The sequence below is a fragment of the Apostichopus japonicus genome, chromosome 16 (genome assembly GCF_037975245.1).
Source record: "Apostichopus japonicus isolate 1M-3 chromosome 16, ASM3797524v1, whole genome shotgun sequence".
NCBI lineage: Eukaryota > Metazoa > Echinodermata > Holothuroidea > Aspidochirotida > Stichopodidae > Apostichopus > Apostichopus japonicus.
Genome location: NC_092576.1, coordinates 3,973,950 through 4,046,038, shown reverse-complemented (window position 1 = coordinate 4,046,038; position 72,089 = coordinate 3,973,950). Strand labels below are relative to the sequence as shown.

At 35.7% G+C, this 72,089-nt stretch overlaps 6 protein-coding genes across 8 annotated transcripts in view; 1 reads left to right on the top strand and 5 right to left on the bottom strand.

The window, feature by feature from the left end:
* The window catches only part of LOC139982008 (uncharacterized), a 100,729-nt gene extending 87,442 nt beyond the window's left edge, over nt 1–13,287 (top strand). Inside the window, exon 8 of the transcript XR_011797953.1 lies at nt 12,825–13,287. The gene's annotated coding sequence lies outside the window, so the exon portion shown is untranslated. The remainder of the gene's footprint in view (nt 1–12,824) is intronic.
* A 7,284-nt stretch (nt 13,288–20,571) lies between these two features.
* Nucleotides 20,572–23,046, bottom strand: LOC139982017 (lactadherin-like). Its single transcript, XM_071994518.1, has 4 exons — nt 22,888–23,046; nt 22,262–22,457; nt 21,431–21,578; nt 20,572–20,993 (listed from the first exon to the last, which is right to left on the bottom strand). Exons 1-4 carry the CDS (start codon nt 22,952–22,954, stop codon nt 20,838–20,840), a joined length of 567 nt encoding a protein of 188 aa, XP_071850619.1. The 5' UTR covers nt 22,955–23,046; the 3' UTR covers nt 20,572–20,837.
* A 6,752-nt stretch (nt 23,047–29,798) lies between these two features.
* LOC139982013 (lactadherin-like) lies at nt 29,799–32,744 on the bottom strand. Its single transcript, XM_071994515.1, has 4 exons — nt 32,543–32,744; nt 31,917–32,112; nt 31,080–31,227; nt 29,799–30,208 (listed from the first exon to the last, which is right to left on the bottom strand). Exons 1-4 carry the CDS (start codon nt 32,607–32,609, stop codon nt 30,053–30,055), a joined length of 567 nt encoding a protein of 188 aa, XP_071850616.1. The 5' UTR covers nt 32,610–32,744; the 3' UTR covers nt 29,799–30,052.
* Nucleotides 32,745–38,508: 5,764 nt separating this feature from the next.
* LOC139982012 (lactadherin-like) lies at nt 38,509–50,030 on the bottom strand. 3 transcript variants are annotated; one of them, XM_071994513.1, is made up of 4 exons: nt 49,893–49,974; nt 40,621–40,816; nt 39,784–39,931; nt 38,509–38,930 (listed from the first exon to the last, which is right to left on the bottom strand). In XM_071994513.1, the coding sequence occupies exons 1-4, from the start codon at nt 49,957–49,959 to the stop codon at nt 38,775–38,777; spliced, it is 567 nt and encodes a 188-aa protein (XP_071850614.1). In that variant the 5' UTR covers nt 49,960–49,974; the 3' UTR covers nt 38,509–38,774. The 3 variants fall into 3 exon arrangements, with proteins under 3 accessions (XP_071850614.1, XP_071850613.1, XP_071850615.1); XM_071994512.1 differs by lacking the exon at nt 49,893–49,974 and adding an exon at nt 41,261–41,415; XM_071994514.1 differs by lacking the exons at nt 38,509–38,930; nt 39,784–39,931; nt 40,621–40,816 and adding exons at nt 47,573–47,995; nt 48,433–48,580; nt 49,264–49,459 and having other exon boundaries at nt 49,893–50,030.
* Nucleotides 50,031–56,084: 6,054 nt separating this feature from the next.
* LOC139982019 (lactadherin-like) lies at nt 56,085–62,449 on the bottom strand. Its single transcript, XM_071994521.1, has 4 exons — nt 62,294–62,449; nt 61,308–61,503; nt 60,478–60,625; nt 56,085–56,492 (listed from the first exon to the last, which is right to left on the bottom strand). Exons 1-4 carry the CDS (start codon nt 62,358–62,360, stop codon nt 56,337–56,339), a joined length of 567 nt encoding a protein of 188 aa, XP_071850622.1. The 5' UTR covers nt 62,361–62,449; the 3' UTR covers nt 56,085–56,336.
* A 6,123-nt stretch (nt 62,450–68,572) lies between these two features.
* Nucleotides 68,573–71,138, bottom strand: LOC139982009 (lactadherin-like). The gene is made up of 4 exons (XM_071994507.1): nt 70,995–71,138; nt 70,263–70,458; nt 69,433–69,580; nt 68,573–68,995 (listed from the first exon to the last, which is right to left on the bottom strand). Exons 1-4 carry the CDS (start codon nt 71,098–71,100, stop codon nt 68,840–68,842), a joined length of 606 nt encoding a protein of 201 aa, XP_071850608.1. The 5' UTR covers nt 71,101–71,138; the 3' UTR covers nt 68,573–68,839.
* Between the last annotated feature and the right edge of the window lie 951 nt (nt 71,139–72,089).

Below are 72,089 nucleotides of genomic sequence, written 5' to 3'. Positions count from 1 at the left end.
ATTTATTTCTAGTGTCGAAAAAGTGTAAGTGCAAAAATCCAAACTCACATTCCGTTTGTGACTAATGACAACACACTCTTCAAATCCTGTATGAGCACAATGAAGCAAGATTTTGCTTCATTCAAAGGCAGTTAGAATCGTTGAAGGTAGCCCACCTCCCCCCCCCCTCCTCACCCCCAATCATGCTAGATTGTTGTCACCCTCCTTGCCTTATAGTTCCTCTCTCTGTCTCCAGACTTCCCAACCCAGTTCCCACCTTGGCAGGCAATATCTGTTGCGGAAAACATTGGTGCCAAATATGCCACGATATTAATCCTGGCACTATGGTTAAAATTCCCAGTATCGAATATGGTACATGGCCCCATTCCCTCTTTTGAGATTCAAGCAGTGTAATTTACCTTGTGCTACTGTGTTCTTTGCAAACAGGGAAATTATAGTGGTGAAACAGGGTTCCACTTTATACGTTTTAATAAGCACAAATAATCAGTTTGTGTTGGGTTTGCAGTTTTCCTCGCTACAGCTATTTATGGTGTACATGTGTGTATATGTAATATGCTGGTGCATGGAATGTATACGCTGGTGTTTATATATGGTGTATATGTGTGTATATGTTATATGATCGTGTATGGAATGTACATGCTGGTGTATGGAACATGCCCGAACATAGCACCCAAACCCACCTAAACTGACAGACAATATTACACAAGCATCGCACCAAAACCCATCTAGACTGATAGACAATATTACACAAGCATCGCACCCAAACCCATCTAGACTGATAGACAATATTACACAATCATTGCACCCAAACCTACCTAAACTGACAGACAATATTACACAAGCATCGCACCCAAACCTACCTAAACTGACAGACAATATTACACAAGCATCGCACCCAAACCTACCTAAACTGACAGACAATATTACACAAGCATCGCACCCAAACCTACCTAAACTGACAGATATTATTACACAAGCATCGCACCCAAACCTAACTAAACTGACATACAATATTACACAAGCATCGCACCCAAACCTACCTAAACTGACAGACAATATTACACAAGCATCGCACCCAAACCCATCTAGACTGATAGACAATATTACACAAGCATCGCACCCAAGCCTACCTAAACTGATAGACAATATTACACAGCATCGCACCCAAACCTACCTAGTCTGACAAACAATATTACACAGCATCGCACCCAAACCTACCTAACCTGACAGACAATATTACACAAGCATCGCACCCAAACCTACCTAAACCGATTGACAATATTACACAAGCATCGCACCCAAACCTACCTAGTCTGACAAACAATATTACACAGCATCGCACCCAAACCTACCTAAACTGACAGACAATATTACACAAGCATCGCACCCAAACCCATCTAGACTGATAGACAATATCACACAAGCATCGCACCCAAACCCATCTAGACTGACAGACAATATTACACAAGCATCGCACCCAAACCTACCTAGACTGACAGACAATATTACACAAGCATCGCACCCAAACCTACCTAAACTGACAGACAATATTACACAAGCATCGCACCCAAACCCACCTAGACTGATAGACAATATTACACAAGCATCGCACCCAAACCTACCTAAACTGACAGACAATAATGCACAAGCATTGCACCAAAACACACGTAGACTGACAGACAATATTACACAATCACTGCACCCAAACCTACCTAAACTGATAGACAATATTACGCAAGCATTGCACCCAAACCAACATAAACTGACAGACAATAATACACAAGCATCGCACCCAAACCTACCTAAACTGATCGACAATATTACACAAGCATCGCACCCAAACCTACCTAAACTGACAGACAATATTACACAAGCATCGCACCCAAACCTACCTAAACTGATAGACAATATTACACAAGCATCGCACCCAAACCCATCTAGACTGATAGACAATATTACACAATCATCGCACCCAAACCTACCTAAACTGATAGACAATATTACACAAGCATCGCACCCAAACCTACATAAACTGACGGACAATATTACACAAGCATCGCACCCAAACCCACCTAAACTGACAGACAATATTACACAAGCATCGCACCCAAACATACCTAAACTGATAGACAACATTACACAAGCATCGCACCCAAACCTACCTAAACTGACAGACAATATTACACAATCATCGCACCCAAACCTACCTAGTCTGACAAACAATATTACACAGCATCGCACCCAAACCTACCTAAACTGACAGACAATATTACACAAGCATCGCACCCAAACCTACCTAAACTGACAGACAATATTACACAAGCATCGCACCCAAACCCATCTAGACTGATAGATAATATTACACAATCATCGCACCCAAACCTACCTAAACTGACAGACAATATTACACAAGCATCGCACCCAAACCCATCTAGACTAATAGATAATATTACACAATCATCGCACCCAAACCTACCTAAACTGACAGACAATATTACACAAGCATCGCACCCAAACCTACCTAAACTGACAGACAATATTACACAAGCATCGCACCCAAACCCACCTAAACTGATAGACAATATTACACAAGCATCGCACCCAAACCTACCTAGTCTGACAAACAATATTACACAGCATCGCACCCAAACCTACCTAAACTAACATACAATATTAAACAAGCATCGCACCCAAACCCACCTAGACTGATAGACAATATTACACAAGCATCGCACCCAAACCTACCTAAACTGACAGACAATATTACGCAAGCATTGCACCCAAACCTACCTAAACTGACAGACAATAATACACAAGCATCGCACCCAAACCTACCTAAACTGATCGACAATATTACACAAGCATTGCACCCAAACCTACCTAAACTGATAGACAATAATGCACAAGCATTGCACTCAAACCCACCTAAACTGACAGACAATATCACACAAGCATCGCACCCAGACCTAAATAGTCTGACAAGCAATATTACACAAGAATCGAACCCCAACCTACATAGTCTGACAAGCAATATGACACAAGAATCACACCCAAACCCGTCTAGACTGATAGACAATATTACTCAAGCATCGCACTCAAACCCACCTAGACTGATATTACAAAAGCACCTGGTGATTTTTTTTTCTGGTAGCTGGTATAACCCAGGGTTCATTTTGTAACATATTATAGATTCATTGGGTTTGATGAATCATAGCTTAAGGGAGAAAACATTATGTCGATAACCGAATTACGTGAATATTGCCTTTTGGTCTTTGTGTTTTCCCTCCCATCGTTTGCTTACAGGGTGTATATTCTGCCATCGCAGAGATTTTGAATCAAGACGGAAAAGCAATGCTACGTTTGTCATGAGCAACTGTACGCTGAACTAGACTCATCTATTATATGTAGATATAACCTGACTGAGAGCGTTTGGTCGTCTTTACGTCATCTGTTATATATATCGATATCACCTAACTGAGAGTGTTTGGTCGTCTTTACCTCATCTGTTATATATAGATATCACCTGACTGAGAGTGTTTGGTCGTCTTTTTGTCATCTGTTATATATAGATATCACCTGACTGAGAGTGTTTGGTCGTCTTTACGTCATCTGTTATATATAGATATCACCTGACTGAGAGTGTTTGGTCGTCTTTACGTCATCTGTTATATGTAGATATCATCTGATTGAGAGTGTTTGGTCATCTTTACGTCATCTGTTATATATAGATATCACCCGACTGAGAGTGTTGGGTCGTCTTTACGTCATCTGTTATAGATAGATATCACCTGACTGAGAGCGTTGGGTCGTCTTTTTGTCATCTCTTATATGTATATATCACCTGGAAACTGAAAGAGAAACTGGTTAACTGAATACCACTATAGTTTTTGCCACCTGACTAACTGTAGTATCATCTGTCCTATGTTTGTACCACCCGACTATCTGTATCATCTGGCCAATGTTTCTGCCACTTGACTTACTGTAGTATCAACTGCACAATGTTTGTGCAACCTGACTAACTGCAGTATAAACTGCTCAATGTTTCTGCAACCTGACTAACTGTAGTATCAACTGTCCAATGTTTGAGCAACCTGACTAACTGTAGTATCAACTATGCAATGTTTGTGCCACGTGACTAGATATATATATATATATATATATATATATATATATATATATATATGATACTACATATGTATGTATATATATATGTCTATATATATATATGTCTATATATATATATATATGTCTATATATATAAATATATATATATATGTTTGTCTTATTGTTTTATATGCCCCAGAGGTAAAGAATACCCCAACATCCCTACCCCCCCTACACCCCACATCCACCAGTCTAAAAAAACTCTTGTGCCGTTTGGGAGATTTTTCGCAGCTGTCATTTTGTTACAATGTCATATAATGCCACTGTCTTCCCAAGCATTTTTCTTCACATTTAGAGGTTAAAATTGATTACCTTTATATTAAACGCTGAGCCATCATTAATTCGTATTTAGACGTTTTATTTTATTTTTTAAATTTATTTATTTAATTTGGTATTGTAAAACTCTTTATTACAGAAAATAAAAAAAAACATTGTAATAGAAAAACACGTGGAATTGGAATATTTGATTGTAAATTATCTGTTACTTATAAAGGAACTCATGTTTCAAGAGTTTATTCCTTAAGTTTAAATTATTGTAATTGCTACTGTCACCGTCATATGTTGAAAAGGTGAGAAATCGTATCTGCAACTTTTTCTTCTTTCAAGCAAAATCAAAGCGCCCTAACCTAATTTATTGAACAATGTTCTGCAACGGTTAGTTACAGAACGAAGTGCACTAACATAATTTGCACAGAAGTGAAATTTGAGGGCGGTAGGCAAGAATTTGGAGTAATCTCTTATTAAGAAATTCATTTGGACGCCAACAACAATTCAACAAAAATGCTATGTAGCTTAATTCAAGTTAGGTTCCGCCAAATGCTTTCCTTTTTTAAATAACTATAAAATTCCAATGTTTTGTATTCTTCAAGTACATGCTGGCTATTCTCAAATATATGGTGGACTTACATGTTTGCTTGACGTTATTTTGCCCAATTTGCCGTTTGACCGTTTTGATTGCAAATAAATGTATAAGTGTAAGTAATTCAAATTGGCTCTGATACATCATAGTTGTCTGTTTAACCCACGCTATCCTTGGAGCACTTTGACAACTCTAAATAACAAGTCTGCATATTTTCACCTGCGTAACAGGTAAAATCCGTGTTTATCTGAAGAATAAGTCTGTAGAACAGCACGTTCTTGCATTGATTGAGAGTAACATTGACTAATTTAATTCCTTGCTTTGTCGGTTACCACAACCATATTACTGAAGCTTCAGCCTATTAGGAATACAGCTGTTAGACGTATAATAGGACACTAACATATTTAAGCACAATTTTTCCTGACTTCACGTTTTGTCCATAGAGCAGAAAGTCATTTTTCAGGCACTTCTTATTATTTTCCATGCCCTTACTACTGGTTCTCCTTCTTATACAAAGGGGCTCTTGCATCCCCATCAACCATCTACATGTCTCCGTAGTTCAAATAAAAATCTTTTAGTCATTTCAAATACTCGAATGCGATCCTAAGGCGATCTTCCTCTCTGCAAATGTGGTCTTCTTCATTGGAACTCGCTCCCTCTCTATTAGAACTTTAACTTCTGTCGTAATCTTTAATTCCAGAAGGACTATTTTTTTTTCTATTCTTCCAATAACATCAATTCTCATAGATGTAATTGGATGACTATAGCGTTGTCACAATATATGTTTGTCTTTGTCTTTGCAGTACGGAATAGCAAGCCAAACATTGCGTTATATCGGGATTTAGACTCTTGATTACAGACTGTTGTCATGGGAATTGCTTTCAAAACATGTTTACGCCACTTATTTGTAATAAAAGTAAAGATAATATATACTTTAAATGAGGTTGAATATCATACCGATGAGGAAGCGATATTTCCACCCCACCCCCCCCCCCCCAAATGAAACAAACATATCTGTGACAAACAACTCTGCGGTTGCGGGTAAAGTTACTTCCTCGTTCGTATTCACGGGAAGTTGTTGAGAACTGATCAACTTTTTTAGTGTTTTGTTTTTAAAAGACGGCCACTTTTGAAATAATCAGTAGGTCTAAGTAAATAAAGTGAGCCTGTGTCAGCCATTTCCAACCTCTTTAACAATATGTTAACATTATAGTGTTGTATAAAATAAACTCAAGTGTATTGATATTGTGTAAAAATACATTGTACTGGAAATTTAATGTAGACCTAATGATGGATAGTTTTGAAAGTTCAATATGTCTACTTTGTTTTAATAAAACCCCGGGAATGGAACGCGAACGTTACAATAACTTTTTCGTATTTGTTTCATTATAGCATTCACAATGTCATTTGGAAACAATATAAATCAAATATAAAGGGAAAATTATTAAATTAAAGTTCTCTGTCACTGTCCCTGATATTTTTGCTCCTTTTGAGTTCTTTTTCAAATTATTGTTCAATATAAGTGTTTCTTCTCCTTTTTTTCTAATTATAGGAATCTAACGGATTAAAAGCAATATCCTTGAACAGGAAAAACGAGAAACCTCCAGCTTCATATGTTTGCCTGTCCATCGTCTGCTTCTGCATTTGTCTATTATTTGCAGCTTTTGCAATTTTCTTTCATCACAGGTATGTATATTAATCCACGGCAATGGCCAAGAAAATGTCGATGACGATGACTATGACGATGAAGATGACATGAAAATGACGAGGACGAGGACGAGGTTGGTGACGATTGCGGGGTTGATTTCAAATGCGATGACAAGGACAATCACCAAGATGGCGGCAATAGAGATTGTGATGATGATGACGACGACGACGATGTCGATGACGATGACAATGACGATGAAGATGACATGAAAATGACGAGGACGAGGACACGGACGAGGTTGGTGACGATTGCGGGTTTGATTTCAAATGCGATGACAAGGACAATCACCAAGATGGCGGCAATAGAGATTGTGATGATGATGACGACGACGACGATGACGATGTCGATGACGATGACGATGACGATGAAGATGACATGAAAATGACGAGGACGAGGACACGGACGAGGTTGGTGACGATTGCGGGGTTGATTTCAAATGCGATGACAAGGACAATCACCAAGATGGCGGCAATAGAGATTGTGATGATGATGACGACGACGACGACGATGTCGATGACAATGACGATGACGATGACGACGACGACGACGACGACGACGATGCTGCTGCTGCTTCTGCTGCTGCTGCTGCTACTGCTGATGCTGCTGCTGCTGAAGACGACGAAAACGACGATGACGACGATGATGACGACGACGACGATGACGACGACGACGATGACGACGACGACGATGACGATGACGATGACGATGACGATGACGATGATGATCTTTACAATATTACATCTATTTAAATTAAAATGTGCACGTGCCACCCTCAATATCATAACAATGTATTGAGGTGTTTCGTCAACACTGTCGGCCACTGTTCCTGCAATAACTTGGTACAGGTTTACTATGTAGTTCTACCTTTAGTTTTCCACAAACTGGAACACAAAGAAATTTAGCTAAGTTAACATAAATTTCATTGAACTTTACTTTAATATCAAGTTTTTCATTTTAATTAGTCTGTCATTTTTACATGCTTTCAGTAAAAAAAGTTATATTTCAATATATCGTAATCTAGTTAATTTATAATTTAGTTTGTAAGTATTAGTTATATAGCATATAGATTCCAAAGTCGTATTTTGTTGCAAATGACTTTTAAAATGTTCATGGAGGGTTTTAAGAATGTTATGCACTATATGGTGTACGTAATCAAGTTGTAAGAAAGCAAAACTACTTTCAGAAAGTTGTAAGCACTAACTGATTTGTTAATTTTACTATTGGTATACCTTCAACATATTTTGAATAGTATCTTCCCTTTTAGTGCTTTCGTTTCCTTCTACACTCTTAATACACTTAAGGAAACAAAATATTATTTAAATATAAGAGTGAGATTGGTTACATTTAACGTTATATTGGTAAAAGTTCCGTGATTCATGAATTGTTTGCTTAGAATCTTGAAAAATGTATTATTAGAATAGAATTCTTACTACTAGAGAAACACTCGGATACTATAGTAAAGTACAGTTTTGTAATGCTATCAGACTATCGAGTATCTAATGTTATGACCTATGTTGACAAGATTGTAAAGCTTTTCGATTGTGACAAGTATTTAACAAGTAGAATTTCGTCAGTTGGTACAAATTTCAGCACTTTGCATTGGACAAGTCATTCTCTTTATAACTTTGTTACTTTCTGAAGCAAAAAAAAAAAGAATAAGAAATTAGGGCCTCAATAAGTTTAACAATTTTTACATTCCAATAGTTTGAGTACCAGGCACTTCAGATGTAACATAACGTTAATCATAGATAAGACTGCTAGCAATCGGAATTTGCACTGATAAATCGAATGGTTAGAATGATTGTTGCCACGGGAACACACGATAAAATTGCCAATGAGGTAAAAATATCCATGTAATCTTCCCGTATGTCATGAATGCGTCCTGCAGAAGGAGAATAAGGAATATATATATGTTGTAAACCAGATATATTTGAAGAAATTTGGTTATAATTAATTGCGTTTCTACAAACAATGTATTAAAATTATTGATATATAACGTCAACTTGACTATATCGTGGCTTCATGTCAGCTGTCAAACTGATATAAATGTCTTCAAGCATTAAACTGATCATCAATATTAACAGAAAGAAGAAGGAGAAAAAACATCTTCACAAATTATCCATTTTCCAAATATTATAAAACGCAAGCCTTATATACATGCATCATTGTCAATTGCTCCTTGCCATTTCTTTCAATCTGCGTGATGTTTTTTCTTTCCTTTTCTAATAACGTCCAAAAGTAGAAAATAATATATGTTTAACATTAATTACTCTCCAAGTTCTACCTAATAAAACTCAAAATCATATTTTCCGGATTTCTTGTAATATAGTTATCATACGGATATACCTGTTATAAATCCAGCCATTGTTGCAGCTACCCCAGAAGTCGTTGATGCCCACGCCGCAGCTTCCTTAAAGTGGATTTTACAACAAGCTTTCTTCAGAAAGCCATAAACCCAAGCAGACACGATTCCCATATTAAAAGCGGAGATAAAAGTAACTATACTGATCAAAATGATATCTTCAAATATAATGTACAACGTAAACATTACCGGAAGACACAGAGCTGGTGTAATCATATATGGTAAAGAGTCCAGTTTTCCAAAGTATAGAATAAGAAAACAGCAGCCAATCTGCCTGCACAAATACCAGCTTCTCCAATGGTCGATAAATAGACCACTAATGACTGTTCAAAGCCTTTGTGTGCAACATACGGCACCAAAAACATCGCCCATGATGAGATTAGCACTGTGCTAATCATTCTTGTAATGTACAATTTTATCAATGTCGGGTTAACAAGTAGAAAATATCTGTCTGTCTTGGTCTTTGATATATATTCAGAATCTACTCGTATTAGTTTTTTTTTTCTGATTCGACTTTATGTGAATTAGATGACATCAGGAGGCAGCATGGTATATTGTTCCAAGAAAAGAATCCAAACAAGATCATTGCGGACACCAAACCATATTGCTCACGCCAATGTTCCACTATGGGAGGTACCACTGCCATAACTATGTTGGACACCATGGAAGTGATCGATATAAGCAAGGCGAATTCGCTGGTATTCTTACAACAATCATCAATTGAAACCATAGTTGGTAAATCTATAAAACCACAACCAATTCCTAGTAGAAATACAAAAAAGAAAATCACAGCAAGAGAAAATGATAATGCAATTAAAAACGGTCAACTGGCAAATTTCATGATGTAGTTTCAGCAACTTGTAATCGGATTATGAAAGAATTATGATTAAAGGCGAACAGAGAATATTGTATGAGTGTGGTGTCTTCAACAAAACAGGTATGACAGCCTACGTTACTTCCGGCTTTATGTTCATTTAATCAGTCGTTTTAGTCTTGAGACACATCTAGAGTCACATTTGTCGAAATGTACTCCCGTAGGAAAACGTTAGACAGAAATGAACAAATGATAAAACGGAGGGTTTTGTTTGTGTGTGTGTTTCGTTTATATTTCGGTTAAGTTTCAAATCGACTGAACGTATTATTGAAAGTACATTGCATTATATTGTGTATACCTGTGATTATGTTATCATACCAGCAAGTTATGGTCTACAAATCCCAATGGCAATCAAGGATTCTTGGACTTCGAGGTAAGCTCAACTCATTACTGAAGGTCCATTTCTTCTTCGGTCTCGTAATTTGATAATACAACCGAATCAACAACGACTCCATTGGGAAAGAGTTTGTGCATACTTCAAAACTTAAAGTCATGTTTACCTGATATGAGATTACACAATAGATTTTGCCATACTTGTACAAGTAAACCATTGCGACGAAGCCACTGCCAACTAGTATTCCGCCGATAACACCAAGAGAGCAATGTGATAAATAATCCATCAGTCTACTCACGAAGGAAGCTGATAGTTGAAACAAAAAATTTAAAATAAAAAGTGTATTGGGATTTAAATGCCATTATGCTTTTGTATTATTTGGTTATTAAGGCTTGATTAATTGCTTCTGTTATTCAAATATTGATATTATCGTATCAAATCGACGGGATAGATGATAACGTGTAGATGACTAGTCTTGGCCAAGTCGTTTGTAATACTCTTTTACTCGCGTGCAAACTGGACATGCCTCAGAGTCCGTTTTTGCCTAACAAGAATGTGTTTGCCTACTGTATTTGATATGCCCAAGGATCTGTCCAATACAAACGTCTTGGACATTCATCCAAACAGGGACGTGAACTTATGTAAACCACATGTTATTATTACCAAATTTCGTGTCATGTGAGATCATGTTTCTTCCACATCAATAAGCGACCGTCTCGCAATGTACAAAACGATCTAACGCCAAGTGAATGATAATAAATACGTTATTTATATAGCGCTAAATCACAAAAGTATCAAAGCGCTTTACAAAAAAAACAGAAACGATAAAAAGAAAATATATACAGTGAAAACAAACCAAAACCTAAAAAAAATAATCCTAAATACCAACACAATTTTTTTTAAAAAAACAATAAGATGTTATTAAAAATACAATAGAAGTTATATCAACAACAGAAAACAATAGGAGCTTATAAAAGTACAATGAGAGGTTATAACAAACAAGAGATTAAACAAAGGTAATATTACGTAAAATAACTTTTCAAAAAATACGTCTTCAAACGACATTTATATATTGGCAGCGTTGGACTGGTTCTGATGTCTTTTTAGGAATGTTCACTGCATGAAGCAAGGCTGGAATTAACATTGTGGGGGAAGTGGACCCAATTGAAAAACCTGATTGGCTTCTTCGCTTTTCCAAAGCAATGTTCCAAAATCAGAGGAAAACATAAGATAGATTGGGAGAAATTTGCAAGACCCTAGCATCCATCGAAAGCTTTGCCGCGGGCGTTCTCGCGGGGGCGGTACAGCAAATAGACACGTGAAAATAGCTTTGTGAAAAAGAAAGATACACTAGGCGGTTCATAATAGGGTATTAACAAGGCTAGTTGAATACACTGAATATGTATAAAGTCTCATTATTTAAACTGACGTACATCTAGATTCAGAATATTAACACTATCAAAATAAAAAAAAAGACCTTATCATGTTAAGCAACAAACGTCATATAGAGCAGAAATTATGAAATTTAATTGTTAGTTTGGTGAATGGAGGCAACTTTGACTTAAAAGTAAATGCGATGTAATATTTGATTTGTTTTAAAGAATCAATTAATTGAACAGTTATAGAAAGTGCCTGCATGTTGTTAACGTTTTAAATAGCAGCCATGTCTAATTAAGCTCTGTGGTATTCATTTTATTTCATATAACTGAAACAATGTCTCGTGACACTTTTAATCTCATGCCTTTCGTGACCGATACTGGATTGAGCACATCCTTTGTAAACTTGATCTGACATCAACGCATAGAAGAAAATATAAAAAAAGAATAATCACCAAAGCAGTTAAATCCAAAGACAAGAGCAAATGAAACCGACACCACTGCCACTTTCGTGTGTAGGTGAAATACAGTTTCGTCGATTATAACACCTATACTTTTGACATATCCTTGTAAGATAAATAGGGCTCCTGCTTTGCTCAAGAAAGCTTTCCACTGGGATGGTGTCATTCTGAAAGAGTTCCTTCTGCTGACAAAATGTATACTGAAATCGATCCTTTGGAAATACATAATGCAGAGCATATATTAATAAACACAATCATGGTCCAAGTTGATATATTGTAAATGATACAGATGTTTGACATGTTATTATGATCTTATTTGAGAGAATTTATTCACCAATCATTTCTCAATGAAAATGATACTCGAGTGAGTATTATAAAAGAGGAGGAAAGACACACCTTTCGCCGTCAGTGATTAAAAGGTAATAGAAATACGTAGTTTTCTATTAACTAGGAAATTATTCAAAAGTTATTCAATTATTTTAAGAATATCATTAATATAAAACTTAACCTATATCTATATACCGTTGTTGACTAAATTATTTAGTTAACTATTTCTTTATGCGATATTTGTTTCAGTCTGTGAAAGAGAAGTTACTGCCGTATAGTTGGGAATTATTAGGACGATTACATATGTAATTATAACATTTGCTTCCTCTAGCCAGGAGTCTAATATATAAAACGTACAGGTTATGTCCTATTTAAGTAGCTTTATCATCAACATACTGTATGATTTCCGATTAATATATTTACAAAATATCCAATACATTCATACTTACCACAGCTGTAGGCTATCAAGATTAAAATCATATCAGTTTTTTATTGTAAAACAATTTTTATAGATATTAAGCAACGTAATAATACCTTCAAGTTACACAATTGTTTGTGCTTGATATATTCTTTGGCATTAAAAAATACAATTAACATTTAATCCTAATTAAAAATGCCAGCAGAAGGCAATATACAAACCATTCTTCAACTCGATGGTTGAGTGAATGAATCCATTCAAACTTATAAAACACCACGAGAGAACCCTGCTGTTAAAAAGAAATGCTCGTGGTAAAATTATTCTCTTTTAATACTAAAATATTATTTCCCAGTAAAAGAAACCGAATGGCGAAACCGACTGGGAGACATAATTAACAAAGAAGAATTTGATGGATGCTGTCATTACACTATCCAAAATTGGATTATCTTCGCTCACTCTCGCTTATGTTGAATGTCTTTGACAATAAGCAACGGGTTTATTCATATCGTACATTAAGTACTCCCTCTTATATATGGCCTACTGAAAGATGTGAAGTTAGATTCGTCCTGCAGTTAGCCAAAAAAATCCGGTTGAAGAAAGGTTGACTGGCCTATAAACAGTGGCGTCACCAGACTTTTCAGTCTGGGGGCACAGGGGGGGCACCAGCATTTGATGGGGGCACTTAGGTGGATACGGATCGGCCTCCTGGGAGAGGGGTCTAAGGGGAGGGGTGCCCCCTCCCTCCCCATTAGAAAATTTCGCATAAGGAGGATGGGCTAGATGCAAAATGGTGCCACATTTGATGCTAAATTCGATCTGAAGATATCTCCAGAAATTGCTATTTTTGAGGTAATGATTTTAACAACGAGCAGAATTTTGCAGAGGATATGAACCACATGCTGTCGATATTATGCCTAACCCTATCAATAGAACCTACATTTGTTGGATTAATGTGTGCATGACCCCCGACTCCTCTCTTGTCCTTCTCATTTTCTCCCATTATCTATTAAGATGTAACAGGTTCCAGCATCGTTATTGGCTCCTATCAGGGATCTCACCATGCAATCCAAAGTTTGATCACACATCGAGTATGGCTCAGTATGCAGGTGTGACCATTCGCCATTTGTTCCTACAAGCATCTGACCTCAAATGACCTCTGCACCCCCTACACAACAGGGTTAATATATGGATCCACAAAAAATACGGGATTCTCAAATTTGTTTCAAAATCAAGGTTAGGGTTCAGAGCAACGATATTACTCATTGGTCCAGAAAAAATAAAGCGCGTTCTTTCATATTCTGATGACAGAATCATGAAAAAGGTCCAGAAATAGTGTTCTCTGGAGAGTAGGGGTGGCCTACTAATATTCAGGAATTTGATTGGACTGCACCTAGTTTATTTCTGAATATTCGTCCTACTTCCTAGGAAATAAAAACACGGCTGCAGCACAGCCAGAACAGGGAAATTCATTGTTTTGAACGATGAGTCATGTAGCTCGCGAAGCGGACGTGTATAGCCGCTGGTAAGGCGTGAGCAATGACACATTCACTGTAAATATCGACACCTGTTGTGATGGCGCGGGTCACGACTTCGATACCCGACGGTCAAGGATAAACTTTTTCATTTTTTCGCAGCTCATTTGAAGAAAATACGAATTACTGTGCTTCTTTGTCCTTATGAAAAACCAACTCAGATGATGGGAGTTGAATATAACAAAATATATATGTATTTTTTTTACCAACCCAAATCTCAGATGGGGGGCACTCGGGGGGGGGGGGGGGCAGGGGGGCACGTGCCCCCTGCCCCCCCCCCCCCCCTTGGCGACGCCACTGCCTATAAACAACACAATAAGGAACGCATTGGATCTCGTTTTCTTTAATCTCGTTTATAACTTAGCTTTTGAGATACTTGTGTATAAAAGTATGATATTTGGTAAACGGAAATGTTAATGTGTTCAAAAATCAGTCCAGTATAGGTTGTATTTTGCACTACTTACAATATTTGAGAAATGACTCATTCAACATTACAGGACAATCTAATAAAGTGGCTGGACTACTTAGCCTAACATACAGACCAACACTCAGTTCCTCAGATTTCAAAACATAGGAAAATATAGCTCCCTTAACCATGTTGCAACTTAACGGTCAATAAGGTCCATATTGACGTGGTATTGTAAAATATATATATATATATATATATATATATATATATATATATATTGTTTTGATCAGTGCGGAGTTCATAAGTAACGGCATTGGATTTAAAATATGATATTATGCAGTTCGTAATCAATTGTTCATGAATACTTTTGCGATGTTTGCGATGAGATATGCAGCTCAGTTGATAACCATTAAAGAAGTGAAGCGCAAAAGTCATCATGCCCAGTAATCGTGGACTTAATATTTGAAGTATTTGTAGATAGTGCTGAGGTTTCTCACCCGGGGTATGTTGTGTATCGTCAGGACAGAAGGGATACTCATAATGGGGTTGGTGGGGGAGTTTTACTGTATGTTACGGATGATATTGTAAGTGTTGAGAAATCTCAGTTGCAAGGGTCTTTTGTTAATTCTGTCTGGTGCGAGTTGTCCACAAACAACTCCAAGAAGTCCAGGGACGTTATCACAGTGGGTGTTGTTTACCGCTCTCCTAACAGCAGCGATGATAATGGTGTCGTGCCGTTTGATTCAATTAGAAAGGCTGCTAAAGTTGATGTTGTTATAATGGGCGACTTTAATTTTCCTGACATTAATTGGATAGATGGTTCTAGTAGTAGGAAAGGTAGTAATTTTCTAGATGTTGTGCAAGATTGCTTTTTACATCAACATGTTACTTTCCCTACTAGGGGGATAACATCCTGGATCTTGTTTTGAGTTCTAATCCAAGCAATGTTGTTGATTTGACCGGTCTATGAAAACTAGGAACTAGTGATCATGATATACTAGCTTTTGATGTTGTTTGCAAGGTCGTAAATTCTGTTAGAAAGGAAAAAGTCCCTGATTTTTCGAGATAAGATACAGAGGCAATTGAAACTTTACTAAAGGGTACAGATTGGATTAATTTGTTTAGAGATATGAGTGCTTCTCAGTCTTGTATTTGTTATTTATGGAAAATCATTATGGAAAATCGTGTTCCGTGGAAGAATCGTCGTCGTAAATGCAGTATGCCTCACTGGATGAATAAGAAAGTTAGATGTGCAATTAGGCAAAAACGTAGAATGTGGAAGTTGTTTAGGAGGACTAAATCTGAATCTCTTTTGGCCAAGTTTAAAATTCATCAGCTGGAGGTAGGATGCTTAGTCTCTGATGCAAAATTGAATTTCGAAAAAAGCATTGCCCTAAAAATTAAGGATAACCCAAAGGCATTCTTTTCTTATGTCAGGTCAAAGCAGAAAGTTAAAGATGCAATTGTTTCTCTTAGGGCACCACGGGCTGATAAGATAGTTACTGATAGTCAGGATCTCTCAGATCTTTTGAACGACTATTTTGTGTCGGTTTTCACAAGGGAAGATACGAGTAGTATTCCAGATTTTCAGGGGGGCAGTGATAGGCCTAAACTGGATACGGTCTTATTTTCGGATGACGTTGTCTTAAAGGAGCTGCTTCGTCTAAATGTTTCTAAAGCTTCTGGACCCGATGCAATCCATCCGTCTTTGCTGAAGACTTTTGCACACCATTTCTGCGTTCCACTCTCGTTGATTTTTAGTAAATTTATGGATGAAGGTTATGTTCCTAGGGACTGGAGATGTGCTAATATTACCCCAATTTTCAATAAGGGTGATAAGACTAAGCCCTGTAATTATAGGCCCGTTAGTCTCACTAGTGTAGTTTGTAAGGTCATGGAGTCTATTGTTAAAAAGTCTTCGGTCTGTCACTTCAGTAGTCAGTCTTTGATCAGAGAGTCTCAACATGGCTTTTGTCAAAAAAGGTCTTGTCTCACTAATATCCTTGAGTTTATGGAAGATGTAACAAGCTCACTAAATAGGCAGAGGTTTGTAGATGTTGTGTTCCTGGATTTCCAGAAGGCCTTTGATAAAGTTCCCCACCAGCGTCTTTTACTTAGGCTGAAGAGCATGGGTGTCATAGGGAATTTACTGTCTTGGATCGGGAATTGGCTTGGTAATAGGGAACATAGGGTGGTAATTAATGGCTGTGCTACTTCTTGGCAGAACGTTACTAGTGGGGTTCCACAAGGGTCTGTATTAGGTCCCCTGTTGTTTGTTGCCTATATAAATGACATCGACGGAGATATTTTGTGTACAGCTAAGAAGTTTGCTGATGACACCAAATTGTATTTCTGAGGTCTCTTCCAAAAGCGATTCTGAGAAATTTCAAGCGGATTTAGATGAGATTTTTTCCTGGTCTCAGGGGTGGCAAATGCTTTTTAATATTGATAAATGTAAGGTAATGCACATTGGTAGTAGTAACCAAAAGTTTACATACAATCTAAATGGTGTGGAGTTACAGGTGAGTCTCTGTTGAAAGAGACCTAGGTATCTACATTGACTCGTCTCTGCAACCTTCTAAACATTGTCTTGAAGCTGCTAAAAGAGGTAATAGGGTTTTAGGTATGATCAAGAGGAACTTCAGTTTTCTGAAAGAGGACATCGTAGTTAGGCTTTATAAGCAGTTGGTTAGGCCTCATCTGGAGTATGTTGTGCAGGCTTGGAACCCTTATTTTGCTAAGGATAAGGAAGTACTCGAAAAGGTCCAGAGGAGGGCTACTAGGATGATTAGTTCCTTAAAGAGGGTTCTTTATTATAGGCGGTTACAACTGTTGAATCTCACCACACTGGAGCTTAGGGGGTTACGTGGGGACTTGATCCAGGTTTTCAAGATTGTGTATGGTTTCGACAATTTATCCTTTACCGACTTTTTCATGTTTGCAAACAGTAGTTGTACTAGAGGTCATTGTCTTAAACTTCAAAAGTCGCATAGTAGGATTAATATTCGGCATAACTTTTTTTCTAATAGGGTTGTGAATGAGTGGAATGGTTTGCCTGAGAAAGTTGTACTTGCAAGTAGTGTCAATGGGTTTAAGAATGCTTTGGACAAGCACTTTAAGCGTTGTAATCGGGTCTGAGTGTTTGTGTCTTCAGTTTTTCCCCCTCTCTTTATAGGGTCCTTGATGGGGACTTAAGTGTCCCTCCTGATCCTTTTTTCTACTAAACTAAACTAACCTCCTTTATTTCACCTCGTAGGCATTCTCATCGTCCAGTCGCGCAGTTCTTTGTCTTACACAGTAGTTACTGTACCAGCTGTGCGTATCGGCTGCCTGTGATGATTTGATTAGTTCGCGTAATTAGTCTCATAATTAAATATCTTCAGATTGAATTTTCTGGTTTTCATCTGCAAAGCCTAAGTCTTACCTGTCTACTCTATATTGGGCAGGTTCAAGCGTACTTCAGGTTGACGCGAATACGACTTTTCTGATCATATATTGGGTTTATTTTGCGTTGATTCACACTTAGCAACAAATACGGAAACGTTAGCCGTAATAAACTAGGTAGTACTACAATACTACCAAGCCTAATATAAGATCTATAGCTACATGTAGTATTGGTACCACCAGGTCTGTAGCATGAGTACTATCAGGCCTAACAGAAAGTAAAAAGCTACATATAGTATTAATACTAATAGGTTAGGCTACCATGCATAATATTAGGTCTATAGCTGCATATAGGCTACCAGGCCTAATGTTATGTACATAGCTACTTATAGTATTAGTACTACCATGCCTAATATTAGGTTTATATTTACATGTAATATTATTACTGATAGGCCAGGCTGCCAGACCTAAAAGTAGGTCAGCAGCGACATATCGTATTAGTACTGATAGGCTTAGCTACCAGGCCTCATATCAGGGCTAAAGCTACATACTGTATGAGTACTAAAAGGCTAGGCTACTAGGCGTAATTCGGTCTATAGTAACATATATAATTAGACTGATAGGCTAGGCTACCAGCCTTACTATTAAGTTAATAGCTATAGATACTATTAGTACTGATAAGCCAGGCTACCAGCCGTAATGCTATGTCTACTGTTAAATATGTTATATGAAATGATAGACTAGGCTACCAGCCGTAATGTTAGGTATATAGCTACACATAGCATTGGTACTGGTAGGCTAGGCTACCAGCCGTAATATTAGGCCCATAGCTACATATAGTATAAGCAATGATAAGATAGGCTACCAGCCGTAGTGAATATAAGGTATATTGCTTCATATAGTATTAGTACCGATAGGCTAGGCTACACGGCCTAATATTAGATTTAAAGCTACATACAGTATTCTTACTGATTGGATAGGATACCAGCCCTAACATTAGGTATGTAGTTATATACACTATTAGTACTGTTAGGCTAGGCTACCAGACGTAATATTATGTCTACTGTTACATATATTATTAGAAATGATAGACTAGGCTGAGCCGTAATATTAGGTATATAGCTACACATAGTATTAGTACTAATATGCTAAGCTACCAGGCCTCATAATCGGTCCATAGCTACATATAGTATTCTCAATGATAGGCTAGTGATAGGCTAGGCTACTAGGCCTAATATTAGATTTATAGCTACAAACAGTGTTAGTAATGATTGGATAGGTAACCAGCCCTAATTTTATGTAAATAGCAACATAATGTATTAGTACTACCAGGACTTATATTAGGTCAATTGCTACATACTGCATTAGTACTGATAGGTTAGGCTACCAGCAGTAATATTAGGTATATAGCCACATATTGTATATTACCAATAGGCTAGGCCATCAACCGTAATATTAGGTTTATAGCTGCAAATAGAATTGATACTGATTGGCTAGGCTACCATGTCTTATATTAGGTCTATTGCTACATACTGTATGAGTACTGTTAGGCAAGGCTACCAGCCGTAATATTCAATCTATAGTTACATATATGATTTGTACTGATAGGCTAGGCTACCAGCCGTAATATAAGGTAGCTAAATGTTGTATTAGTACTGATAGGCTAGGCTACCAGCCGTAATAAAAGTATATAGTTACTATGGTATTAGTACTGATAGGCTAGGCTACCAGGCCTAGCAATAGGTCTATAGCAACATATAGTATTTGGAATGACAGGATAGTCTACGAGCCGTTACATTAGGTATATAGCTACATATTGCATTAGTTCAAATAGGCTAGGATAGCAGGCCTAATGTTAGTTATATAGCTTTATATAGTAGTATTACTGCTACTGGCTAGGCTAACAGCCGTAATATTAATTTTATAGCTACATATAGTTTTGGACTGATAGGCTAGCCTACCAGGCCTAATATTATGTCTTTAGCTTCATATAGTACTTGTACTGATAGACTATGCAAGGTGAGCACCGTCTAAGATATATCAATCAAAGGAAGCAGAATCATCGCCTTGACCAACTGCTACCATTCGATACTATTTTTTTTTTTTTTTTTTTGAAACAGTGGGTGTCACTTACCGTGTCTTGCAGTAACATGCTTTATATTGCCTGGGCTACTGTTTAAGCACATAGCAACCCCATTTGGTCCACAAACGCGCTGTGCGGTCGTATATTAAAATGCTGATTTATTTGCGATAAAGCGTACACTGTAGATACAGTTTGCACGTACGTACGAAAGCGCAAAAAGTTCAAAATGTGTTTATTGTAGAGCAGTATTAAAAATATTAAAAATATGTCAAAACCAAACTTCGTTTATACGATCTCTCGGATATTTATTAGCGGTATATTTTGTAAACTTCATGCAAGTTAGCTACAGTTACCCTTACACCATCACAATTGTTCACATCTCAAACAGAAACTTAAGGTAAACTGTTTTTGTCTTGTGTACTTCAGCTTAAGTAACATATTTTAGCAACATTTTTCGTTAACGTTACATTAAAGGACAAACATTCTTAAATATCTCCAAGTATGGGAGACGGTTGTGTCACAAACAAATGGAATTTCGTTTTACAACTAGCCAAAGAAGCCTGCTTCACATCCAAGAAGGTCAAACCTTAGGGTAATATGACCAAAGTAGGTAATAGGATTCAGTCGAAAGTAGCGAGCGACAATGGGTCGGTCTAAGTAACGACGAGCTACGGTACTTTTATCGAACGTTCCCTCGATTGTCTGTGAAAGAGAAATACATCACGGAATGACGTACGATATTATTTTAAAGATCAAGACGAGCAATTGTATACCTAAGTATGAAGTCACAAGTTGAATTATCGACGGAGAAGGATATCCATTACACTTGCTACTAATTTTACATGATTCAAATGTAGGACGCTTTATTTGGCGAGACGATTCTGTGCCATTTTTTTACAGATCTTATATGACTAATAGGATGCGAAATATTAGTTCTTCTTCAGTTCTAGAGTCATAGCAGAATCTTAAACGGACGAAGAATGCCCAAATGAAACTTGCTTAAACCACATGCACTACTGTTGGACTATCTTGTCGTTCTAATGTATCTCAAATAAAAATAGCTATACGTATGCAGTGTTTATATTAAGACTGTCATCATGATAAGAACATAAGAAGTACATGTATCTGTAAGTGCTTACCGGTGTACTATAGAAAATCTCCCCGTCATTGGAAAAGAGAATTCGGAAAGACGTAACCCACTGGGTGACGTGAGTAAAACCGCGCCCTTGCAGGAGGACACCTGTCACTTGGCGAGGGGAGCCAAAATCTACTTGAATCCATTGCTCACTGCGAAACAGATGAGAACCGACCATAACACATACTGTCTTACGGTACATTTGGGAAGCATTAGGCGACAACATTTTAGAATTATTTAGCTATCGCAACAACAATAAATAATAAAAATATTGAACCATTTTGGTCATAATCAAAATTAAAAATAGACTTGGATATTCATATATTTACATTTAACCTAAGATAGATTCATGAATAAGGAGTCCATGATGATATTTACAAATTTACATTAACTTAAGATAGATTCATGTTTAAGGAGTGCATACTGATTTTGATATATTTACATTTAGCCTAAGATAGCATGATTTATAACGATTCCATAATAATTTATTATTACGTACTGCGGTTTGGCTTGAAAACATAATGTGTTTGCTATGCCACAGTTTCCATCTTAACTTTTGTCCACTCAAGTCCATATCTTCAATAAACACGCTTGGTTCTAATGATATCCTAAATGTTCTGACCATTTAATTCAACTGAACACTTTAAACTAAGCGATCTTAATCCGTCCGTATATCCTATAACAAAATCAGATTTTAGCGTGTTGTCTAAACGACAATGGAAAATCATTACCTTTGTACGATATGTTTAATATGGTAGCAGTTATGAAAATATAATTTACTGTATGTTCATTATGCAGTATTGACATAATTATGTTGTAAATTTCATTTTCTTACGCGTCGGTAGTGGCGGCTCCCCAACCAGAAATTCCCCCTTGATCGTCTTCAAAAAGAGCGGCTCTCTGTGGTCGGTGATTATTGTCGTATGAGCTTGAGGCGGTGATAACTACATCTGAATCACGGTTAACGTTCAGACCGAATCGTTCGCAACATGACCCTTCCGGAGGCGGTTTTACACAATATGCATCGTAATCTGTAAAAATTATATTATCTGATAGTGATTAACGAATTTATTTCGTTCGTTTCATTGTTTTATTAGCCATGATTTCACTTTTCCCATCACTATAGTTCATTGACTGACCATTCATAAACTTATCAAACAAATTGCATGAAGTAATCGTGTGAGACGTTAATTTCCAAATCACCGAATGGTCAGACAGTTGGTATAATTTCCGATGTAATACTTTTCGAGTCATTAACTTGATCAAGTAGAATCTTAACTAGGCCAATATATGTCAATATCAAAGTGATTGATCAAAGAATTTCTGGAAGAAAAAGACTGACACGTTTGGATTCCCTTTCAGAATAATTGATGGTCGCAATTAGTTTCAAGCCAAATTGTGCCGATATTTTTTAATAAAATTCAACATTTTTTGGGCTAAAGAACAGAACTGGATACTTACCTCCTGCAAAAACTGTTGAAAGCACAACAGAAAGCAGACCAATACGCAGAGTAGAAAGGTAAAGCATTGTCTTTGGTCGGTTTGTTGGTTGGTATGTCAAACACTATACTTGAATCTCAGTTCAACTTAAACTAATACTCACATTTTAGAAACACCTCTATTATATACAAACTAGTAGAGGTCAGTTTCAATTTGAAGGAAGCGATGATGTAAATTGATGCATGTTAAAAACAAATAAAAGTAATTTAATACATTTGCTCTAGATTAAGCAGTGTGGTATTTCAAAGTTGCATATACCTCAGCCATGAAAAACAATCTTATAGTTGCTAGACTATTGGCATATACGCATAGCTATACCGTGTACTACACACTGTAAAGCTATGTATGTGGTTCCTTAACAAGAAAATAAGATAGATAGATAGATAGATAGATAGATATTCATTTCGTCCATAAGATATGGAAATTTGTCGCCCTGCAGCAAAACACATAAAAATTAAAGTTATAAAGATACATTCAGAATACAGTAAAATATTAGTATAAACAAAACACAGAGAAGTTGAATGAAAAGGTAAGAATATCAACAACAACAACAATATCCATACATGTGAGAAAAATATACACATATATACATATATAAACAAGATTATAAAACAAAAGAAACCTATCTAACAGCCCTCAGGTTGAAAAAAAAAAACAGAATTGGGTACAAAAGAAAACCTGAATCTGTTATGCTTAGACCGTGGCATGCTAAGTCTGCTGCCTAAACGGCAGAATACATAGTTTTCGAAAAGAGGATGTGTATGGTCTTTTAATATTCCATGGGTTTTCTGGTGCACCATATCAATGTAGAGTTCATAAGTAGTTTTTAAACCAATATCCCTCCCAATAGTACGGCTGGCAGCCCTTACAACCTTCTCTAATTTAATCGAAGAATCCTTTGTAAGCAGCCCGTAAAAACATATAATACTAAAAGTCAGCACGCTTTGTATCACTGACTGGTAAAAAAGTAAAAGAATAGTGTTGTCGACATTAAAATATTTCAGTTTACGTAAAAAGTACAATCGTTGGCAAGCTTTTGATCTAATTGCATCAACCTGGTCTTTGAAGTTAAGTTTACAGTCAATGATAGTACCTAGATATTTATAGTGGTGCACCTTTTCGACAATCTCATCATTAACCCTGATTTGACCATGATCATGTGGCTGTTTTCTGAAGTCAAATACTATCTCCTTAGTTTTTTTGCCATTCAAGTTTAGGTAGTTTTGGTTGCACCAAGTAACAAAATCCTGGATTTCCTTCTCATACGGAGCAACAACATCGTTGTGCAGGTAACATCGTTGTGCAGGTAAGAAGCAATGGTAACTGAAAAAAAAAACTTGTTGAAGTTAATAGACCATTTAAGTATTGTTAATGCATCCCTCTTCAATTTTTCCTTCTTTTTACTTTGGTGTCTATTCAGAGACGGTTCTAGTATTATGAACTCAATGGTGAGTAGTTGCGATAACACACACTTGTCTGTTTTAAGTTATCACGACAAAATATATACGTTGTACAAGTTTCCTATATTTTGAACATATGGAAAACATAAAACAACAAAATATAAGTCTGGAACATAAAAAAAATGACAAACTTAATGAGTGTAAAAGCTGTTTAGTTCATTGCATCAAATATCAAACCATTCCCTTGTTTCTACAAGGCTCTCAGAAATAGCCATGCAAATATATAAAGTATTTTCAAAATAATAACAGAAACACCACTTTTTTTAACAATCAGCGTTGTATCCAATTATCAGCATGCAAATTTTGCGTACATTCAAACGTATGATTTGTTACACCTTACTGATGCACCTCATGGAAAGAAGACATCAATATCCTAAGGCACCTTTTTTGTTCGACCATTTTCTAATCTGGCAGAGTGTTACTGGAAATAACATTGTAATTGATCACAACACTATGGCAATCATCTCGATTTTTCCACCAAATGTAGATTCATGGTAGAGTATTTCAAGAACTTCGATTCAACTTTTACATTTGTTGTCCCAGAAACATTTTATAGTCTCATAGTACACAAAATTAAAACACCAAATTAAACCTCAAACTTTGGTAATTTTTACTTCACTTTTTTTGAAAACTTAACTACTCAAGTTGATACCACATTTTTGTATGAATAAAACGGTATCCAAATGTTGACTGAGCTGCTTTCAATGTCACAGAAAAAAAAATCAAAATTGTAAACTAGCTCCAATTGTTCTGATATTGTCAATGTATATTTATGGACAGGCATCAACGTACAAATTAGTAATAGTGTTATTAATGTCGTAAAAGAAGGCAGACCGCACTGATGACCGGTGCTGTAGCCGAGTGGATAAAGGCATCTGAAATGACTTTCTAAATTGAAAAGATTCCAAATTTGAGTTAAAATGTTGAATTGGAATCCACCCGACGTGAACTAATTTATAATATCATCATAATTGCAATTCAACGGAAAACCTTTTTGTCTTACTTCTCTAATAACATGGTTTGGGGTATTTATATTGCAACAGCTGTTTCTGGTTAAAACGCAGAAGTCTAGTGCAATGAAGTCATCGAAGCCTCAATGCGTTTTGCATTCTGGTTTAGTATGCGCTTGTAATTCCTTGCAATGTATCACACAATCAGCAACGACCGCTTTGACCTCGGTCGGATAACCTTGCTATACTATACGAACATATTATATAACAACTACGGATCAATGGTTGAACAGAGATAATTACTAGGGGAACTATATCACAAGAGAGTGAGCAATATCAATTATATAACCAGGTTCGTCTATGCAGGGAGTTGTTGTGGAATAACAACTCCCTGGTCTATGCAACCACTGAGCGAATTTAGTCTCCCAATAATGATAAAACACATCGTTTGTCACTTTTGCAGTGCATGTAGTACTCACAATCTACACATAAATGACAAAAAACACCTTCAAAAATCGACCGAAATGTGGTAAAGATGGAGACGGTGGTATCAGCGAGTTTTAAAAGCTACTATTTTAGTAGTAAACATACCAATAATGTTATGTGGTGCCGTGTACTATTAATTGACGATAGGCCCTATATCAGTTTCGCGCAATTAATTTACCAGCGGGCATTTCTTTTCAAAGACGACATAAAGAACATTACTACAGAAGTTTTGGTTCTGTCGAAATACTGTGAAACAGGATATAAAATTCATAAAATATTTTTAGAAAAAAGCTGAATGTTTAGATTTAATCGAAGGCGGCTGTAGCACTTTTGATACAATCAGTATTTCCTTCAATCTCAAAGTGAAGGCATGCTAATGTTAGAAATACTACATTCATTTTTCTAAAGGAAGAATAAAGTATCAAACATGCGTTGCGGTTGAGTTAAATTGCCAGCTTGAACGTGGAGATTAATTACATAGGAAAGTAATAAAAACCATTTTCGAAAGTTGAAACTTTATATATTCATTATTCTGTATGATACTAATACAATGTATGAGACCTTGTAAGAGTTAAATCTCAATTTCGTGTCTACAGTTAATTTGAATATAAACAGATTATCAACTCGCAGATCTGTTAAACTCCATAACTTCACTAATAGCAAGATATTCTCCAGATATCTCTTGGAGATAATTACCTCTGATACTTACTCCCCAGATATCCCTGTGACCTTGAGCGTAAGGGCCAATGTATTACAACCTTCACGTCGGGTGGCTTTTGGGATGAGTTTTGTACGATTGAGCACATTTTGTGTATGTTCATTGCGGCTGCATAATGTATTGGCTACTTATTTCCACAAAATATTTAGGTTCAAGAAAGACACACTACATAAGTAGCCAAATTAATCATATCGAAAGGTATAGCTTAGCGCAAGACTGTATTTAAACTTATAATATATTAAAATTAACCCATCAAACAACTTATGCTCAGTAACCTCTCAGTGTGAACAATTATGACAGTCACCGTTATAACGTAATAATAATAATAATAATAATAATAATAATAATAATAATAATAATAATAATAATAATAATAATAATAATAATAATAATAATAATAATAATAATAATAATAATAATAATAATAATAATAATAATAATAATAATAATAATAATAATAATAATAATAATAATAATAATAATAATAATAATAATAATAATAATAATAATGATAATGATAATGATAATACTAATAATAATAATAATAATAATAATAATAATAATATTTTAATATATTAATAATTGCATGTTACAAAGCATGAATTAAAGTACATGTGGTGCAAATATTGCTTCAACTGGGACAATGTTAGACCCCGTCAGGCCTTCCAGGAGCATCGTACGAAACTGTTTACTGCTGATGAAAGAGATTTGTTTACAAGTGACGAAAACTTCAGGCTCTCATTTGCAAAATTAAGGAATTGTAATGATACACAAAAATGATAATGTAATGAATTACCAACTTGTCAGCTATCCAGTGATGGGTAGCGTTTAAATAGTGAGACCTCTATTTGGACTTAGAGACCACATTACTGTTGTGATTTAGTATGTAAGTCAATGGGGCTTTCAAAAGGCTTTTAATCTTTTGAAACAAATATTTGTTTGTTCTTCAATCAGAGCTTTTTTTTAATAGAAAGGGCGCCACCTTTATGTCGAAGTACGTTTACAGTGAAAATCTTCAAACCGGATTGTCACATGGATATTTGTCTAGGAAGCATGGTCATTGTTAGCTTGTTTGAACTCTGAGCAAAATGTTCATTCATATTGTCTTCATGTATCTTCTTGTTTGAATGCAGTATGAGAATTCAGTGGTTGAGATACATATTAACCGAAAAGAAATTTCAAATAAAATGTTACTTTATGGCTTACGTCATTGTATGTACATTGAATTGAGAGAAACGATAATCAAACGCTAACGAAATGTGAATTTTATTGGACAAGTGCATATCATAACAATCAGAATAAATGATGATGTCAGAAGTACCGTGCCACGAATTAGTGAAACATTAAGTCAGGCATTTATACTCTTAGAATCTTGTTCCAACCATTGGTAATGACTGAGGAATGATTCCCTTATTACACACAAACTGAGGATCCGCATAATGACGAGAAATTGAAGATTGCTTTCTTGGGAGGGTTGAGAACTACTATGACGCAATGAATTTGGACAACTACTCATATTGCCAGCAGAAGCCTAATTACAACTGTTGTAATGTAGTAGGCTACTGAGGACTCTTGTATGGTATATTGGGTACCGTCATTACAATCATATTTGTCTAACTATATATCTTATTTGTAACATTATAAACAAGGCGGTTCAAAATCTGTTTAACGCACTTAATAAGGAACTAATGCGGTTCATCAGAGGAGTAATCAGGTTTTTGGTGTGGAGGAGGGGGGTGGGGTGGCACAGTCAAATTTGTGTCCCCATTTTCAGGCACATAGCGGTGGATTGCCGTCCTGGATGAGGGGTATAAGGGGAGGGGTATAACGGAAGGGTTGTTTTTCGTATAGGGATATTCGTGAACTAAAAGTTTCCTCTTTTGGTACAAAAACTTCACCATTTTTTTTTTTAAGAAAAAAACGAAATAGTGAAACTTAATAATTGAATCGATAGAAAGGTCAAATGGGCAACCGGCAACCTTTACATTCATACTGTTTTCGCGTAGCCTTCACACTATTTGCATGCAGGCCATGTATAGTCAGTGTAGTAGCATTCAACGTGACTCAATGCTCGGATAGCCTCAGCAGGTTAATTAATAGAGGCGATGAGGAGTCCGGGAAATTCGAACCTTATACCGATAGATGGCAACACAAACGTTTACTCTTCATTTTTAGCGCTCTCTCGAAAGACTGCCCCCCCCCCCACCCTTCACATTCATCATCTGCCCCATCCCCCAGGTTCGAGTACATTTAGGTTTGTTTTATTTGTTTGTTTGTTTTATTTGTTTTATTTTATTTTATAGTATTTGCACTGATAGGCTAGGCTGCCAGCCGTAATATAAGGTAGCTACATGTTGTATTAGTACTGATAGGCTAGGCTACGAGCCGTTACATTAGGTATATAGCTACATATTGCATTAGTTCAAATAGGCTAGGATAGCAGGCCTAATGTTAGTTATATAGCTTTATATAGTAGTATTACTGCTACTGGCTAGGCTAACAGCCGTAATATTAATGTTATAGCTACATATAGTTTTTGTACTGATAGGCTAGCCTTCCAGGCCTAATATTATGTCTTTAGCTTCATATAGTACTTGTACTGATAGACTATGCAAGGTAAGCACCGTCTAATATATATCAATCAAAGGAAAAAGAATCATCGCCTTGACCAACTGCTACCATTCGATACTATTTTTTTTTTTAAACAGTGGGTGTCACTTACCTTGTCTTGCAGTAACATGCTTTATTTTGCCTGCGCTATACTGTTTAAATTAAGCAAATAGCAACCCCATTCGGTCCACAAACGCGCTGTGCGGTCGTATATTAAAATGCTGATTTATTTGCGATAAAGCGTACACTGTAGATACTGTTTGCACGTACGTACGAAAGCGCAAAAAGTTCAAAATGTGTTTATTGTAGCGCAGTATTGTAGTCTCCATAACATAGTACCCGTATAGCATAACCATACACAAACTGCAAATTCCCGCAGTGTATTCTTTCTAGTTAAAAAGTGATAAATCGTATGATAATTAGTTTGACTGGCAAATGCGTTTCATTTGATTGCTTTTACTACATATCTATAACGAGAAACATATTCCTGTACAAATAAGGTTAATATTATCAATAATTTGTGTTTCAAACAAACCGACGGTAAGATGTGCATACCAACTAATGCAACATTTACTATCGCCAGTTTATCTTAAAAATGATAACGTTCATAAAGTTAAATCATTAGACTCAAAAATAGCTCAAAACAAAATTTCGTTTATACGATCTCTCGGATATTTATTAGCGATATATTTTGTAAACTTCATGCAATCTAGCTACAGTTACCCTTACACCATCACAATTGTTAACATCTCAAACAGAAACTTAAGGTAAACTGTTTGTGTCTTGTGTACTTCAGTTTAAGTAACATACTTTAGCTACATTTTTCGTAAACGTTAAATTAAAGGAATATCATTCTTAAATATCTCAAAGTATTTCACGAACAAGGGAATTTTGTTTTACAACTAGCCAAAGATGCCTGCTTCACATCCAAGAAGGTCAAACCTTAGAGTAATATGACCAAAGTAGGTAATGGGATTCAGTCGAACGTAGCGAGCGACAATGGGTCGGTCTAGGTAACGACGAGCTACGGTGTGTCGATCGAATGTTCCCTCGATAGTCTGTGAAAGAGAAATACATCACGGAATGACGTACGATATTTGAAATACTATTTTGTAGCTCAAGACGAGTGATTGGCAGCATTATTTACCTTGGTATGAAGTCACAAGTTGAAGTAACGATAGAGTATAGGATATCCATTACACTTCCTACTAATTTTACATTATTCAAATGAAGGACTCGTTCATTTGGCGGGACGATTCGATGCCATTTTTTTAAAGATCTAATATGACTAACAGGATGCGAAATATTAGTTCTTCTTCAGTTCCAGAGTCATAACAGAATCTTGAACGGACGAAGAATGCCCAAATGAAAACTTGCTTTAACCAAATACACTACTGTTGGACTATCTTGTCGTTTAATGTATCTCAAATATAGATAGCTATATGTATGAAGTTTTTATATTAAAATCAAATAAAGCTGTTAGTAAACTGCTTATTCACTAGAGAGCCTGTGTAATAGATTGTGTAAAAGTAAGTTGGCCTGACGTTTCGATCCTAGCAGGATCTTCTTCAGAGGCTAAATGACAAGTAACAGTAACAGAGGAGACAAAGACACGCACAGAATACAGACAGGTTAATGAGCATGGTGAACACAATGAGATAGATGAAAGGGGATTATAAGTAGACCAGGGATGGTGAGAAGAAAGCAACAGGGGAAGAGGAGATGTAGGAGATAAACAGTGGAGGGACAAAGCTAAGATTAAAGGCACAAGGTAGGGAATAAACTGGAGAGGGACAAAGACAAAAAGGTGTGGAGAAAAAAGAGTGAAGGGAGCTGTGAGAAGATGAGTGAAAGTGGGGGGGAGGGGGGAGAAGGAGTAGGGAACACATGATAAGAACGTAAGAAATACAGGTATCTGTTAGTGCTTACCGGTGTACTATAGAAAATCTCCCCGTCATTGGAAAAGAGAATTCGGAATGACGTAACCCACTGGTTGCAACATCCGGCACCTCGCCCTTGCAAGAGGACACCTGTCACTTGGCGAGGGGAGCCAAAATCTACTTGAATCCATTGCTCACTGCGAAACAGATGAGAACCGACCATAAGAACATACTTTCTTACGGTACATTTCTTCTTACGGGAAGCATTAGACGACAACATTTTAGAATTATTTAGCTATAGCAACAGAAAAAAATCATCATAATAATATTGAACCATTTTTGTCATAATATAGATATGGATTTTCATATATTTAAATTTAACCTAAGATAGATTCTTTAGTAAGATGTCCATGATGATATTTACAAATTTACATTAACATTAAGATAAAATCATGAGTGCAAATCGATTTTGATATATTTGCATTCATCCTAAGATAATAAGAATGATTTATTGCGAGTCCATAATGATTTATTTTTACATACTACAGTTTTGGCTTGAAAACATAATGTGTTTGCTATGCCACAGTTTCGATCTTAACTTTTGCACAGACCAGTCCATATCTTCAATAAACATGCTTTGTTTTAATGATATCACAGTTGTTCTGACTATTTAATCCACCTAAACACTTGAACCTCAACGATGCGTATTGTAATCCATCCCTATATCCTATTACAAAATTAAATGTTAGCATGTTGTCTAAGCAACAATGAAAAATCATTACCTTTGTACGATATGTATAATATAGTAGCAGTTATGAAAATATAATTTACTGTATGTTCATTATATAGTATTGACATAAATATGTTGTTAATTTCATTTTCTTACGCGTTGTTAGTGGCGGCTGCCCAACCAGCAATTCCCCCAACCTCAGCTTCAAAGAGAGCGGCTCTGTCTGGGCCGTATCCACTGTTGTATGTGGTTGAGGCGGTGATGACTACATCGGAATCACGGTTAACATTCAGACCGAACCGTTTGCAACATGACCCTTCCGGAGCCGGTTTTACACAATATTCATCGCAATCTGTAAAAATTATATTATCTGATAGTGATTAACGAATTTCCTTTGTTCGTTTCATTGCTTTATTAGCCATGATTTCACTTTTCTCATCACTATAGTTCATTGACTGACCATTCATAAACTTATCAAACAAATTGCATGAAGTAATCGTGTGAGACGTTAATTTCCAATTCACCGAATGGTCAGACAGTTGGTGTCATTTCCGATGTAATACTTTTCGAGTCATTAACTTGATCAAGTAGAATCTTAACTAGGCCAATATATGTCAATATCAAAGTGATTGATTAAAGAATTTCTGGACGAAAACAACTGATACGTTCGGATTCTCTTTCAGACTAATTGTTGATCGAAATTAGTATCAAGCCGAAATGTGTCGAGATTTTTTATTAAAACTTCAAGCATTTTTTTCTCAAGAACAGAACTGGATACTTACCTCCTGCAAAAACTGTTGAAAGCACAACAGAAAGCAGACCGATACGCAGAGTAGAAAGGTAAAGCATTGTGTTTGGTCGGTATGTTGGTTGGACGATGAAACACTAAACTTGTTCAACTTAAACTAATACTCACATTTTAGAAACACCGCTATTATATACATACTAGTAGAGGTTACGTTTCAATTTGAAGGACGCGATGATGTAAATTGATACGAGTTAAAATCAAATAAAAGTAATTTAATATATAGGCCATAGATTAAGCAGTGTGGTAATTCAAATTTGCATATACCTCAGCCTTGAAAAAACAATCTTACAGTTGTCGTTGCTAGACTATTGTTATATACGCATAGCTATACCGTGTACTACGCACTGTACAACTATGTATGTGTATCCTTAACAAGGAAATAAGAAGCAATGGTAACTGGAAAAAAAATACTTGTTGAAGTTAATTGAGCATTTAAGTATCGTTAATGCATCCCTCTTCAGTTTTTGATTGCCTTTTCTTGGTTGGTGTCTATTCAGAGACGGTTCTAATATGATGAACTCAATGATGAGTAGTTGCGATAGCAAACACTTGTCAGGGCCGCAAGTAATGCCTGTCTACTCACGTTATTGAACTAAGCGTTTAAGTTATAACGACAAAATATATACGTTGTTTACAGGTTTCCTTTATTTTCAACATATGGAAAACATAAAACAACAAATAATTATTTCTGGAACATAACAAAAATGACAAACTAAATGCGTGTAAAAGCTGATTAGTTCATTGCATCAAAATATCAAAACCATTCCTTTGATTTCACAAGGCTCTCAGAAATAGCCATGCAAATATATAAAGTATTTTCAAAATAATAACAGAAACACCACTTTTTTCAACAATCAGCGTTGTATCCAATTATCAGCATTCAAACTTTCCGTACACTCAACCGTATGATTTGTTACACATTATTGGTGAACTAATGGAAAGAAGACAAAAAATATCCTAAGGCACCTTTTTTGTTCGACCATTTGCTAATCCAGCAGAGTGTTACTCGATATAACATTGTAATTGATCACAACACTATGGCAATCATCTCGATTTTGCCACCAAATGTAGATTCATGGGAGAGATTATTAAAAGAACTTCGATTCAACTTTTACATTTGTCGTCCCAGAAACCTTTTATAGTCTTATAGTACACACTGTTAAAACACCAACTTAAAACTCAAACTTTTGGTAATTTTTACATCACTTTTTATTAAGTAAAACTTAAGTACTCAATTTGATACCACACTTTTGTATGAATAAAACGGTATCCAAATTTTGAATGAGCTGCTTTCAATGTCCTAGAAAAAGTTTTCAAAATTGTAAACTAGCTCCAATTGTTCTGATGTTGTCAATGTATATTTATGGACATGCATCCACATACAAATTAGTAAAAGTATTATGAATGTCGTAAAAGAAGGCAGACCGCACTGATGTTATAACGGTGACTGTCATAATTGTTCACACTGAGAGGTTACTGAGCATTAGTTGTTTGATGGGTTAGTTGTAATGCATTCTAAGTTTAAATACAGTCTTGCGCTAAGCTATACCTTTCGATTTGATTAATTTGGCTACTTATGTAGTGTCTTTCTTGAACCTAAATATTTTGTGGAAATGAGTAGCCAATACATTATGCAGCCGCAATGAACATACACAACATGTGCTCACTCGTACAAAAGTCATCCCAAAAGCCACCCGACGTGAAGGTTGTAATCCATTGGCCCTTACGGGCTTCGCCCACATTCGTGGTCGCTCAATGTCACAGGGATATCTGGGGAGTAAGTATCAGAGGTCATTACCTCCCAGAGATATCTGGAGAATATCTTGCTATTAGTGAAGTTATGGAGTTTAACAGATCTGCGAGTTGATAATCTGTTTATATTCAAATTAACTGAAGACACGAAATTGAGATTTAACTTTTACAAGGTCTCATACATTGTATTAATATCATACAGAATAATAAATATATCATGTTTCAACTTTCGAAAATGGTTTCTATTACTTTCCTATGTAATTAATCTCCACGTTCAAGCTGGCAATTTAACTCAACTTGATACTTTATACTTCCTTTAGAAAAATGAAGGTGGTATTTCTAACATTAGCATGCCTTCACTTTGAGATTGAAGGAAATACTGATTGTATCAAAAGTACAGCCGCCTTCGATTAAATCTAAACATTTAGCATTTTTTAAAAATATTTTATGAATTTTATATCCTGTTTAACAGTGTTTCGACAGAACCAAAACTTCTGTAGTAATGTTCTTTATGTCGTCTGTGAAAGGAAATGCCCGCTGGTAAATTAATAGCGCGAAACTGATATAGGGCCTATCGTCAATTAATAGTACACGGCACCACATAACATTATTGGTATGTTTACTACTAAAATAGTAGCTTCTAAAACTCGCTGATACCACCGTCTCCATCTTTACCACATTTTGGTCGATTTTTGAAGGTGTTTGTCGTCATTTATGTGTAGTTTGTGAGTACTACATGCACTGCAAAAGTGACAAACAATGTGTTTTATCATTATTGGGAGACTAAATTCGCTCAGTGGTTGCATAGACGAACCTGGTTATATAATTGATATTGCTCACTTTCAATGTGATATAGTTCCCCTAGTAATTATCTGTGTTCAGCCATTGATCCGTAGTTGTTATATAATATGTTTGTATAGTATGGCAAGGTTATCCGACCGAGGTCAAAGCGGTCGTTGCTGATTGTGTGATACATTGCATGCAAAACTAAACCAGAATGCAAAACGCATTGAGGCTTCGATGACTTCATTGCACTAGACTTCTGCGTTTTAACCAGAAACAGCTGTTCCAATATAAATACCCCAAACCATGTTATTAGAGAAGTAAGACAAAAAGGTTTTCCGTTGAATTGCAATTATGATGATATTATAAATTAGTTCTTGTCAGATCCCGTTAGTCTACAAACGTGTCTTAACATTTATAATATTCAAATTCTGCCAGTGATTTTTTGGTGAGAAATATTGTTCAGCCACAACACAATATCCATTTAAAAATTTAACTCAAGGAGATAGGTTATACAAATGCAGAGCACAATGCCATTTTTGCATGGGAGGTTATATTTAATGCACATTGTAGTATATGAATATTTCCAGTAACGTTCGGACAAGCAGGAATGAAATTAATAATGATGGTATGATTTTACCAATAATAACATAACATAAATGAGCAGTCTTGAAGTGAGCACTACAAAACCAATGTAAGCTGATATTTGAAATTATCAAGCGACTGAGAATAAAACAAATAATAATAAGTAACTTCGAACAACCAGGTAAAAAATAAAAGATCAAATGTTTGCACTCTCAGATCTCAATGTGAATTAAACTTAAGGACCGTATTCACAATAAAGAAAAGACATCAACAACAGTTTATAGCCCATATAATTAGTTCCCCTGGGTCCATGATCCGTTCACAATACTGATTTACTTTACCTACACATATTTTCCAGAGTATATATCTAATAAAGGGCCGAAAAGAAGACGGAGAACCTCTTTTTTGATGTGATATCAATCAGGATTTGTTTTTGTGTGGCTTGCATGTTAAAAAGGTATGAATAAAAGTACATGTGGTGCGAATATTGCGTCAAATGGGACAATGTTAGACCCCGTCAGGCCTTCCAGGAGCATCGTAAGAAACTGTTTACTGCTGAGGAAAGAGATTTGTTTACAAATGACGAAAACTTCAGGCTCTCATTTGCAAAATTAAGGAATTGTAATGATACGAAAAATTGATAATGTAATGAATTAACAACTTGTCAGCTATCCAGTGATGGGTAGCGTTTAGATAGTGAGACCTTTTTTTGGACTTAGAGACCACATTACTGTTGTGATTTAGTATGTAAGTCAATGGGGCGCAACCTTTATGTCGAAGTACGTTTACAGTGAAAATGTTCAAACCGGATTGTCACATGGATATTTGTCTAGGAAGCATAGTCATTGTTAGCTTGTTTGAACTCTGAGCAAAATTTTTATTCATCTTGTCTTCATGTATCTTCTTGTTTGAATGCAGTATGAGAATTCAGTGGGTGAGATACATAGTACCCGAATATAAATTTCAAATAAAATGATACTTTACGGCTTACGTCATTGTATGTACATTGAATTGAGAGAAACGATAATCAAACAGTAACGAAATGTGAATTTTATTGGACAAGTGCATATCATGACAATCAGAATAAATGATGATGTCAGAAGTACCGTGCCACGAATTAGTGAAACATTAAGTCAGGCATTTATACTCTTAGAATCTTGTTCCAACCATTAGTAAAGACTGAGGAATGATTCCCTTATTACACACAAACTGAGGATCCGCATTATGACGAGAAATTGAAGATTGCTTTCTTGGGAGGGTTGAGAACTACTATGACGCAATGAATTTGGACAACTACTCATATTGCCAGCAGAAGCCTAATTACAACTATTTGAATGTAGTACTGAGGACTCTTGTATGGTATATTGGGTACCGTCATTACAATCATATTTGTCTAACTATATATATTATTTGTAACATTATAAACAGAGCGGTTCAAAATCTGTTTAACGCACTTAATAAGGAACTATTGCGGTTCATCAGAGGAGTAATCAGGTTTTTGGTGTAAAGGAGGGGGGTGGGGTGGCACAGTCAAATTTGTGTCCCCATTTTCAGGCACATTGCGGTGGATTGCCGTCCTGGATGAGGGGTATAAGGGGAGGGGTATAACGGAAGGGTTAATTGTTTTTCGTATAGGGATATTCGTGTACTAAAAGTTTCCTTTTTTGGTACAAAAACTTCACCATTTTTTTTTTTTAGAAAAAACGAAATAGTGAAACTTAATAATTGAATCGATAGAAAGGTCAAATGGGCAACCGGCAACCTTTACATTCATACTGTTTTCGCGTAGCCTTCACACTATTTGCATGCAGGCCATGTATAGTCAGTGTAGAAGCAATCAACGTGACTCAATGCTCGGATAGCCTCAGCAGGTTAATGAATAGAGGCGATGAGGAGTCCGGGATGTTCGAACCTTATACCGATAGATGGCAACACAAACGTTTACTCTTCATTTTTAGCGCTCTCTCGAAAGACTGCCCCCCCCCCACCCTTCACATCCATCATCTGCCCCATCCCCCAGGTTCGAGTACATTTAGATTTGTTTTATTTGTTTGTTTGTTTTACTTGTTTTATTTTATTTTATAGTATTTGCACTGATAGACTAGTCTGCCAGCCGTAATATAATGTAGCTACATGTTGTATTAGTACTGATAGGCTAGGCTACGAGCCGTTATATTAGGTATATAGCTACATATTGCATTAGTTCAAATAGGCTAGGATAGCAGGCCTAATGTTAGTTATATAGCTATATATAGTATTATTACTGCTACTGGCTAGGCTAACAGCCGTAATATTAATTTAATAGCTACATATAGTTTTTGTACTGATAGGCTAGCCTATCAATCCTAATATTATGTCTTTAGCTTCATATAGTACTTGTACTAATAGATTATGCAATGTAAGCACGTACGTACGTACGTACGAAAGCGCAAAAAGTTCAAAATGTGTTTATTGTTGCGCAGTATTGTAGTCTCCATAACATAGTACCGTCGCATAACCATACACAAACTGCAAATTCCCGCAGTGTATGCTTTCTAGTTAAAAAGAGATAAATCATATGATAATTAGTTTGACTGGCAAATGCGTTTCATTTGATTGCTTTTACTACATATCTATAACGAGAAACATATTCCTCTGCAAATAAGGTTAATATTATCAATAATTTGTGTTTCAAACAAACCGACGGAAAGATGTGCATACCAACTGATGCATCATTTACTATCGCCAGTTTACCTTAAAAATGTTAACGTTAACGTTAATTATGGCAGTAACACGTTCATAAAGTTAAATCATTAGACTTAAAAATAGCTCAAAACAAAATTTCGTTTATACGATCTCTCGGATGTTTATTAGCGGTATATTTTGTAAACTTCATGCAATCTAGCTACAGTTACCCTTACACCATCACAATTGTTACCATCTCAAACAGAAACTTAAGGTAAACTGTTTGTGTCTTGTGTACTTCAGTTTAAGTAACATACTTTAGCTACATTTTTCGTAAACGTTAAATTAAAGGACAATCATTCTTAAATATCTCAAAGTATGGGAGACGGTTATTTCACGAACAAAGGAATTTTGTTTTACAACTAGCCAAAGATGCCTGCTTCACATCCAAGAAGGTCAAACCTTAGAGTAATATGACCAAAGTAGGTAATAGGATTCAGTCGAACGTAGCGAGCGACAATGGGTCGGTCTAAGTAACGACGAGCTACGGTGTGTCGATCGAATGTTCCCTCGATGGTCTGTGAAATAGAAATACATCACGGAATGACGTACAATATTTTGTTGAAGCTCAAGACGAGCAATTGTATACCTAAGTATGAAGTCACAAGTTGAAGTAACGATAGAGTATAGGATATCCATTACACTTCCTACTAATTTTACATTATTCAGATGAAGGACTCGTTCATTTGGCGAGACGATTCGATGCCATTTTTTTACAGATCTAATATGACTAACAGGATGCGAAATATTAGTTCTTCTTCAGTTCCAGAGTCATAACAGAATCTTGAACGGACGAAGAATGCCCAAATGAAAACTTGCTTTAACCAAATACACTACTGTTGGACTATCTTGTCGTTTAATGTATCTCAAATATAGATAGCTATATGTATGAAGTTTTTTATATTAAAATCAAATAAAGCTGTTAGCAAACTGCTTATTCACTAGAGAGCCTGTGTAATAGATTGTGTAAAAGTAAGTTGGCCTGACGTTTCGATCCTAGCAGGATCTTCTTCAGAGGCTAAATGACAAGTTACAGTAACAGAGGAGACAAAGACACGCACAGAATACAGACAGGGTAATGAGCACGGTGAACACAATGAGATAAATGAAAGGGGATTATAAGTAGATCAGGGATGGTGAGAAGAAAGCAACAGGGGAAGAGGAAATGTAGGAGATAAACAGTGGAGGGACAAAGCTAAGATTAAAGGCACAAGGTAGGGAATAAACTGGAGAGGGACAAAGACAAAAAGGTGTGGAGAAAAAAAGAGGGAAGGGAGCTGTGAGAAGATGAGTGAAGTGGGGGGGGGGGGGAGAAGGAGTAGGGAACACATGATAAGAACGTAAGAAATACAGGTATCTGTTATTGCTTACCGGTGTACTATAGAAAATCTCCCCGTCATTGGAAAAGAGAATTCGGAATGACGTAACCCACTGGTTGCAACATCCGGCACCGCGCCCTTGCAAGAGGACACCTGTCACTTGGCGAGGGGAGCCAAAATCTACTTGAATCCATTGCTCACTGCGAAACAGATGAGAACCGACCATAAGAACATACTTTCTTACGGTACATTTTTTCTTACGGGAAGCATTAGACGACAACATTTTAGAATTATTTAGCTATACAAACAGCAACAAATCATAATAATAATATTGAACCATTTTTGTCATAATATAGATATGGATTTTCATATATTTAAATTTAACCTAAGATAGATTCTTTAGTAAGAAGTCCATGATGATATTTACAAATTTACATTAACATTAAGATAAAATCATGAGTGCAAATCGATTTTGATATATTTGCATTCATCCTAAGATAATAAGAATGATTTATTGCGAGTCCATAATGATTTATTTTTACATACTACGGTTTTGGCTTGAAAACATAATGTGTTTGCTATGCCACAGTTTCGATCTTAACTTTTGTACAGACCAGTCCATATCTTCAATAAACAAGCTTTGTTTTAATGATATCACAATTGTTCTGACTATTTAATCCACCTAAACACTTGAACCTCAACGATGCGTATTGTAATCCATCCTTATATCCTATTACAAAATTAAATGTTAGCATGTTGTCTAAGCAACAATGAAAAATCATTACCTTTGTACGATATGTATAATATGGTAGCAGTTATGAAAATATAATTTACTGTATGTTCATTATATAGAATTGACATAATTATGTTGTTAATTTCATTTTCTTACGCGTTGTTAGTGGCGGCTGCCCAACCAGCAATTCCCCCAACCTCAGCTTCAAAGAGAGCGGCTCTGTGTGGTCCGTGATTATGGTTGTAGGAGGTTGAGGCGGTGATGACTACATCTGAATCACGGTTAACGTTCAGACCGAACCGTTCGCAACATGACCCTTCCGGAGCCGGTTTCCCACAATATTCATTGCAATCTGTAAAAATGATATTATTCGATAGTGATTAACGAATTTCTTTCGATAGTTTCATTGCTTTATTAGCCATGATTTCACTTTTCCCATCGTTATATTTCAAGTGAGAAGATTTACCACTCATAAACAGAAGCTTATCAAAAAAATTGCATGAAGTAATCGTGTGAGACGTTAATTTCCAATTCACCGAATGCTTAGACATTTGGTATAATTTCCGATGTAATACATTTCGAGATATTAACTTGATCAAGTAGAATCTTAACTAGGCCTATATATTTAAATATCAAAGTGATTGATTAAGTAATTTCTGGACGAAAACAACTGATACGTTCGTATTCTCTTTCAGACTAATTGATGATCGCAATTAGTTTCAAGCCAAATTGTGTCGAGATTTTTTTATTAAAAACTGTAAGCATTTTTTTCTAAAGAACAGAACTGGATACTTACCTCCTGCAAAAACTGTTGAAAGCACAACAGAAAGCAGACCAATACGCAGAGTAGAAAGGTAAAGCATTGTCTTTGGTCGGTATGTTGGTTGGTCGATGAAACACTTTACTTGAGTCTCAGTTCAACTTAAACTAATACTCACATTTTAAAAACACCGCTATTATAAACATACCAGTAGAGGTTAAGTTTCAATTTGAAGCATGCGGTGATGTAACTTGATGCGTGTTAAAATCAAACAAAAGTAATTTAATATATAGGCCATAGGTTAAGCAGTGTTGTATTTCAAATTTGCATATACCTCAGCCTTGAAAAAAAAAATCTTATAGTTGTCGTTGCTAGACTATTGTTATATACGCATAGCTATACCGTGTACTACGCACTGTAAAAGTATGTATGTGTATCCTTAACAAGAAAATAAGAAGCAATGGTAACTTAAAAAAGACTTGTTGAAGTTAATTGAGCATCTAAGTATCGTTAATGCATCCCTCTTCAGTTTTTGATTGCCTTTTCTTGGTTGGTGTCTATTCAGAGACGGTTCTAATATGATGAACTCAATGGTGCGTAGTTGCGATAGCAAACACTTGTCAAGGCCGCAAGTAATCCCTGTCTACTCACGTTATTGAACTAAGCGTTTAAGTTATAACGACAAAATATATACGTTGTTTACAGGTTTCCTTTATTTTGAACATATGGAAAACATAAAACAACAAATAATTATTTCTGGAACATAACAAAAATGACAAACTAAATGCGTGTAAAAGCTGATTAGTTCATTGCATCAAAAAGTCAAAGGAATGTTAAATATCAAAACCATTCCTTTGATTTCACAAGGCTCTCAGAAATAGCCATGCAAATATATGAAGTATTTAAAAATAATAACAGAAACACCACTATTTTTTAACAATCAGCGTTGTATCCAATTATCAGCATTCAAACTTTCCGTACACTCAACCGTATGATTTGTTACACATTATTGGTGCAACTAATGGAAAGAAGACAAAAAATATCCTAAGGCACATTTTTGGTTCGACCATTTGCTAATCCAGCAGAGTGTTACTCGATATAACATTGTTATTGATCACAACACTATGGCAATCATCTCGATTTTTCCACCAAATGTAGATTCATGGAAGAGTATTTTAAGAACTTCGATTCAACTTTTACATTTGTCGTCCCAGAAACCTTTTATAGTCTTATAGTACACACAGTTAAAACATCAAATTAAAACTCAAACTTTGGTAACTTTTACTACACTTTTTATTAAGTAAAACTTAACTACTCTTGTTGATACCACATTTTTGTATGAATAAAACGGTATCCAAATTTGACTGAGATGCTTTCAATGTCACAGGAAATTGTTTCAAAATTGTAAACTAGCTCCAATTGTTCTGAGTTGTGTCAATGTATATTTATGGACAGGCATCAACGTGCAAAATAGTAATAGTGTTATTAATGTCGTAAAAGAATTCAGACCGCACTGATGTTATAACTGTGACTGTCATAATTGTTCACATTGGGAGGTTACTGAGCCTTAGTTGTTTGATGGATCAGTTTAAATGCATTATAAGTTTAAATACAGTCTTGCGCTAAGCTATACCTTTCGATATGATTAATTTGGCTACTTATGTAGTGTGTCTTTCTTGAGCCTAAATATTTTGTGGAAATAAGTAGACAATACATTATGCAGCCGCAATGAACATACACAAAATGTGCTCACTCGTACAAAACTCATTCCAAAAGCCACCCGACGTGAAGGTTGTAATCCATTCGCCCTTACGGGCTTCGCCCACATTCGTCGTCGCTCAAGGTCACAGAGATATCTGGGGAGTAAGCATCAGAGGTAATTATCTCCCAGAGATATCTGGAGAATATCTTGCTATTAGTGAAGTTATGGAGTTTAACAGATCTGCGAGTTGATAATCTGTTTATATTCAAATTAACTGAAGACACGAAATTGAGATTTAACTTTTACAAGGTGTCATACATTGTATTAATATCATACAGAATAATAAATATATCATGTTTCAACTTTCGAAAATGGTTTCTATTACTTTCCTATGTAATTAATCTCCACGTTCAAGCTGGCAATTTAACTCAACCACAACGCATGTTTGATACTTTATACTTCCTTTAGAAAAATGAAGGTGGTATTTCTAACATTAGCATGCCTTCACCTTGAGATTGAAGGAAATACTGATTGTATCAAACGTACAGCCGCCTTCGATTAAATCTAAACATTTAGCATTTTTTAAAAATATTTTATGAATTTTATATCCTGTTTAACAGTATTTCGACAGAACCAAAAGTTCTGTAGTAATGTTCTTTATGTCGTCTTTGAAAGGAAATGCCCGCTGGTAAATTAATAGCGCGAAACTGATATAGGGCCTATCGTCAATTAATAGTACACGGCACCACATAACAGTATTGGAATGTTTACTACTAAAATAGTAGCTTTTAAAACTCGCTGATACCACCGTCTCCATCTTTACCACATTTCGGTCGATTTTTGAAGGTGTTTGTTGTCATTTATGTGTAGTTTGTGAGTACTACATGCACTGCAAAAGTGACAAACAATGTGTTTTATCATTATTGGGAGACTAAATTCGCTCAGTGGTTGCATAGACGAACCTGGTTATATAATTAATATTGCTCACTGTCTTGTGATATAGTTCCTCTAGTAATTATCTCAGTTCAGCCATTGATCCATAGTTGTTATATAATATGTTTGTATAGTATGGCAAGGTTATCCGACCGAGGTCAAGGCGGTCGTTGCTGATTGTGTGATACATTGCAAGGAATTACAAGCGCATACTAAACCAGAATGCAAAACACATTGAGGCTTCGATGACTTCATTGCACTAGGCTTCTGCGTTTTAACCAGAAACAGCTGTTCCAATATAAATACCCCAAACCATGTTATTAGAGAAGTAAGACAAAAAGGTTTTCCGTTGAATTGCGATTATGATAATGTTATAAATTAGTTCTTGTCAGATCCCGTTAGTCTACAAACGTGTCTTAACATTTATAATATTCAAATTCTGCCAGTATATTTTTGGTGAGAAATATTGTTCAGCCACAACACAATATCCCTTTAAAAATTGAACTAAACGAGAGAAGTTATACAAATGCAGAGCACATTGCCATTATTGCATAGGAGGTTATATTTAATGCACATCGTAGTATATGAATATTTCCAGAAACGTTCTGGACAAGCAATATTGAAATTAATATTAATGGTATGATTTTACCAATAATAACAAAACATAAATGAGTCTTGAAGTGAGCACTACAAAACCAAGTTGATTATCAATCGACTGAGAATAAAACAAATAATAATAAGTAATTTCGAACACCAGGTAAAAAATAAAAGATCAAATGTTTGCACTCTCAAATCTCAATGTGAATTACACTAAACGACCGTATTCACAATAAAGAAAAAACATCAACAACAGTTTATAGCCCATATTGTTAGTTCCCCTGGGTCCATGATCCGTTCACAATACTGATTTACTTTACCTACACATATTTTCCAGAGTATATATCTAATAAAGGGCCGAAAAGAAGACGGAGAACCTCTTTTTTGATGTGATATCAATCAGGATTTGTTTTTGTGTGGCTTGCATGTTAAAAAGGTATGAATAAAAGTACATGTGGTGCGAATATTGCGTCAACTGGGACAATGTTAGAACCCGTCAGGCCTTCCAGGAGCATCGTACGAAACTGTTTACTGCTGAGGAAAGAGATTTGTTTACAAATGACGAAAACTTCAGGCTCTCATTTGCAAAATTAAGGAATTGTAATGATACGAAAAATTGATAATGTAATGAATTAACAACTTGTCAGCTATCCAGTGATGGGTAGCGTTTAGATAGTGAGACCTCTTTTTGGACTTAGAGACCACATTATTGTTGTGATTTAGTATGTAAGTCAATGGGGCTTTCAAAAGGAATTTAATCTTTTGAAACAAATATTTGTTTGTTCTTCAATCAGAGCTCTTTTTAATAGAAAGGGCGCCACCTTTATGTCGAAGTACGTTTACAGTGAAAATGTTCAAACCGGATTGTCACATGGATATTTGTCTAGGAAGCATGATCATTGTTAGCCTGTTTGAACTCTGAGCAAAATGTTCATTCATCTTGTCTTCATGCATCTTCTTGTTTGAATGCAGTATGAGAATTCAGTGGGTGAGATACATATTACCCGAAAAGAAATTTCAAATAAAATATTACTTTACGGCTTATGTCATTGTATGTACATTGAATTGAGAGAAACGATAATCAAACAGTAACGAAATGTGAGTTTTATTGGACAAATCCATATCATGACAAGCAGAATAAATGATGATGTCAGAAGTACCGTGCCACGAATTAGTGAAACATTAAATCAGGCATTTATACTCTTAGAATCTTGTTCCAATCTTTGGTAATGACTGAGGAATGATTTCCTTATTACACACAAGCTGAGGATCCGCATAATGACGAGAAACTGAAGATTGCTTTCTTGGGAGGGTTGAGAACTACTATGACGCAATGAACTTGGACAACTACTCATATTGCCAGCAGAAGCCTAATTACAACTATTTGAATGTAGTACTGAGGACTCTTGTATGGTATATTGGGTACCGTCATTACAATCATATCTGTCTAACTATATATATTATTTGTAACATTATAAACAGAGCGGTTCAAAATCTGTTTAACGCTCTTAAGAAGGAACTATTGCGGTTCATCAGAGGAGTAATCAGGTTTTTGGTGTGGAGGAGGGGGTGGGGTGGCACAGTCAAATTTGTGTCCCCATTTTCAGGCACATAGCGGTGGATTGCCGTCCTGGATGAGGGGTATCAGGGGAGGGGTTTAACGGAAGGGTTGTTTTCGTATAGGGATATTCGTGTACTAAAAGTTTTCTTTTTTGGTACAAAAGCTTCACCATTTTTTTTTTAGAAAAAACGAAATAGTGAAACTTCATAATTGAATCGATAGAAAGGTCAAATGGGCAACCGGCAACCTTTACATTCATACTGTTTTCGCGTAGCCTTCACACTATTTGCATGCAGGCCATGTATAGTCAGTGTAGAAGCAATCAACGTGACTCAATGCTCGGATAGCCTCAGCAGGTTAATGAATAGAGGCGATGAGGAGTCCGGGAAATTCGAACCTTATACCGATAGATGGCAACACAAACGTTTACTCTTCATTTTTAGCGCTCTCTCGAAAGACTGCCCCCCCCCCACCCTTCACATTCATCATCTGCCCCATCCCCCAGGTTCGAGTACATTTAGGTTTGTTTTATTTGTTTGTTTGTTTTATTTGTTTTATTTTATTTTATAGTATTTGCACTGATAGGCTAGGCTGCCAGCCGTAATATAAGGTAGCTACATGTTGTATTAGTACTGATAGGCTAGGCTACGAGCCGTTACATTAGGTATATAGCTACATATTGCATTAGTTCAAATAGGCTAGGATAGCAGGCCTAATGTTAGTTATATAGCTTTATATAGTAGTATTACTGCTACTGGCTAGGCTAACAGCCGTAATATTAATGTTATAGCTACATATAGTTTTTGTACTGATAGGCTAGCCTACCAGGCCTAATATTATGTCTTTAGCTTCATATAGTACTTGTACTAATAGATTATGCAATGTAAGCACCGTCTAAGATATATCAATCAAAGTACGCAGAATCATCGCCTTGACCAACCACTACCATTCGATACTATTTTTTTTTTTTTTGAAACAGTGGGTGTCACTTACCTTGTCTTGCAGTAACATACTTTATTTTGACTGCGCTACTGTTTAAGCACATAGCAACCCCATTCGGTCCACAAACGCGCTGTGCGGTCGTATATTAAAATGCTGATTTATTTGCGATAAAGCGTACACTGTAGATACAGTTTGCACGTACGTACGAAAGCGCAAAAAGTTCAAAATGTGTTTATTGTTGCGCAGTATTGTAGTCTCCATAACATAGTACCGTCGCTCTAGTTAGCATAACCATACACAAACTGCAAATTCCCGCAGTGTATGCTTTCTAGTTTAAAAGAGATAAATCGTATGATAATTAGTTTGAATATCAAATGCGTTTCATTTGATTGCTTTTACTACATATCTATAACGACAAACATTTCTCTGCAAATAAGGTTAATATTATCAATAATTTGTGTTTCAAACAAACCGACGGAAAGATGTGCATACCAACTGATGCAACATTTACTATCGCCAGTTTACATTAAAAAATGCTAACGTTAACGTTAATTATGGCAGTAACACGTTCATAAAGTTAAATCATTAGACTTAAAAATAGCTCAAAACAAAATTTCGTTTATACGATCTCTCGGATATTTATTAGCGGTATATTTTGTAAACTTCATGCAATCTAGCTACAGTTACCCTTACACCATCACATTTGTTAACATCTCAAACAGAAACTTAAGGTAAACTGTTTGTGTCTTGTGTACTTCAGCTTAAGCAAGATATTTTAGCAACATTTTTCGTTAACGTTAAATTAAAGGACAACCATTCTTAAATATCTCTAAGTATGGGAGACGGTTGTTTCACAAACAAAGGGAATTTCGTTTTACAACTAGCCAAAGATGCCTGCTTCACATCCAAGAAGGTCAAACCTTAGGGTCATATGACCAAAGTAGGTAATAGGATTCAGTCGAAAGTAGCGAGCGACAATGGGTCGGTCTAAGTAACGACGAGCTACGGTACTTTTATCGAACGTTCCCTCGATTGTCTGTGAAAGAGAAATACATCACGGAATGACGTACGATATTATTTTGAAGCTCAAGACGAGCAATTGTATACCTAAGTATGAAGTCACAAGTTGAATTATCGACAGAGAAGGATAACCATTACACTTCCTACTAATTTTCCATGATTCAAATGTAGGACGCTTTATTTTGGCGAGACGATTCGATGCCATTTTTTACAGATCTTATATGACTAATAGGATGCGAAATATTAGCTCTTCTCCAGTTCTAGAGTCATAACAGAATCTTGAACGGACGAAGAATGCCCAAATGAAACTTGCTTAAACCACATGCACTACTGTTGGACTATCTTGTCGTTCTAATGTATCTCAAATAAAAATAGCTATACGTATGCAGTGTTTATATTAAGACTGTCATCATGATAAGAACATAAGAAATACATGTATCTGTTAGTGCTTACCGGTGTACTATAGAAAATCTCCCCGTCATTGGAAAAGAGAATTCGGAATGACGTAACCCACTGCTTGACCTGAGTAAAACCGCGCCCTTGCAGGAGGACACCTGTCACTTGGCGAGGGGAGCCAAAATCTACTTGAATCCATTCATCACTGCGAAACAGATGAGAACCGACCATAACACATACTTTCTTACGGTACATTTGGGAAGCATTAGGCGACAAAATTTTAGAATTATTTAGCTATCGCAACAACAATAAATAATAATAATATTGAACCATTTGGGTCATAATTAAAATTAAAAATAGACTTGGATATTCATATATTTACATTTAACCTAAGATAGATTCATGAATAAGGAGTCCATGATGATATTTACAAATTTACATTAACTTAAGATAGATTCATGTTTAAGGAGTGCATACTGATTTGGATATATTTACATTTAGCCTAAGATAGCATGATTTATAACGATTCCATAATAATTTATTATTACGTACTGCGGTTTGGCTTGAAAACATAATGTGTTTGCTATGCCACAGTTTCCATCTTAACTTTTGTCCACACAAGTCCATATCTTCAATAAACATGCTTGGTTCTAATGATATCCTAAATGTTCTGACCATTTAATTCAACTGAACACTTTAAACTAAGCGATCTTAATCCGTCCGTATATCCTATAACAAAATCAGATTTTAGCGTGTTGTCTAAACGACAATGGAAAATCATTACCTTTGTACGATATGTTTAATATGGTAGCAGTTATGAAAATATAATTTACTGTATGCTCATTATGCAGTATTGACATAATTATGTTGTAAATTTCATTTTCTTACGCGTTCTTAGTGGCGGGTCCCCAACCAGAAACTCCCCCTTGATCGTCTTCAAAAAGAGCGGCTCTCTGTGGTCGGTGATTATAGCCGTAGGAGCTTGAGGCGGTGATAACTACATTTGAATCACGGTTAACGTTCAGACCGAACCGTTCGCAACACGACCCTTCCGGAGCCGGTTTCACACAATATTCATCGCAATCTGTAAAAATTATATTATCTGATAGTGATTAACGAATTTCTTTCGTTCGTTTCATTATTTAATTAGCCATGATTTCACTTTTACCATCACTATAGTTCATTGACTGACCATTCATAAACTTATCAAACAAATTGCATGAAGTAATCGTGTGAGACGTTAATTTCCAATTCACCGAATGGTCAGACAGTTGGTGTCATTTCCGACGTAATACTTTTCGAGTCATTAACTTGATCAAGTAGAATCTTAACTAGGCCTATATATTTATATATCAAAGTGATTGATTAAAGAATTTCTGGACGAAAACAACTGATACGTTTGGATTCCCTTTCAGACTAATTGATGGTCGCAATTAGTTTCAAGCCTGATTGTGTCGAGATTTTTTTATTAAAACTTTAAACATTTTTTGGGCTAAAGAACAGAACTGGATACTTACCTCCTGCGAAAACTGTTGAAAGCACAACAGAAAGCAGACCAATGCGAAGAGTAGATAGGTAAAGCATTGTCTTTGGTCGGTTTGTTGGTTGGACGATGAAACACTTTACCTTAATCTCAGTTCAACTTAAACTAATACTCACATTTTAAAAACACCGCTATTATATACATACTAGTACAGGTTAAGTTTCAATTTAAGGCATGCGGTGATGTAAATTGATGCGTGTTAAAAACAAACAAAAGTAATTTTATACATTTGCTATAGATTAAGCAGTGTGGTATTTCAAATTTGCATATACCTCAGCCATGAAAAACAATCTTATAGTTGTCGTTGCTAGACTATTGTTATATACGCATAGCTATACCATGTACTACGCACTGTAAAACTATCTATGTGTATCCTTAACAAGGAAATAAGAAGCAATGGTAACTGAAAAAAAAAACTTGTTGAAGTTAATTGAGCATTTAAGTATCGTTAATGCATCCCTCTTCAGTTTCTGTTTGCCCTTTTTTGTTGGTGTCTATTCAGAGACGGTTCTAATATGATGAACTCAATGGTGAGTAGTTGCGATAGCAAACACTTGTCAAGGCCGCAAGTAATCCCTGTCTACTCACGTTATTGAACTAAGCGTTTAAGTTATAACGACAAAATAGTATACGTTGTTTACAAGTTTCCTTTATTTTGAACATATGGAAAACATAAAACAACTAATATTATTTCTGGAACATAACAAAAATGACAAACTAAATGCGTGTAAAAGCTGATTAGTTCATTGCATCAAAATATCAGAACCATTCCTTTGATTTCACAAGGCTCTCAGCAAAAGCCATGAACATTTATGGAGTATTTTAAAAATAATAACAGAAACACCACTTTTTTTAACAATCAGCGTTGTATCCAATTATCAGCATCCAAAATTTGCGTACACTTAACCGTATGATTTTTTACACATTATTGGTGCAACTAATGGAAAGAAGACAAAAAATATCCTAAGTCACCTTTTTTGTTCGACCATTTGCTAATCCAGCAGAGTGTTACTCGATATAACATTGTAATTGATCACAACACTATGGCAATCATCTCGATTTTTCCACCAAATGTAGATTCATGGTAGAGTATTTTAAGAACTTCGATTCAACTTTTACTTTTGTCGTCCCAGAAACCTTTTACAGTCTTATAGTACACACAGTTAAAACACCAAATTAATACTCAAACTTTGGTAATTTTTACTACACTTTTTATTAAGTAAAACTTAACTATTCATGTTCATACCACATTTTTGTATGAATAAAACGGTATCCAAATTTGACTGAGCTGCTTTCAATGTCACAGGAAATTGTTTCAAAATTGTAAACTAGCTCCAATTGTTCTGAGTTTTGTCAATGTATATTTATGGACAGGCATCAACGTGCAAATTAGTAATAGTGTTATTAATGTCGTAAAAGAAGGCAGACCGCACTGATGTTATAACTGTGACTGTCATAATTGTTCACACTGGGAGGTTACTGAGCCTTAGTTGTTTGATGGATCAGTTTAAATGAATTTATAAGTTTAAATACAGTCTTGCGCTAAGCTATACCTTTCGATATGATTAATTTGGCTACTTATGTAGTGTGTCTTTCTTGAACCTAAATATTTTGTGGAAATAAGTAGCCAATACATTATGCAGCCGCAATGAACATACACAAAATGTGCTCACTCGTACAAAAATCATCCCAAAAGCCACCCGACGTGAAGGTTGTAATCCATTCGCCCTTACGGGCTTCGCCCACATTCGGGGTCGCTCAATGTCACAGGGATATCTGGGGAGTAAGTATCAGAGGTCATTACCTCCCAGAGATATCTGGAGAATATCTTGCTATTAGTGAAATTATGGAGTTTAACAGATCTGCGAGTTGATAATCTGTTTATATTCAAATTAACTGAAGACACGAAATTGAGATTTAACTTTAACAAGGTCTCATACATTGTATTAATATCGTACAGAATAATAAATATATCATGTTTCAACTTTCGAAAATGGTTTCTATTACTTTCCTATGTAATTAATCTCCACGTTCAAGCTGGTAATTTAACCCAACTGCAACGCATGTTTGATACTTTATACTTCCTTTAGCAAAATGAAGGTGGTATTTCTAACATCAGCATGCCATCACTTTGAGATTGAAGGAAATACTGATAGTATAAAAGTGCTACAGCCGTCTTCGTTTTAATCTAAACTTTTAGCTTTTTTTGGCACATTTTATGAATTTTATATTCTGTTTAACAGTATTTCGACAGAACCAAAAGTTCTGTCGTAATGTTCTTTATGTCGTCTTTGAATGGAAATGCCCGCTAGTAAATTAATAGCGCGAAACTGATCTATCGTCATTTAATAGCACACGGCAACACATGACATTATTGGAATGTTTACTACTAAAATAGTAGCTTCTAAAACTCGCTGATACCACCGTCTCCATCTTTACCACATTTCGGTCGATTTTTGAAGGTGTTTGTTGTCATTTATGTGTAGATTGTGAGTACTACATGCACTGCAAAAGTGACAAACGATGTGTTTTATCATTATTGGGAGACTAACTTCGCTCAGTGGTTGCATAGACGAACCTGGTTATATAATTGATATTGCTCACTCTCTTGTGATATAGTTCCCCTAGTAATTATCTCTATTCAGTCATTGATCCGTAGTTGTTATATAATATGTTTGTATAGTATGGCAAGGTTATCCGACCGAGGTCAAGGCGGTCGTTGCTGATTGTGTGATAAATTGCAAGGAATTACAAGCGCATACTAAACCAGAATGCAAAACGCATTGAGGCTTCGATGACTTCATTGCACTAGACTTCTGCGTTTTAACCAGAAACAGCTGTTCCAATATAAATACCCCAAACCATGTTATTAGAGAAGTAAGACAAAAAGGTTTTCCGTTGAATTGCGATTATGATAATATTATAAATTAGTTCTTGTCAGATCTCGTTAGTCTACAAACGTGTCTTAACATTTATAATATTCAAATTCTGCCAGTATATTTTTGGTGAGAAATATTGTTCAGCCACAACACAATATCCCTTTAAAAATTGAACTAAAGGAGAGAGGTTATACAAATGCAGAGCACAATGCCATTATTGCATAGGAGGTTACATTTAATGCACATCGTAGTATATGAATATTTCCAGTAACGTCCTGGACAAGCAGGAATGAAATTAATAATGATGGTATGATTTTACCAATAATAACATAACACAAATGAGCAGTCTTGAAGTGAGCACTACCAAACCAATGTAAGCTGATATTTGAAATTATCAAGCGACTGAGAATAAAACAAATAATAATAAGTAACTTCGAACAACCAGGTAAAAAATAAAAGATCAAATGTTTGCACTCTCAGATCTCAATGTGAATTAAACTTAAGGACCGTATTCACAATAAAGAAAAGACATCAACAACAGTTTATAGCCCATATAATTAGTTCCCCTGGGTCCATGATCCGTTCACAATACTGATTTACTTTACCTACACATATTTTCCAGAGTATATATCTAATAAAGGGCCGAAAAGAAGACGGAGAACCTCTTTTTTGATGTGATATCAATCAGGATTTGTTTTTGTGTGGCTTGCATGTTAAAAAGGTATGAATAAAAGTACATGTGGTGCGAATATTGCGTCAACTGGGACAATGTTAGAACCCGTCAGGCCTTCCAGGAGCATCGTACGAAACTGTTTACTGCTGAGGAAAGAGATTTGATTACAAATGACGAAAACTTCAGGCTCTCATTTGCAAAATTAAGGAATTGTAATGATACGAAAAATTGATAATGTAATGAATTAACAACTTGTCAGCTATCCAGTGATGGGTAGCGTTTAGATAGTGAGACCTTTTTTTGGACTTAGAGACCACATTACTGTTGTGATTTAGTATGTAAGTCAATGGGGCTTTCAATAGGAATTTAATCTTTTGAAACAAATATTTGTTTGTTCTTCAATCAGAGCTCTTTTTAATAGAAAGGGCGCCACCTTTATGTCGAAGTACGTTTACAGTGAAAATGTTCAAACCGGATTGTCACATGGATATTTGTCTAGGAAGCATGGTCATTGTTAGCCTGTTTGAACTCTGAGCAAAATGTTCATTCATCTTGTCTTCATGTATCTTCTTGTTTGAATACAGTATGAGAATTCAGTGGGTGAGATACATATTACCCGAAAAGAAATTTCAAATAAAATATTACTTTACGGCTTACGTCATTGTATGTACATTGAATTGAGAGAAACGATAATCAAACAGTAACGAAATGTGAATTTTATTGGACAAGTGCATATCATGACAATCAGAATAAATGATGATGACGAATTAGTAAAACATTAAGTCAGGCATTTATACTCTTAAAATCTTGTTCCAACCATTGGTAAAGACTGAGGAACCTTATAACACAAACTGAGGATCCGCATAATTTTCTTGGGAGGGTTGAGAACTACTATGACGCAATGAATTTGGACAACTACTCATATTGCCAGCAGAAGCCTAATTACAATTATTTTAATGTAGTGCTGAGGACTCTTGTATGGTATATTGGGTACCGTCATTACAATCATATTTGTCTTACTATATATATTATTTGTAACATTATAAACAGAGCGGTTCAAAGTCTGTTTAACGCACTTAATAAGAACTATTGTATTGCGGTTCATCAGTCAAATTTGTGTTCCCATTTTTAGGCACATTGCGGTGGATTTCCGTCCTGGATGAGGGGTATAAGGGGAGGGGTATAACGGAAGGGTTGTTTTTCGTATAGGGATTTTCGTGTTTCTTTTTTTGATACAAAAACTTCACCATTTTTTTTTTTTTTAAACGAAATAGTGAAACTTAAGAATTGAATCAATAGAAAGGTCAAATAGGCAACCAGCAACCTTTACATTCATACTGTTTTCGCGTAGCCTTCACACTATTTGCATGCAGGCAGCCCATGTATAGTCAGTGTAGTAGCAATCAACGTGACTCAATGCTCGGATAGCCTCAGCAGGTTAATTAATAGAGGCAAGGGGAGTCCGGGATGTTCGAACCTTATACCGATAGATGACAACAGAAACGTTTACTCTTCATTTTTAGAGCTCTCTCCAAAGACTGCCCCCCCCCCTCCCCCCATCCTTCACATCCATCATCTGCCCCATCCCCCAGGTTCGAGTACACTTAGATTTGTTTTTGTTTTTGTTTTTTTTTTATTTGTTTTATTTTATTTTATAGTATTTGCACTGATAGGCTAGGCTGCCAGCCGTAATATAAGGTACATGTTGTATTAGTACTGATAGGCTAGGCTACGAGCGGTTATATTAGGTATATAGCTACATATTGCATTAGTTCAAATAGGCTAGGATAGCAGGCCTAATGTTAGGTATATAGCTATATATTGTAGTATTACTGCTACTGGCTAGACTAACAGCCGTAATATTAATTTTATAGCTACATATATTTTTTTTACTGATAGGCTAGCCTTCCAGGCCTAATATTATGTCTTTAGCTTCATATAGTACTTGTACTAATTGATTATGCAATGTAAGCACCGTCTAAGATATATCAATCAAAGGAAAAAGAATCATCGCCTTGACCAACTGCTACCATTCGATACTATTTTTTTTTTTTTTAAACAGTGGGTGTCACTTACCTTGTCTTGCAGTAACATGCTTTATTTTGCCTGCGCTATACTGTTTAAATTAAGCAAATAGCAACCCCATTCGGTCCACAAACGCGCTGTGCGGTCGTATATTAAAATGCTGATTTATTTGCGATAAAGCGTACACTGTAGATACTGTTTGCACGTACGTACGAAAGCGCAAAAAGTTCAAAATGTATTTATTGTAGCGCAGTATTGTAGTCTCCATAACATAGTACCCGTATAGCATAACTATACACAAACTGCAAATTCCCGCAATGTATGCTTTCTAGTTAAAAAAGAGATAAACCGTATGATAATTAGTTTGAATTGCAAATGCGTTTCATTTGATTGCTTTTACTACATATCTATAACGAGAAACATATTCCTGTACAAATAAGGTTAATATTATCAATAATTTGTGTTTCAAACAAACCGACGGTAAGATGTGCATACCAACTGATGCAACATTTACTATCGCCAGTTTATCTTAAAAATGATAACGTTCATAAAGTTAAATCATTAGACTCAAAAATAGCTCAAAACAAAATTTCGTTTATACGATCTCTCGGGTATTTATTAGCGGTATATTTTGTAAACTTCATGCAATCTAGCTACAGTTACCCTAACACCATCACATTTGTTAACATCTCAAACAGAAACTTAAAGTAAACTGTTTGTGTCTTGTGTACTTTAGCTTTAGAAACATATTTTAGCAACATTTTTCGTTAACGTTATATTTAAGGACAATCATTCTATGGAAGACGGTTGTGTCACAAACAAAGAGAATTTCGTTTTACAACTAGCCAATGATGCCTGCTTCACATCCAAGAAGGTCAAACCTTAGGGTAATATGACCAAAGTAGGTAACAGGATTCAGTCGAACGTAGCGAGCGACAATGGGTCGGTCTAAGTAACGACGAGCTACGGTGTGTCGATCGAATGTTCCCTCGATAGTCTGTGAAAGAGAAATACATCACGGAATGACGTACGATATTATTTTGAAGCTCAAGACGAGCAATTGTATACCTAAGTATGAAGTCACAAGTTGAATTATCGACGGAGAAGGATAACCATTACACTTCCTACTAATTTTACATTATTCAAATGTAGGACGCTTTATTTTGCGAGACGATTATATGCCATTTTTATCTCAATACATTACATGTATAGAGATATTGTAACAGTAAGTGGGACTTTCTCTTCTCTTAAAAATTTTTCAGCGTCTTCAAACAAAGTTCTTTTTCTCTGGAATTTCCAGAGCAAGAATATATCATATAGACCAACAAAAGTTACTATTTTTTATTCCAGAATTGTATCTCATTCTGTGACTTTTTCACCGATTTATGTCCAAATCGGGCCAATTTGGACTGAAAACACACTTTGTCACACCTGTTTTGCACACGCTCCAAAACTTATGTTTTATGAAAGAGAATAGAAATAGAACTGTCTTTCAACAGTGGTATCGTCTAAAATAGGGTCCTATGTATTATATATTTTATTAAAATTTTAAACTTCCATTTGTTGTTTACAGGTAGGTATAAATAAGAATTTTACTACATGTATATGACATTTAATGGCTTTTATTTGCTTGATTTGATGTTTAAATGATTTTTCTTTCTTAAAACAACACTGAGCTGCCGCCCCTACTTTTAGTAAAAAGGTCCGTTTTTGATGATTAAGCCCCGCCCCCAAGTCTGTTTTGTAGCAGATTGGCTATGACTCATAACAGCTACATGTTAGATATACGAAAATGGCTACCCTCGCGAACAATTTTCTGTTCTGTAGTTAGGTACGCGAGGTGTTAGTGTATTGCATGCTAATTACATTCTGTACTGCTGAATTCTACGTAACATCCATTTAAGGATAGTACTGGTGTAGTGTTCAACCGATTAACCTAATCGGAATCGGAATCGGTACGAATATTGCATAATCGGTACATAATCGGTATCGGTAAAAATTACGTGGAATACCAGTTATGTCATACCGATTATTCAAAAACATATGGAAGGTGAAAATATCATTATTCAAAAACATATGGAAGTTGAAAATATCAACTGATGAATTAGGTTTGTTCTTTTACTACGAAATATTAAAAAAAGGCACCCCCTATACGTCTTTCACAGTGTATACTTTCATCAAATTAGGCTGCCAGGGTCGCCGATTTTGCTTCCTTCGTGGTTATTGGCTGCATATTTCTTGGCACAGTAAGCATAGCAGCAATAGCAATTTCGCGAATTCAGGAATGTGCTGGACAGGGTAGGAAATAAGCGGGGGCAACGGGCGATTCGCCCTCGCAAGTGCTAAAAAGCCCTCCTAAAGCACAATTACGAGTGCGAAAAAGAAAAATGAAATATAAAAAAATCGCCCTCTTTATATCAGGTGTCTGTGTAAAATTAATTGTGACATGCGTTTGCTTTAGCTAGGAATTGCAGTTGCATCGCGAATCGCGCAGTTTTCTCACCCCGCATCAAAATTTGAAGCAGTGCGAGAGGGTCGCGCACAATCACCGGGAACTTCCCGTGGTAAATTACGGCCTGCAGTACCAGCGAAAATAACCTAAAATCCTCACAAATCTCCGACCACATAGTAGCCTTACTTCACACTAAATCAACTGCATGGAAATCTAAACTTGACATCTGTTTATTCGCTCTAGTTGTGTCGCAAATAAAAACTAAAAATATCCACGGAAACTGCAATCTTCGACCACATGTTAGCCTAACAACCACACTAAGTCAATGGGAAATGTAGCCTAACCATCGGTTTGCAAAAAAAAAAAAAAAAAAAAATTGCGTAGCTTAGTTTACAACTTTCAATTTGCTGGAAATCGGCATTTGTTTGGAAGGTAATGTAAGTGATATGTCTTATAGAGGGAATGTTATATTTTATATTGGAGTAGTTTCTAGTTGTTATTATTTCTTTACATCAATCTGGTATTACATTTTAGAGTAATTTTAAACAAGTTACGATGGTACAATTTGCTTTTCAGTTTGATTGGCCTAAGCTTACACATTCTAATTGAACCTGAATGGAGTTATATAGGTAACGAATAGGTATGTTTAACTTCAAGTTCGTAACATTTCTATTTGTTCATAAACGGTATAATACTGAAAATAAGTACAAAATATTGTCGGAATGAAGGCAATATGTCATTAAAATTTACACTTTGGTAAAGATTGCAGATGGATGGTTTGTCTGAGATACTTTTTGAGATGGATATTTTGAGTAACTATTCGTAGCCCATTTCAAGCCATTAACAGGTGACATTTACGTCGAGGTGGTTAGGCCATTCGCTTAGCACAGTGCTGACTAGGTAGGATGTCATATCTCCGTATTTTGGAAATTTAAAAAAAAAAAATCTTTCCGAGAAACTCCAGAGGTAATTTGGTACATACAAAATGGTACCTTAGAGCCTTGTACAACAACGAAGCAAAAGGAAACTGGGAAAAATCACAACAATAATTGTTTCTGTCAAACTTTATTGCCGATTTCGTATAAACGGGATATTTTCTCATTTTCAAATAATCGGAATCGGTACGATTATGAAAAAATAATCAGTAATCGGTATTTTCTGTTATGCATAATCGGTTGAACACTATAATGGTGTTCAGGTAGCTTTTCAGAGCAAGGGCCATGATAAGTTTGTTTTATTGCCCTTCATGTATTTTGTATAATTACGTATACACATTCTTGTATTTCTGAAGGCTATTTACTGTAGGCCTAGTGCAATTTAAAAAAAAAAATATATATATATATATATATATATATATATATATAGGCCACTAGGCCTATTAGGCTTTCAGTGATAGCCACATTAGCATTGTACTGGTGTTCAGACAGCTTTTCCTAGGAAGGACCAGGGTAAGTTTGTTTGATGGGCACGTATAAAAGAGGAGCCGGCCATAGCATCACAACTTTGATAAGACAATAAAAATTGTATAAGGTTATGTTTTATTTATAAGGATATAGGCCTAAGATGTATAAGGTTATAAGAAGTATGTTTAGCTTTCTTTTGAACCTGTAATGTTTGACATCAAATGTACAAAGAATTAAAATAAAATAACAAAATGGAGAGGAACTGAGGTGGCTATAAGGGGAAGAGGAGGCCACCCATCACTTGCATATAAAAACTTGTAATCTTCTTTTACATTATTTTTTCCAAGTCATAAATCCATGAAATCTTCATGTCCGAAAAATTGAGATGGAAAAATGTGGGTTGTTTTGATATCTAGAAGTGGACACAGTTTTGATGGTAGTCACCACTACAGTCTACATTAACATACAGTAGGTCAATAGGCCTAGCTCTCAAGGCAGGCATCAAGAATATGGTCGAGTTGTTCGCCTCTTCTAATTTGGCTGTTGTCATTGACATCAAACTATATGACCAAAAAGTCCAACAGAGACTGACCTAAGATGAAGGATACCACATGAAAAACAAGTTCTTAAATATTCTATGACATTACTAAACCTTGCAACGTCGTTCTTTCGACTAACAGGCAATAAGCGCTAAAGGCAAGACTAGCAGGATAAAGTGTAACCTGCAGAGACTATTCGTGGCAAAGTAGCAAAAATGCAAGTTATATATTTGTTGTACCATGATTGATATTGATAATTGTAGAGACAGAGCAAAGATTTGAAATTAGGAATCAAAATTAAAACTTCCAGTATTGAGATACTGCATCATTGATGCTCTTGTTTTACAGATCTTATATGACTAATAGGATGCGAAATATTAGTTCTTCTTCAGTTCTAGAGTCATAGCAGAATCTTAAACGGACGAAGAATGCCCAAATGAAAACTTGCTTAAACCACATGCACTACTGTTGGACTATCTTGTCGTTCTAATGTATCTCAAATAAAAATAGCTATACGTATGCAGTGTTTATATTAAGACTGTCATCATGATAAGAACATAAGAAATACATGTATCTGTTAGTGCTTACCGGTGTGCTATAGAAAATCTCCTCGTCATTGGAAAAGAGAATTCGGAATGACGTAACCCACTGGGTGACGTGAGTAAAACCGCGCCCTTGCAGGAGGACACCTGTCACTTGGCGAGGGGAGCCAAAATCTACTTGAATCCATTGCTCACTGCGAAACAGATGAGAACCGACCATAACACATACTTTCTTACTGTACATTTTTTTTTACGGGAAGCATTAGACGACAACATTTTAGAATTATTTAGCTATAGCAACAGAAAAAAATCATAATAATAATATTGAATCATTTTCGTCATAATAAAGATTTGGATTTTCATATATTTAAATTTAACCTAAGATAGATTCTTGAGTAGGGAGTCCATGATGATATTTACAAATTTACATTAACATTAAGATAGATTCATGAGTGCATACCGATTTTGATGTATTTACATTTATCCTAAGATAATAAGAATGCTTTTTTACGAGTCCATAATGATTTATTTTTACATACTACGGTTTTGGCTTGAAAACATAATGTGTTTGCTATGCCACAGTTTCCATCTTAACTTTTGTCCACACAAGTCCATATCTTCAATAAACATGCTTGGTTCTAATGTTATCTCAAATGTTCTGACCATTTAATTCAACTGAACACTTTAAACTCAGCGATCTTAATCCATCCTTATATCCTATAACAAAATCAGATTTTAGCGTGTTGTCTAAACGACAATGGAAAATCATTACCTTTGTACGATATGTTTAATATGGTAGCAGTTTTGAAAATATAATTTACTGTATGTTCATTATGCAGTATTGACATAATTATGTTGTAAATTTCATTTTCTTACGCGTTGTTAGTGGCGGCTGCCCAACCAGAAATTCCCCCTTGATCGTCTTCAAAGAGAGCGGCTCTGTGTGGGCCGGTATCATCGCTGTATGAGGTTGAGGCGGTGATGACTACATCTGAATCACGGTTAACGTTCAGACCAAACCGTTCGCAACATGACCCTTCCGGAGCCGGTTTCACACAATATTCATTGCAATCTGTAAAAATGATACTATCCGATAGTGATTAACGAATTTCTTTCGTTCGTTTCATTGTTTTATTAGCCATGATTCACTTTTCCCATCACTATAGTTCATTGACTTATCAAACGAATTGCATGAAGTAATCGTGTGAGACGTTAATTTCCAATTCACCGAATGGTCAGACAGTTGGTATCATTTCCGATGTAATACTTTTCGAGTCATTAACTTGATCAAGTAGAATCTTAAATCGACCAATATATGTCAATATCAAAGTGATTGATTAAAGAATTTCTGGACGAAAACAACTGATATAGTGGCGTAGGAAGGTACTTTTGAGTGGGGGGCTGAAGACTGATGGCCGGCCTGGGGGAGGGCTCTAAGGGGAGGGGTTTCCCCTCCCCTTTGGAATTTTTTTGCATTTCCAGGTGGCCTCAGATGCAATTTGGTGCAATATAGCACACTTCAACTCCCATTCCATTTTGTAAAGAATTTTGCATTTTCACCTGGCCTTAAATGCAATTTGGTGCTCCAAATGAGATTTTTTTCTCATTTGGAAATGAAAAAGGGGTTTTCTGACTTGCGGAGCGGGGGGGGGGGCGGAATGATACTTCCGCCCCCATATATTTTACTGGGGGCTAGCGCCCCCCCAGCCCCCCCCCCCGTTCCTACGCCCTTGAACTGATACGTTTGGATTCCCTTTCAGACTAATTGATGGTCGCAATTAGTTTCAAGCCAAATTGTGTCGATATTTTTTTATTAAAACTTTAAACATTTTTTGGGCTAAAGAACATAACTGGATACTTACCTCCTGCAAAAACTGTTGAAAGCACAACAGAAAGCAGACCAATACGCAGAGTAGAAAGGTAAAGCATTGTCTTTGGTCGGTTTGTTGGTTGGACGATGAAACACTTTACTTGAATCTCAGTTCAACTTAAACTAATGCTCACATTTTAAAAACACCGCTATTATATACATACTAGTACAGGTTAAGTTTCAATTTAAGACATGCGGTGATGTAAATTGATGCGTGTTAAAAACAAACAAAAGTAATTTTATACATTTGCTATAGATTAAGCAGTGTGGTATTTCAAATTTGCATATACCTCAGCCATGAAAAACAATCTTATAGTTGTCGTTGCTAGACTATTGTTATATACGCATAGCTATACCATGTACTACGCACTGTAAAACTATCTATGTGTATCCTTAACAAGGAAATAAGAAGCAATGGTAACTGAAAAAAATACTTGTTGAAGTTAATTGAGCATTTAAGTATCGTTAATGCATCCCTCTTCAGTTTTTGTTTGCCCTTTTTTGTTGGTGTCTATTCAGAGACGGTTCTAATATGATGAACTCAATGGTGAGTAGTTGCGATAGCAAACACTTGTCAGGGCCGCAAGTAATCCCTGTCTACTCACGTTATTGAACTAAGCGTTTAAGTTATAACGACAAAATAAATACGTTGTTTACAGGTTTCCTTTATTTTCAACATATGAAAAACAGAAAACAACAAATAATTATTTTTGGAACATAACAAAAATGGCAAACTAAATGCGTGTAAAAGCTGATTAGTTCATTGCATCAAAATATCAAAACCATTCCTTTGATTTCACAAGGCTCTCAGAAATAGCCATGAAAATATATAAAGTATTTTCAAAATAATAACAGAAACACCACTTTTTTTAACAAACAGCGTTGTATCCAATTATCAGCATGCAAATTTTGCGTACATTCAACCGTATGATTTGTTACACGTTATTGATGTAACTAATGGAAAGAAGACAAAAAATATCCTAAGTCACCTTTTTTGTTCGACCATTTGCTAATCCAGCTGAGTGTTACTCGATATAACATTGTAATTGATCACAACACTATGGCAATCATCTCGATTTTGCCACCAAATGTAGATTCATGGAAGAGTATTTTAAGAACTTCGATTCAACTTTTACATTTGTCGTCCCAGAAACCTTTTACAGTCTTATAGTACACACAGTTAAAACACCAAATTAATACTCAAATTTTTGTAATTTTTACTACACTTTTTATTAAGTAAAACTTAACTATTCATGTTGATACCACATTTTTGTATGAATAAAACGGTATCCAAATTTGACTGAGCTGCTTTCAATGTCACAGGAAATTGTTTCAAAATTGTAAACTAGCTCCAATTGTTCTGAGTTTTGTCAATGTATATTTATGGACAGGCATCAACGTAAAAATTAGTAATAGTGTTATTAATGTCGTAAAAGAAGGCAGACCGCACTGATGTTATAACTGTGACTGTCATAATTGTTTACATTGAGCCTTAGTTGTTTGATGGATCAGTTTAAATGCATTATAAGTTTAAATACAGTCTTGCGCTAAGCTATACCTTTCGATATGATTAATTTGGCTACTTATGTAGTGTGTCTTTCTTGAACCTAAATATTTTGTGGAAATAAGTAGCCAATACATTATGCAACGGCAATGAACACACACAAACTGTGCTCACTCGTACAAAAGTCATCCCAAAAGCCACCCGGCGTGGAGGTTGTAATCCATTGGCCCTTACGGGCTTCGCCCACATTCGTGGTCGCTCAATGTCACAGGGATATCTGGGAAGTAAGTATCATAGGTCATTACCTCCCAGGGATATCTGGAGAATATCTTGCCCTTAGTGACGTTATGGAGTTTAACAGATCTGTGAGTTGATAATCTGTTTATATTCAAATTAACTGTAGACACGAAATTGAGATTTAACTTTTACAAGGTCTCATACATTGTATTAATATCACACAGAATAATGTATATATAAAGTTTCAACTTTCGAAAATGAATTCTATTACTTTCCTGTGTAATAAATCTCCACGTTCAAGCTGGTAATTTAACCCAACTGCAACACATGTTTGATACTTTATACTTGCTTTAGCAAAATGAAGGTGGTATTTCTAACATTAGCATGCCATCACTTTGAGATTGAAGGAAGTACTGATAGTATAAAAGTGCTACAGCCGTCTTCGTTTTAATCTAAACATTTAACTTTTTTTGGGCACATTTTATGAATTTTATATTCTGTTTAACAGTATTTCGACAGAACCAAAAGTTCTGTCGTAATGTACTTCATGTCGTCTTTGAATGGAAATGCCCGCTAGTAAATTAATAGCGCGAAACTGATCTATCGCCATTTAATAGCACACGGCAACACATAACATTATTGGAATGTTTACTACTAAAATAGTAGCTTTTAAAACTCGCTGATACCACCGTCTCCATCTTTACCACATTTCGGTCGATTTTTGAAGGTGTTTTTTGTCATTTATGTGTAGTTTGTGAGTACTACATGCACTGCAAAAGTGACAAACAATGTGTTTTATCATTATTGGGAGACTAAATTCGCTCAGTGGTTGCATAGACGAACCTGGTTATATAATTAATATTGCTCACTCTCTTGTGATATAGTTCCTCTAGTAATTATCTCAGTTCAGCCATTGATCCATAGTTGTTATATAATATGTTTGTATAGTATGGCAAGGTTATCCGATCAAAGCGGTCGTTGCTGATTGTGTGATACATTGCAAGGAATTACAAGCGCATACTAAACCAGAATGCAAAACACATTGAGGCTTCGATGACTTCATTGCACTAGACTTCTGCGATTTAACCAGAAACAGCTGTTGCAATATAAATACCCCAAACCATGTTATTAGAGAAGTAAGACAAAAAGGTTTTCCGTTGAATTGCAATTATGATAATATTATAAATTAGTTCTTGTCAGATCCCGTTAGTCTACAAACGTGTCTTAGCATTTATAATATTCAAATTCTGCCAGTATATTTTTGGTGAGAAATATTGTTCAGCCACAACACAATATCCCTTTAAAAATTTAACTAAAGGAGATAGGTTATACAAATGCAGAGCACAATGCCATTATTGCATAGGGGGTTATATTTAATGCACATCGTAGTATATGAATATTTCCAGAAACGTTCTGGACAAGCAATATTGAAATTAATAATAATGGAATGATTTTACCAATAATAACATAACATAAAGGAGCAGTCTTGAAGTGAGCACTACAAAACCAATGTAAGCTTATATTTGAAATTATCAAGCGACTGAGAATAAAACAAAAAATAAGTAAATTCGAACAACCAGGTAAAAAATAAAAGATCAAATGTTTGCACTCTCAGATCTCAATGTGAATTAAACTACAGGACCGTATTCACAATAAAGAAAAGACATCAACAACAGTTTATAGCCCATATAATTAGTTCCCATGGGTCCATGATCCGTTCACAATACTGATTTACTTTACCTACACATATTTTCCAGAGTATATATCTAATAAAGGGCCGAAAAGAAGACGGAGAACCTCTTTTTTGATGTGATATCAATCAGGATTTGTTTTTGTGTGGCTTGCATGTTAAAAAGGTATGAATAAAAGTACATGTGGTGCGAATATTGCGTCAAATGGGACAATGTTAGACCCCGTCAGGCCTTCCAGGAGCATCGTACGAAACTGTTTACTGCTGAGGAAAGAGATTTGATTACAAATGACGAAAACTTCAGGCTCTCATTTGCAAAATTAAGGAATTGTAATGATACGAAAAATTGATAATGTAATGAATAACCAACTTGTCAGCTATCCAGTGATGGGTAGCGTTTAGATAGTGAGACCTCTTTTTGGACTTAGAGACCACATTATTGTTGTGATTTAGTATGTAAGTCAATGGGGCTTTCAAAAGGAATTTAATCTTTTGAAACAAATATTTGTTTGTTCTTCAATCAGAGCTCTTTTTAATAGAAAGGGCGCCACCTTTATGTCGAAGTACGTTTACAGTGAAAATGTTCAAACCGGATTGTCACATGGATATTTGTCTAGGAAGCATGGTCATTGTTAGCCTGTTTGAACTCTGAGCAAAATGTTCATTCATCTTGCCTTCATGTATCTTCTTGTTTGAATGCAGTATGAGAATTCAGTGGGTGAGATAAATATTACCCGAAAAGAAATTTCAAATAAAATATTACTTTACGGCTTACGTCATTGTATGTACATTGAATTGAGAGAAACGATAATCAAACAGTAACGAAATGTGAATTTTATTGGACAAATCCATATCATGACAAGCGGAATAAATGATGATGTCAGAAGTACCGTGCCACGAATTAGTGAAACATTAAATCAGGCATTTATACTCTTAGAATCTTGTTCCAATCTTTGGTAATGACTGAGGAATGATTTCCTTATTACACACAAGCTGAGGATCCGCATAATGACGAGAAATTGAAGATTGCTTTCTTGGGAGGGTTGAGAACTACTATGACGCAATGAACTTGGACAACTACTCATATTGCCAGCAGAAGCCTAATTACAACTATTTTAATGTAGTACTGAGGACTCTTGTATGGTATATTGGGTACCGTCATTACAATCATATCTGTCTAACTATATATATTATTTGTAACATTATAAACAGAGCGGTTCAAAATCTGTTTAACGCACTTAAGAAGGAACTATTGCGGTTCATCAGAGGAGTAATCAGGTTTTTGGTGTGGAGGAGGGGGTGGGGTGGCACAGTCAAATTTGTGTCCCCATTTTCAGGCACATAGCGGTGGATTGCCGTCCTGGATGAGGGGTATAAGGGGAGGGGTATAACGGAAGGGTTGTTTTCGTATAGGGATATTCGTGTACTAAAAGTTTCCTTTTTTGGTACAAAAGCTTCACCATTTTTTTTTTAGAAAAAACGAAATAGTGAAACTTAATAATTGAATCGATGGAAAGGTCAAATGGGCAACCGGCAACCTTTACATTCATACTGTTTTCGCGTAGCCTTCACACTATTTGCATGCAGGCCATGTATAGTCAGTGTAGAAGCAATCAACGTGACTCAATGCTCGGATAGCCTCAGCAGGTTAATTAATAGAAGCGATGAGGAGTCCGGGATGTTCGAACCTTATACCGATAGATGGCAACACAAACGTTTACTCTTCATTTTTAGCGCTCTCTCGAAAGACTGCCCCCTCCCCCACCCTTCACATCCGTCATCTGCCCCATCCCCCAGGTTCGAGTACATTTAGATTTGTTTTATTTGTTTGTTTGTTTTATTTGTTTTATTTTATTTTATAGTATTTGCACTGATAGACTAGGCTGCCAGCCGTAATATAAGGTAGCTACATGTTGTATTAGTACTGATAGGCTAGGCTACGAGCCGTTATATTAGGTATATAGCTACATATTGCATTAGTTCAAATAGGCTAGGAAAGCAGGCCTAATGTTAGTTATATAGCTATATATAGTATTATTACTGCTACTGGCTAGGCTAACAGCCGTAATATTCATTTAATAGCTACATATAGTTTTTGTACTGATAGGCTAGCCTACCAGGCCTAATATTATGTCTTTAGCTTCATATAGTACTTGTACTAATTGATTATGCAATGTAAGCACCGTCTAAGATATATCAATCAAAGGAAGCAGAATCATCGCCTTGACCAACTGCTACCATTCGATACTATTTTTTTTTTTTTTGAAACAGTGGGTGTCACTTACCTTGTCTTGCAGTAACAGGCTTTATTTTGCCTGCGCTACTGTTTAAGCACATAGCAACCCCATTCGGTCCACAAACGCGCTGTGCGGTCGTATATTAAAATGCTGATTTATTTGCGATAAAGCGTACACTGTAGATACAGTTTGCACGTACGTACGAAAGCGCAAAAAGTTCAAAATGTGTTTATTGTAGCGCAGTATCTTCTTCATAACATAGTACCCGTAAAGCATAACCATACACAAACTGCAAATTCCCGCAGTGTATGCTTTCTAGTTTAAAAAGAGATTAATCGTATGATAATTAGTTTGAATATCAAATGCGTTTCATTTGATTGCTTTTACTACATATCTATAACGACAAACATATTCTTCTGCAAATAAGGTTAATATTATCAATAATTTGTGTTTCAAACAAACAGACGGAAAGATGTGCATACCAACTGATGCAACATTTACTATCGCCAGTTTACATTAAAAAATGCTAACGTTAACGTTAATTATGGCAGTAACACGTTCATAAAGTTAAATCATTAGACTTAAAAATAGCTTAAAACAAAATTTCGTTTATACGATCTCTCGGATATTTATTAGCGGTATATTTTGTAAACTTCATGCAATCTAGCTACAGTTACCCTTACACCATCACATTTGTTAACATCTCAAACAGAAACTTAAGGTAAACTGTTTGTGTCTTGTGTACTTCAGCTTAAGCAAGATATTTTAGCAACATATTTCGTTAACGTTAAATTAAAGGACAACCATTCTTAAATATCTCTAAGTATGGGAGACGGTTGTGTCACAAACAAAGGGAATTTCGTTTTACAACTAGCCAAAGATGCCTGCTTCACATCCAAGAAGGTCAAACCTTAGGGTAATATGACCAAAGTAGGTAATAGGATTCAGTCGAAAGTAGCGAGCGACAATGGGTCGGTCTAAGTAACGACGAGCTATGGTACTTTTATCGAACGTTCCCTCGATAGTCTGTGAAAGAGAAATACATCACGGAATGACGTACGATATTATTTTGAAGCTCAAGACGAGCAATTGTATACCTAAGTATGAAGTCACAAGTTGAATTATCGACAGAGAAGGATAACCATTACACTTCCTGCTAATTTTACATTATTCAAATGTAGGACGCTTTATTTTGCGAGACGATTATATGCCATTTTTTTACAGATCTTATATGACTAATAGGATGCGAAATATTAGTTCTTCTTCAGTTCTAGAGTCATAGCAGAATCTTGAACGGACGAAGAATGCCCAAATGAAACTTGCTTAAACCACATGCACTACTGTTGGACTATCTTGTCGTTCTAATGTATCTTAAATAAAAATAGCTATACGTATGCAGTGTTTATATTAAGACTGTCATCATGATAAGAACATAAGAAATACATGTATCTGTTAGTGCTTACCGGTGTACTATAGAAAATCTCCCCGTCATTGGAAAAGAGAATTCGGAATGACGTAACCCACTGGGTGACGTGAGTAAAACCGCGCCCTTGCAGGAGGACACCTGTCACTTGGCGAGGGGAGCCAAAATCTACTTGAATCCATTGCTCACTGCGAAACAGATGAGAACCGACCATAACACATACTTTCTTACTGTACATTTTTTTTTACAAGAAGCATTAGGCGACAACATTTTAGAATTATTTAGCTATAGCAACAACAAAAAATAATAGTAATAATATTGAACCATTTTTGTCATAATATAGATATGGATTTTCATATATTTAAATTTAACCTAAGATAGATTCTTGAGAAGGGAGTCCATGATGATATTTACAAATTTACATTAACATTAAGATAGATTCATGAGTGCATACCGATTTTGATGTATTTACATTTATCCTAAGATAATAAGAATGATTTTTTACGAGTCCATAATGATTTATTTTTACATACTACGGTTTTGGCTTGAAAACATAATGTGTTTGCTATGCCACAGTTTCCATCTTAACTTTTGTCCACACAAGTCCATATCTTCAATAAACATGCTTGGTTCTAATGATATCTCAAATGTTCTGATCATTTAATTCAAATGAACACTTTAAACTCAGCGATCTTAATCCATCCTTATATCCTATAACAAAATCAGATTTTAGCGTGTTGTCTAAACGACAATGGAAAATCATTACCTTTGTACGATATGTTTAATATGGTAGCAGTTATGAAAATATAATTTACTGTATGTTCATTATGCAGTATTGACATAATTATGTTGTAAATTTCATTTTCTTACGCGTTGTTAGTGGCGGCTGCCCAACCAGAAATTCCCCCTTGATCGTCTTCAAAGAGAGCGGCTCTGTGTGGGCCGGTATCATCGCTGTATGAGGTTGAGGCGGTGATGACTACATCGGAATCACGGTTAACGTTCAGACCAAACCGTTCGCAACATGACCCTTCCGGAGCCGGTTTCACACAATATTCATTGCAATCTGTAAAAATGATACTATCCGATAGTAATTAACGAATTTCTTTCGTTAGTTTCATTGCTTTATTAGCCATGATTTCAATTTCCATCACTATAGCTCAAGTGAGAAGACTTATCACTCATAAACAGAAGCTTATGATATTATCCGATAGTGATTAACGAATTTCTTTCGTTCGTTTCATTGTTTTATTAGCCATGATTTCACTTTTCCCATCACTATAGTTCATTGACTTATCAAACGAATTGCATGAAGTAATCGTGTGAGATGTTAATTTCCAATTCACCGAATGGTCAGACAGTTGGTATCATTTCCGATGTAATAATTTTCGAGTCATTAACTTGATCAAGTAGAATCTTAAATCGACCAATATATGTCAATATCAAATTGATTGATCAAAGAATTTCTGGAAGAAAAACTGACACGTTTGGATTCCCTTTCAGACTAATTGATGGTCGCAATTACTTTCAAGCCAAATTGTGTCGAGATTTTTTATTAAAACTTTAAGCATTTTTTTCTAAAGAACAGAACTGGATACTTACCTCCTGCAAAAACTGTTGAAAGCACAACAGAAAGCAGACCAATGCGAAGAGTAGAAAGGTAAAGCATTGTCTTTGGTCGGTTTGTTGGTTGGTCGATGAAACACATTACTTGAATCTCAGTTCAACTTACACTAATACTCACATTTTAAAAACACCGCTATTATATACATACCAGTAGAGGTTAAGTTTCAATTTGAAGCATGCGGTGATGTAAATTGATGCATGTTAAAAACAAACAAAAGTAATTTTATACATTTGCTATAGATTAAGCAGTGTGGTATTTCAAATTTGCATATACCTCAGCCATGAAAAACAATCTTATAGTTGTCGTTGCTATAGACTATCGTTATATACGCATAGCTATACCATGTACTACGCACTGTAAAAGTATGTATGTGTATCCTTAACAAGGAAATAAGAAGCAATGGTAACTTAAAAAAGACTTGTTGAAGTTAATTGAGCATCTAAGTATCGTTAATGCATCCCTCTTCAGTTTTTGATTGCCTTTTCTTGGTTGGTGTCTATTCAGAGACGGTTCTAATATGATGAACTCAATGGTGAGTAGTTGCGATAGCAAACACTTGTCAAGGCCGCAAGTAATCCCTGTCTACTCACGTTGTTGAACTAAGCGTTTAAGTTATAACGACAAAATATATACGTTGTTTACAGGTTTCCTTTATTTTCAACATATGGAAAACATAAAACAACAAATAATTATTTCTGGAACATAACAAAAATGGCAAACTAAATGCGTGTAAAAGCTGATTAGTTCATTGCATCAAAATATCAAAACCATTCCTTTGATTTCACAAGGCTCTCGGAAATAGCCATGCAAATATATAAAGTATTTTCAAAATAATAACAGAAACACCACTTTTTTTAACAATCAGCGTTGTATCCAATTATCAGCATGCAAATTTTGCGTACATTCAACCGTATGATTTGTTACACATTATTGATGCAACTAATGGAAAGAAGACAAAAAACATCCTAAGGCACCTTTTTTGTTCGACCATTTGCTAAATCCAGCTGAGTGTTACTCGATATAACATTGTAATTGATCACAACACTATGGCAATCATCTCGATTTTGCCA

Bases quoted from the DNA above. Each gene is read 5' to 3' on its own strand.
- LOC139982009 (XM_071994507.1), bottom strand. From the start codon at position 71,100: ATGTGTTTCATCGACCAACCAACAAACCGACCAAAGACAATGCTTTAC. The intron at 70,459-70,994 runs GTAAGTATCCAG...TCATTTTTACAG, and splicing joins TTCAACAGTTTTTGCAGGAG to ATTGCAATGAATATTGTGTG. The intron at 69,581-70,262 runs GTAAGAAAATGA...TCTGTTTCGCAG, and splicing joins GCAGCCGCCACTAACAACGC to TGAGCAATGGATTCAAGTAG.
- LOC139982013 (XM_071994515.1), bottom strand. From the start codon at position 32,609: ATGCTTTACCTTTCTACTCTGCGTATCGGTCTGCTTTCTGTTGTGCTT. The intron at 31,228-31,916 runs GTAAGAAAATGA...TCTGTTTCGCAG, and splicing joins GCAGCCGCCACTAACAACGC to TGAGCAATGGATTCAAGTAG. The intron at 30,209-31,079 runs GTAAGCACTAAC...TCTCTTTCACAG, and splicing joins AGATTTTCTATAGTACACCG to ACTATCGAGGGAACATTCGA.
- LOC139982019 (XM_071994521.1), bottom strand. From the start codon at position 62,360: ATGCTTTACCTTTCTACTCTGCGTATTGGTCTGCTTTCTGTTGTGCTT. The intron at 61,504-62,293 runs GTAAGTATCCAG...TCATTTTTACAG, and splicing joins TTCAACAGTTTTTGCAGGAG to ATTGCAATGAATATTGTGTG. The intron at 56,493-60,477 runs GTAAGCACTAAC...TCTCTTTCACAG, and splicing joins AGATTTTCTATAGCACACCG to ACTATCGAGGGAACATTCGA.
- LOC139982012 (XM_071994514.1), bottom strand. From the start codon at position 49,959: ATGCTTTACCTATCTACTCTTCGCATTGGTCTGCTTTCTGTTGTGCTT. The intron at 49,460-49,892 runs GTAAGTATCCAG...TAATTTTTACAG, and splicing joins TTCAACAGTTTTCGCAGGAG to ATTGCGATGAATATTGTGTG. The intron at 47,996-48,432 runs GTAAGCACTAAC...TCTCTTTCACAG, and splicing joins AGATTTTCTATAGTACACCG to ACAATCGAGGGAACGTTCGA.
- LOC139982017 (XM_071994518.1), bottom strand. From the start codon at position 22,954: ATGCTTTACCTTTCTACTCTGCGTATTGGTCTGCTTTCTGTTGTGCTT. The intron at 21,579-22,261 runs GTAAGAAAATGA...TCTGTTTCGCAG, and splicing joins GGAGCCGCCACTACCGACGC to TGAGCAATGGATTCAAGTAG. The intron at 20,994-21,430 runs GTAAGCACTTAC...TCTCTTTCACAG, and splicing joins AGATTTTCTATAGTACACCG to ACAATCGAGGGAACGTTCGA.